Consider the following 52,079-nt stretch of genomic DNA (forward strand, 5'->3'; position numbering starts at 1 on the left):
TCCCGAGGTGGCACCCCTGGGCATCACTCCCTGAGGCCTCGTGGCCTGCATTCCCCCCCAGCCAGGTTGTCAGCTCTCGGCTCACCATCCTCAGGATCTTCAACAATCCAGTAGGCGAGAAGCAAAAATGCTTGAGGCTGTCCGTGAATGTGCTGGGGACTTTAGCTCGGCCCTCAGCACGCTTTTGGATAGCTACTTTCTCGCTTAGGTTGCGGGGCACAGGGTGTTCAGCAGGCTCCTCTTGTGGGGCTGTCTTTGACAATTCTGGGGGTTCTGCATGTTTACGAGGACCCTCACGTGGTGCCTTGGACGCGGAAGGTTCAGCTTGAGATGGCTTCAAGAGTTCAGAAGGAGCAGAGGCTGCAGCTTTTTTAGGTTGCTGGGGTGCAACGGGCTGGGGTGCAATGGGCTTTGGTGCAGGGCTCTTGGACTCTGAGGGCTTGGCTGCCGGGGGCTTGGACACAGAAGGCTTGACCGACAAGGGCTTGGACACGGAAGGCTTGGATACAGAGGGCTTGACTACCGAAGGCCCGGATACGGAAGGCTTGGCCGCAGGCGGCTTGGATACTGAAGGCTTGGACGCAGAGGGCACTATGTACACCGAACGCATGGAGCGGCCGGGCTGTAGTGTGGTAGGCTCGGGTTGTTTCCAGGCCTCCGGAGGTGCTGTGGGCTCCTGTTTGGAGTCTTCGGGATTCATGGTGGGCTTTCTGACTTGGCCTTCTCGGGCTGGCCCTGTGGCTTTGAGCCAGCACTGCCCCCAAAGCTTTCTCTGGGAGCCAGCGTCGCAACCCAACGGCTGCTGGGCACCTACCACTCGCGTGCACCCGGCTCTTGCCACGAGCACGGACAAGCTGGGCCTGTCACCTTTGTTGCCACCCAGGCATGATGCTGCTGCCTAGCATGGAAACTCAAAATCTCTTCCAACCCCTCCTTTGGTACTGCCAGTCAGCCTGGGAGGAGTAGCATTCTGGAGAGATTTAGAGGGGTCCTGATGCTTATTTCCCTGGCGCAGACCCAAGAGCAGGGAAAACCAGATTCCATCCCTGGGCTCAAGGCACTCCCTTAGAGTTCTAGTAAGGCCTGCTAGGTGCAGGGTTGGAAAACCTCTCCCTCCAGCTCCCGTACTGAAAGTTGGCAGAGCCTTTGGTCAGGAAGAGCCAGTGCCTTCCTTGGGTGGGGGAAGGAGACTCCTGAATGGAGGGAGAGGAGGGGAGGTGACCACTCCTTCCACCTGGGAGCCTGAGGACCTATCCGGGTATGTCGACCCTGGAGTGTGGAATTGAACACCTTGCCTCAGGGTCCTACAAGGGACCCTGCTGTGGCCTTTCTCTTGATTTTCTTAATAAACGGTGTAACCCCTGCCACAAAAAAAAAAAAAAAAAAAAAAAAAAAAAAAAGAACTGCAGATGATATGTGGAATAAGGAAACATGTTTAATACTTATTGCCAACTAAAAAGAAATACAAAATTAGAACAATTCTTTGTCGTGAACAGGTTTTTTCTGGTAAGGACCACTTGGATTAAATAGAAGCTTCCGGTAAAGTAGGGCGCCATCTGCAATACAGCACACTGCTGTCACGAGTCCAAACACCTGGAACAAAGACATGCTGTCATTGACTTCCATCATCACACCAGTTTTAAGTGGTCTGTCCAAGGAGTTCCCCTTTTCCTAGGGTACTGAGATTGCTCCCTGCTACTGCCATTTAAAATTAAAATTGGAAAAACTTTTATCAAATTCTCTTGCCTACAGAAAGGAAAAGAGAATTTAAGTGAGCAAAAATTATAGTGAAGTTGTGTATAAATACACACATATATATGTGTGTGTGTGTATATATATATATATATATATATTTGTGTGTGTGTGTGTGTATATATATATATATATATATATATATATATATATGTATTTGTGGTACTGGGAATTGAACCTAGTGGCATTCTACCACTGAGCTATAACCCTGACCCCTTTAATTAAAAAAAAATTTTTATTTATCAATGGATCTTTATTTTATTTATTTATTTATTTATTTATTTGTGGTGCTGAGAATCAAACCCAGTGCCTCACACATGCTAGGTAAGTGCTCTACCACTGAGCTACAACCCCAGCCCCATAATTTTTTACTTTGAGACAGATTCTTGCTAAGTTGCCAAGGGTGAACTCAAATTTGGGATCCTCCTGCCTGAGTCTCAGGAGCTGCTGGGATTCCAGGTGTGCATTACCACACCTGGCTTGTCTTTCTCCTGACTTGCTCCTGCATGTATTCTTTTCAGTCCTACTGACCATATTTAGTTATCATCAACTGTTTGTCTTCTCTATTGCCAAACTACAGCAGAAAGGGTCAAAGCTAATACCAGCTCAAGATTAAATCATGGGGACTGCAACTGTGATAAAAGCATTGGCGAACTGGAGTGATAATTCAGTGAAATCCCAATGGCTGGCTACAGCTGCTTAAGGGGTGAGATTCTAAACAGACCTTGTGAAAGTGAAATTGAGCTGGGAGTGGTAGTGCACTCCTACAATCCTAGAAACTTGGGAGGCTGATGCAAGAGGATTGAAAGTTTGAGGGCAGCCTCAGTAACTTAGTGAGACTTTCAGCAACTTAGCCAGATCCTGTCTCAAAATAAAAAAATAAAAAGGAATGGGGATGTAGTTCAGTGGTAAAGTGCCCCTGGGGCAAATTCTCAGTACCAAAAGGAAAAAAAAACAATGAAAAGATAAATGGACCAATTAGAACAGGAGGTGGCCTTAGGTACTCTGATGGCTACTTCAGAGCTAGCACCTGGGCTGGAGAAGAGAGATGTTATTCCCTCCACAGCACTGGTCAGCTCTGTCCAGCCACCAGGAAGTCTAACTTCCTGGCTCCTCCAGTCTCCTTTTCCACTTAGTCTCAAGCCACTCCCTCCTAAGTTCTACCACACTGAGTACCTACTCCCAGTTCTTTTATGACTTCGATGTTTCTGCACATTGCTGGTTCTTCCCTTGGGAAACTTTCCCCTTTTCCTCTCCTCATTGTAGGTGAACTGCAATTCCACTGCCAGGGGGAGGCAGTTATTTCCTCTCTTCTGTGCCCAGCAGTACTGTCAACTGCTCATATGTAGCCATTTGCAAGTCTGTCTCCTGGGAAGGCTCTAAGCTAACTTGAGGATAGATAGGGCTCACACTCTAGCCCAGTACCATCCAAAAGGGATATGTGAGTCAACAATACAAGCCACATAATTAAGATTTTCCAAGAGCCACACTAAAGAAGTAAACAGGTAAAACTGACTTCATTACTACAATTTATTTAGCCAAACATATCCAAGATGTTATCATCTAACATGGTGTTAATATGATAAAATTATTAATGAAGTGTTATTTTGGGGGGGATAGTAAATCTTTGAAAGTCAATGTGTATTTGATACTTACATCTTATCTCCATCCAGACTAGCCACATTTCTGGTGCTGAGTAGCTACATATGGCTAGTGGCTACTGTACTGGATAGCACCATCTTCTACTGTGTCAGCACTTAAGGGATGAATGAACAAATGAACAAGTAGATAGATGGATGCATGCAAGTCCTATGCCTGCTTATTTTTCTTCATATTAGAGAGGGATAATAGATTGTCTTAAAAAACATTTAGGGGAACTGCTATTATAGTGTTGCCTCATTTCTAGAATAATTCTGATCCCTCCAGAAGTTGCTTAGGGCATAGGGGAGATGAAAACCATGGGTTCTGAAATATATGGCTGTCTGAGAGTGGTCCCTTCTTCTAAGTGGTCCATACTGTGAAAGTACAAGGAAGCAGGAGGGAAGCACTTGGAAATTCAACTCTCCAGATTAGAACTTAGAGGTGAAATGATTTGAAACCTCAGAAGAATCTCAGATGGAAGCCTAATTAAATTACTTGACCCTTTTATTTTGGTTTATTTTCTAGGATAAAGTCTGATTAAACTGATTTTCTCTTCTTCAAGTGGTGTTTGGAATTAACCTTTGATTGCAGGTCTTCCTACTACATTCCTTTATCATAAGGACATCTATTATATTCTACCTGAAAAAGTATCAGAACAGTCTGTCTCACCTTAATGAGTGATATGTGTCTTTTTCTTTAAAAATGTGAGCTATGAAACTCAATATTATTATTATTTTTTTGCTTGATATCAGGTTTCTCAGAGCTAAGTGTTGAAACTGATTTTACCAGTATTTCTCTATCAATAAGGACTGTGTAGGAACCTCATATCTCTTTGTGTTAATATAATCAGAACATGTATTCACTTATACAGAATATCAAGCCAGTAGGCACCGTATATTGGCCTAGGAATTCCAAAGATGAATATAGCATAGTTTTTGTACTTCTGTTTTTCAAATAAATTTGCATTCTGATAAAACCTGAAGAAAGAAATTAGGAAGACCTTTACTTACCCCTCCAAGGATTGTCAGCATTGTGGTTTCTGGTATCAGTGCCAAAACAGATACGATGATCATGAATAATGTTGTTACCATTGAGTTGATAATATCCTAAAACACAGAATAGGATACAGAACAGCTTTACAAAAGGATCACCAAAGGATAGGGGTGTAGCTCAGTGTAGAGGCCTTGTCCGGCAGGTGTAAGATCCTGGGTGCTGTGATACCTGGCAGCACAAAAAAAGAAAAAAAAAGACAAGTCCATCAAGCAACAACAAAAGGGCCAGTTCCCTAAAGAATTTGAAAATCACATTTTATTAAATTTATTTAGTATACATCTTTCAGGAAGCCAAAGTGCTACAGTAAAATGACATCTATATAATATAGTTTGGTCTACGATGACACCTAGTGGTTCTCTTTACCTATAATCCATCAAACATTTAGCTACTTTAAGATGTATTTCTTTTTTACATAATATAAATGTAGTTGGAAGTAGGCTGGGGATGTAGCTCAGTGGTAGAGGGCTCCTGGATTCGCTCCCTAGTATAGGAAAAAAAAGTGCCATTTACATTTTTGAATGGATATGTAGTGTGGGTAACATGGGCAAGTACATTGTCTTTATTCTGGAATGGTTTATGTATGTTTGCAGATAAGCAGGCAGGAGGGAATCAACACAGGAATACTAAATGTCAAAATTGATAACTTAGAGAAGTAGTTATTCAAAAGAAAGCTGGAAGAGATTTGATGGGGGTAGGACAAGATTAGACACTTAGGAAAAAAGTTCTCATTTGCAGGAAATATTGAAACTGGCTATCCTAGGTTAATTTTCCTGTATGCTGAATATTTTGCTTCCATTCAAGGCAAAAGTCCACATCACTACCTCAGCCCTGTAGTCCTGCCTCCTGTGGGCAATTTGGTCTACATATCAATGACTTTTGGATAAAAGTGGTGTTCTAGGGAGTGTAAGAACCACAGGGGAAAAAATGGTGCACCTGCAGAACATGATTCTTAGCGGAAAATTAAAAAGATTTTAATATTAAAAATGAAACATCAATATGCCATGAAGTAGAATATACACTTAATTACAAAAATAGAGATTTCACAGAAATTTTGAGCCTCAAATGCCTGGGTTGGCTCACTTGGTGTGCTTTCTGTTATGGGGTACTTTAGGGGGACAGAGCAGGCCTGCTCTAGAGATTGTTGTTGGGGACTACAACTGTGGGATAATAACAAATCCAAGTGCAGATGACCAACCCTTTTCCCTATCACTAAAGGCACAAGCACTTCAAAGTTGCCTTTTCCCTACCCACAGGTTACCTGGAATCTTCAGTCAGCTGAGTCCTTCACTTGAGTTGCAGCTAAAGAGTTCCTGGCAAATTCTCCAGCTGTGTTCTGCCTCTCATCCCACTCTGCAGGGACCTCATTCTGTTCTTAACCTTTCTCTGTTCCTGGCCAAATTTCCTCCACTCTCCTGTGGCCTCTGTGGTTACAAGTTTCTTTCCTTTCCTGCTGTGTCCCACAACTTTCCTGTTTGCCACTTGAGGCAAACTGCTCTGGGAAAGACCCCTAGGGACCTCTTTATTAATATAGCCAGTGAAAGAATCTATATGTATATCTCAGCACTTATCTTTCTTTCTATGTGACCCTTCTTCACGAAATGCTTTTCTGTCTTGGCTTCTGTGACACTGTCTCCCTTGGTCTTCCACTGCCTTTCCCTGTCCACACTCCTCACCATGAGTGTTGGTTTCCCAGTTTCACCTTCAGTTCCCTCCACTCTCCCTCTAGACCCATCTGGCCAGGCCAAGCTCAGTTGCTATCACCAGTTGATGACTCCCAAACCCCAGCTGTAGCTCCTCCCTCTAAGCTTCAAATGTAGTGAATATTGCCATCGGAGTCTCCCGTAAACAATTAAAATCTAACATTTCTTAAACTGAACTTGTTGCATACTGGTCTCTCCCACCCTTTCTTTCTTAAGCCTATTCTTCCTTTCGATATCCTCTTCAGATAGTTATTTTTAAAAATTTTTTTTTAGATATTGATAGACCTTTATTTTATTCACTTATTTATATGTGGTGCTGAGAATCGAACCCAGTGTCTCACACATGCTAGGCAAGTGCTCTACCACTGGGCCACAACTCCAGTCCTTTAGATAGTTATTTAAACAACAAGTATTCTACCTAGTTCCCCCATCCTATCAATTCTACCTCATTAACACATCTTATCATTTTCTTGCTTGGATTATGATGACAGACTCTTAAATGGTCTCTAAGAACTTCTAGTATTTTTCCTCTTCAAGTCATTATAGACATGGCCACCAGTGTTTATAATGGTAACCTGTAAACTTGTCATGCCCCCTTACTTAAAAACCTTCAAAAGCTCCCACCAGCCTTTCAGTTAAAGCTCAGGGCACAGAAACGTGCATGCTCTGACTCCCTGCTGCCTCAAGCCTTCCCCTCTGCCCCCTTTCTTGTTCACAACTTGATACCCCAACCATTCAGAGCTGCCTGCAGGTCCTGCAGGGTAATGCTCTATTTCCAGACCCTCACATATACTACTGCTTCTGAGAAAGCCCTTTCTGCTCTATCACTCTGCTGCTAACCACTTTGGCTCAAGCAGTCTTTCCTCACAGCCTGTTGTGACTGTCTCCTTTTCTGGCTGGATGCTTCCACACCATCCTGTATGTATGTCAATCAAGCCCCGAGTCACTGAATTCTCATCTATCTTGCTTTCTGACTACACTGAAAGTTTCTCAAGTGCAAGATTTGTGTTTTGTTTTATCAGAGAACAGATTTTAAAACCTGGGATTAGCAGATGCTTATCATTTGTTGAATAAAGCATTACATTAGATCAAGATCAAGATCAGAGAGGAATCTGGGATTCATAATACAGCAGTCACTTAATTACTCATATAGCATTATTTCTAAGAGATTACAACATTGGCAAAGTTGATCCTGAGACTTGGAGAATACCTCCAGTATTCTACACATAAGCTGCTCTCTCAGTGTATTCTGTTAAATTTAGGGCTCCAATTTTATCACTGGGACATATAAGAAGCTCCAGAAAATTATTGCATTTGGAGAAAAATACTAAAATCTGTCAGTTTTGTTAACTCTGGAGAAGCAGAGCAGGAAGTCTAACTACACAACTTTTAAGCAAATGTGGACCCATGTTCCTTATCTCCTTGAAGAAATCCTTGGAATAATGTAGCTTACCTCTTTCTGCTACTGAGGGTCATCTGAGAAAGGCCTTGTAATCTCTTTTCCTAGATCTCCCTCCAATCAGGTTCAGCTCAGAAGTATAGATCAAGTGGGAGTTTTGAGAGGGGCTATGAAGATGTTATCTATTTCACAGCTTTTCCCTTTGGGGACTTCTTTAGCTTGTGATTAGCCTGAAATTTTCATCATTAGCTTTCAAAGGTGGTTCCAAAAGGTACCCTTTATAGTCAGAGAAAAACTCTGAAGTCCTCTCTCCTCAACAGGAGTTACCAACTTGGATATAAGCACTTTGGAATCCAAGAGGGCAAGACATGGCAGCTACTAGTCCAGCCCAAGATGGAAAGGGCATTAAAGACTATAGACATTTTCAAATCCCGTAGACATTTTCAAGCAAGATAACATTGTATTATATTTAGCTTTCCCAATTAGTTTGATTTTCCATTTAGTGATCAGGGTTGTACAAGGATAGATATTATATACCTGCTCTCATCTCCATCCCCCAGTTGTGAGGTCACATCAACATGCAGTTAAAAGGGAGGTAAAGATTAAGAATGCTATAGAATTTTATTAACATGATCCTAAATTTAAATTTCTTCAGATGATCCATACTTGAGTAAATTCTTTTAACAGAAAGGTCAGCCACATCTACTGGTAGAAGGAGCACAGAGAGAATTTATATTCTGTGGCAGCCCAGGATCCCGGAGACCCTCTCCCAAGGACAATACAGAGCACATGAGCAGCGAGTAAAGTTCCTCCTTCTTAAATCTATCAGGGACCATCCTAAACATGTAAAGAACCAACCAACAGAGTTTACTAAAATGTGTCAACGGTGGCAGGAAAAGTAATTAAATCTTAAGGATAAAACTGAACACTTACAAGCAAAGGCCAAAATAACCATTTCATCAATCGATCAAGTCTAAAGATATATAAAATTATGAAAAATAAAATAATAGTGACTTCAAATCCAGTGATAACAATGTATGGTTCAGGAGCTTGTGCGAGGATAAAGCAGGTCATAGATGTCACAGTTAGTACCTAGGAGAAAAACAAACAAACAAACCATGCTTTATTCAATGATTTTTTGAATATAGTTTAAACTGTAAAAGTGATAATTTCTAAAATGATCAAATAAATAGGTTTCTGTCATATGCACATACATATAAGAGGTATGACAAAAATGTATGAATACTAACCTTTCTTTGTATTTTAGAGGATTAGGGGTGCCCCTTTATTTTAAGTATAACTAATTACTTAATTAATTATTATTATTATTATTTTTTTTGCAGTATTGGAAATTGAACCCAGGGGCTCTTTACCTCTGAACTACATCCCCAACCCCTTTTTTTCAATTTTGAGACAGGGTCTCGCTAAGTTGCTGAGGCTGGGTTTGAACTTACCATCCTTCTGTCTCAGCATCCTGAGTCATTGGGATCATAGGCAGGTACCACAGAGCCCGGCTTCACTTGTACTTCTAGTATGACAGTTTACCACATCTGTTTCCTTCATCTTTTCCACCAAATAGCTCCTTTCCCTCTCATACTTTTAATTTGTCCTCCTCTCCTAATTATCCTATAAATATATGTGAGGGAAGCCATCCTTATTTAGAAGAATCAGACTGTTCCTTGTCTAGTTTCTCTGAGAGAATGGCTCCCCTAACTCCATCCTATCCTGTCCATCACAGAAGAAGCTCCTCTGGGTCTTGGCCCCCATTACCTGTGTGTCTATAAATTAAAGAGTTGGGCTATTCCATGTTGTTGTTGTTAGAGGCCAGAGTTGGTATGGCCAGACCATCACACCCCCTCTCATTTAGAAAGAGTATTGGCTCTTGCGTGTTTATTGAGTAGTAAGTTTTTGGGTAATTGACTGATTAACAGCCAACATCATCCTCTGGCAGTTAACACTTTTCTCATCTACTTGGGAAGTGGCATGTGCTTTAAGTTGTGTTTTCCTAAAACAAGTACACACACCCTTTTCTTCCATCCTGTTCCCCATAGAAATTCCTGTTGTTTTCTACTTCTCGTTATGCTTCTTCAAAAATGTCTGTGTACTTGACTGTCTATAATTCCTTATTATTCACTTATCATTCCTTAATGCTTGGCAATCTGGAATTTTCTTCAAACTTAAGTTGAATGTTGCCATGAAAAATACCAGTGGGGGAATTTAATACACATTGTCAGAGAAAAAAATTTTGATGCTTAATGGCTCTATTCAAAATTTTTACATAATTTATCCCACTAAACACAATGCCAATAGAATTAAAGACATTTTAAGTGTGGGGGAAAAAAACACCCCTGAAGATGATTAATCTAATTCAACTTTTTCATTTCCAAAGGAAGACAGAGAATATGGTAACATTAGGTAAATTCTTAAAGGAAAAGATGAGTTGGTGGATTCCAGGGAGTTCTGTCAATGCCATGAAGTTCTTAGGGAATAGAACTCTATCCAAAGTCTCTTTGTGTCCTTTGAAGTGGTTTAGTCAAGAGTCTTCCCTGGCTAGATATATATTAACTTTCCAGATAGTACCATCTACACATTCTTTTTAACTTTAAATCTAATAGGCTCGATTACTTTATTAGTGCAAAAGTACTCTATCTTTGAGTTTCTAAATTGGTGAGTTTGACTACCAATAACTAGTCATTAAATTACTTCATTCTTTTTTTAAATTTTAGTATTTTTTTTTAGTTGTAGATGGACACAATACATTTTATTTATTTATTTATTTTTATGTGGTGCTGAGGATTGAACCCAGGGCCTCATAAATGCTAGGCAAGAGTTCTACGAAGGAGCTGCAAATCCAGCCCAATTACTTCATTCTTTATAATTACTTTTAGCAATGTGTCATCTCAAATGAGTTCATGGATAAAAATCATAGTGATGCATGCCTGTAATCCTAGTGACTGGAGAGCCTGAGTCAGGAGAAGTTGGAGGACAGCCTGAGCAACTCAGCGAGACCCTGTTTCAGAATTAAAAAGGGCTGGGGATGTAGCTCACTGGTGGAGAGTCTCTGGTTTCAATCCCCAGTACTGCTAAGTATATAAATAAACAAGAAAGTAAAATCAAGCTCTTTTTTTTTCAGTACCCATCCTCTGTAGCCTTTTTGTATGATAGTTATTGGCACTGGTGATTGTCCCACTTCTTACAATTTCCTATGATTTCTGTCCCACTAGGTTCTCCCTCCATGCACCTTTTCTAAACTTCTGGCCTTGGTTTCCAGTTATCTTTTGAACACCCCACTCACATCCCCAGCATCTCTTCAGTGTTCTATGGAAACTGACTTTGTTATCACTGATTTCAAAAGTACTAAATTTAATGAAGGCTTTCTCTCTCTCTCTCTTTCTTTTGTGTTACTGGAGATTGAATCTAAGGCCTACTTCCCATTCATCTGGCTCCCAGGTTAACTTCCCTTGTTCTTGTACTTCCTGCAACTGTTCTCTCTTGGTGGGCTCCTCCCCTTTTACCCACCTCTTTAAAATGCTGGCTTTCCTCTGGATTTGGTCCACATCCCACTCTGTGAGTCTATCCCTAGTCTAACCCCAACAATTCACACTTAGACATTCAGAAACCCCAACCAGATTAACAGGAATTTCAAATCCATCAAAACTGAACTCATTTTGCCTCTCCTCCCCTATTCATCACCTCAGTTGGTGGTACTACAATCTACTTCATTATCCACCATAAGAACCTAAGATCTGGCTCCTACTCTTCACAACTGAGCTGACTTCATGCCTAAACCTGTTTGTCATTCTCTGCTCTTCATCCCTACAACTACTACTCTTCAGCATCTTTTCCTTGAACTACCATGACAAAGATGATACAGTAAAACTTCTAAAATGCAAATGTGTATGTATTGCTTCATCTACTAAAAATCCTTCAACAGCTGTCTATGAACTTTAGAACAGAGCCTACCTCTCGTCTTGTATTCAAGGTCTTCTATGATTTAGCTCCTGTCTACTTCTCTAGCAGACTTGTCTCACAACTTACTCATAAGATAATTCCAATGTTTACTTCTTGGTCCTCATTTTACTTGAATTAATATCAGTATTTGATGCAGTTGATCATGCCCTCCAGGACACCATACTCCTGGTTTCTCTTACCCACTCCCCAACTGCTCCCTCTAGTTCTTTGCTAGTTTCACCTCTCCACCCCGATCTCTGAATATTGGAATGTTCCGGGGCTCAACCCTCAGTCCTCTTTTATGCTCTATCTATACTTCTCTTTTGATGACCTTGTTAGTCTTATGGCTTTAAATACCTTTACTTCTGAAGCCTGACCTCTCTATCAAAGTCCAGTCTTGTTTATTCCAATTCCCTATTCAATATTTCCACTTGGATGTCTAATAGGTATCTCTGATTTAACACTGAAATCCAAAACTGAACTTCTGGTTCTCCTCTCACATATGATTCACCCATAGGCTTTCTGATCTCAGCAGATGACAACTAAATCTTTCCAGTTGCTTAGGCAGACAACGTTGGTATTATCTTGGATTCCTTTCTTTCTCCTATTCCACATCTAGTTCATCAGCAAATCTTGTTGGTGCTACTTTCAAAATACATGTTGAGCATCCCTAATCTGAAAATCTAAAATGCTTCAAATCCAAAAAACTTTCTTGAGTTGCTAACATAATACCACAAGTTGAAAAATTCCATACCTGACCTCTGATGGTGTGAACAGACTTGGTTTCATGAACAAAATTATTAAAACTAGTATATAAAATTACCTTCAGGCTATGTATATAAGTACCTGAAACATAAATGAATTTTGTGTTTACTTGGGTTCCTTCCCCAAGATATCTCCTTACATATACATAAACATGAAAATCGGAAACTCTTCTGGTCCTAAGCATTTTGGATAAAGGATACTCAACTTGTATATCTCAAATGTGACTACTTCTTTTTTTGGGGGGGATACCAGGGATTAAACCCAGGGGTGCTTAACCACTGAGCCACATCCCCAACCCTTTTTAATATTTTTTATTTAGAGACAGGGTCTCGCTGAGTTGCTTAGAGCCTCACTAAGTTGCTGAGGCTAGCTTTGGACTTGCAATCCTACTGCCTCAGCCTCCTAAGCTGCTGGGATTACAGGTGTGCATCACCACACCTGGCTCAAATGTGACTACTTCTTATTACCTACTTGGCTACCACCAGCCACCATCATCTCTTGTGCAGAATACCATAATAGCTTTAAATGGCCTCCATGGTTCTACCTTTACCCTATAGCAACCCCCTCCTGTCCCTTCCTTAAACTATTTATTGTTAGTATACTTGAAAAAAATGAGTCAAATTATATAAACCTTTACTCAAAACCTTCTCATCTCCACTGTGTTCCTCTCACTCACTCCACTCTAGGCACACCGGCTACCTTGTTCAATCTTGATCCCTTTAGGCACATTTCTACCGTAGGGCCATTACTGGATTTTCCTCTGACTTAAACACTCTCCTCCACATAACTCCCTCAACTCTCTGATGTCAAGTCGACAAGGACTAACTTATTACTGCAAACTTCCTCTTCAAACTTCCCCTCCCCCATCTCTGTATCTTCCCTTACCCAGCTTTATTTTCTCTTGTTCCATAGCACTTATCACCTCCTAGAACATCACATGATTAATTTATTGTGTTTCTCTCCCTGGCTCTCCTACCCCAATATGTAAACTCCATGAAGATAGGGATCTTTGTTTTGTTCACTGAAACCTCTCAATGGCCAGGAACAGTGCCTGACAGATGTTATGCATTCAATAAATATTTGTTGAATGAATAAATAAGGCAACATTCAAAACTTCTTATAGTTTGCTGTATAAATCATGGATTTTTTGTTTTCTTCATGCCTTGGTGACTCTCTCTTAGACCCCACCCTAAGTTCCTTTATGAAGAGTTTCCTAACACTTCTCTTTATTTCCTTGGTTAGAGGTCTTAACTTTATACCCTATCTCTACCTTGTTCCCATTATAGTTATTTGCTTCTGTGCCTGTCTGACTAAATTGAAGAATTCTAAGAGTCAGGGACTTGTCTTGGTACATCTTTGTTGTTCCTGGTATTAACCCAGAACCTGAAATACACTAAATGTTCAGATTGCTTTTTAAGGAAGTAATACAAAAAACTAAACTTTTCTCATGAAACCTGTTCCTCTTGCAGTGTACCAGAGCTTTTGGTACCTACCACAAAACTCCAGACCTTCAGGTCATTTTCCGCCTGATTATTTATTCCTAACCAAAGGTCTCTCTCTCTCTCTCTGTCTTTTTTTACTCCAGAGTAGTTTTCTAGGCTTCTCATATGCATCCTAATTTGTATTATAATCTCAGACTTTTGGTGTGGGAAGGATCTTACATACAATTTGTTCTACTCACTCACCTAAAGTCTGAATCTTTACAACATCCTTCCCAAGTGCTCCTCTGTGCATATTACCTTTGTTGCCTGGGAATGGGCTGTCTTCCCAAGTAGCCATTTTGACACCTTTTCTGAAAATAAAATTCTTTCCTATGTTGTAACTTTAAACTATTTCAACCTCTTCTCCCATGTTAACTCTTTAAAATTTAAAACAATTTTTTCCTTTCCCTTGAGTTTTCTAGAATCCCTTCAGCTAAGATTGTCTCCACTTAACTAGCCCAGGGCTCCCCTCCAAATGATAATTTTCTCCAAACCACTGTTCAGAACTGACAGCAATGCTCCTAATAAATATGAAGCCCTAAAATAAGCAAGATCCCTCTTTGTCCTTGCTCTGGACTGTATGTCTTGAGCTTGGTCACATCAAAAGTCTGACTTAAGTAACCTTAGCATCTACCGAAACCTCTAGGATCTTTCTAATTCTGTTGGCTTCTGAGTGGTATAACACTGACTGCATCGCCTGGGAGTCCAAGTGTAGGTCATTCAGGTAGATCTGGGGACTTTGTTTAATGACTATCCCTAAACCCTCTCAGGAGAGGACAGTGCTTTATGACTCTCCCCCAGGGGGCAGAGCAAAATGCCTTGCTTGTGGGGAAGCCCAGATAAAAACAAGATTGACAGAGAAAATGTGGAGTTCCGCTGCACACTTAATGACCGTTCTTCCGGCCCTCGAACACCCCTGCTGACTCACTTCGACCCGCGCCCTGTCCCCAGCCTTGTCCCTCACCAGCCGCAGCATCTTCACGTGGCCTTTCACGCTGCAGCAAAAGGGGCGATGTTTTCCTTTCGGTTGCACGGTCGCCATTGCACCAGCAGACTTGACAGCCGCACTTCTCCTACCCTTCTCTGCAGCGCCGCACCCTGCCAAGCTTCGCGCGGAGAACCTTAACCGCCGCCGCCCCTCCGGGCTTCCCGCCCTCGCGCGCGCGTGCGCAGGGCGCCGCGGGTCCCGCACTCGTGCGCATGCGCGCCACGGAAACCTCGCTCCGCCTGGTAGACCATGGCACAAAAGCGACTTAGCGGGGGCCAGCAAAGTGGGTCGGCCTCCCGTTAGTCCGCCTCGTCCTGCCTGGTCCACAGCTCTCCCTAGGAGCTTTCCTGTCTGCTGGCGCTCGCAGGGTTGGGGTAGGGGAGGACAGGCAAGGGAGGGTGACCCAGGATGACTGCTCTGCCTCCGCAGACCCTGGGCATCTCAAATGCCACCTCCGTAGAGAAGATTTCCCTTGATCACCCTGTCTAGAGTGGCCACCGTCATTCTCTCCTCAGCCTTTATCTCTAGCTGATATCATAAGACTGATTTCTGTGAGGAAAGGTTGATTAATATATCTACCGAGTTATATATAGTTAGGAGAAAGTTCTGGTGTGCAATTGCACCGTATGGTGACTATAGAGAATGATAACTATTTTACTTAAAATTAAGAAGCTTGAAGAAAGGGCTTTGAATGTTTTCACCACGAAGAGGTGATAAATGTGGATCTACCCTGATTTGAACACTACATAATGTATACACGTATTGAAATATCACAGGGTACCTGGTAAATAGGTACACTATTTAAGTATTAATTAAAAAATAATATAAATTCCACAAAAGCAAGGACCCGTCTGTGTCTCTCCCTGCAAGGTCTGGCACACAGTAGCTGTAGAATATGTATAGCCTGAACTAAGGTCCTGGACTTCATACCCTATCTCTTCCCCCAGGGCATCACAGCCTAGCTGTGTAAGTCTGTTAGTTCTGCATAGTTTTACTTTTGCCTCACACTGATGCTAGTGTTTGCATATCTAGAACAGCCTTAGGTCCCTCAGATACTCCATGTTTTCCACAAGTGCTCTGTTGAAGGCAATGAGGTCACTCACAAAAGTATTGACCTTAGTCTTGAAGTTTATTTACAGAGAGCACACCTGCACTTGTGAAGTGTGTGAAAGACAGGCAGGAAACTCAAGATGGGATGGTGATTTTCTGGTCACAGATCTAGAGGTTAAGGTTAAAAATGACTTCTTTCTCCCTGCCAAGTATTACTGCCAATATCCTGTACTTGGGAGAGGGGAAAACTACCCACCTACTGAAACTTTCATACAGTCTAGGGTGGCAACAGTTGGGGTTACTCGACTTGGGCCAGTCTAATTATATAACACCTTGTCTAGGGCTGGGTAATCGCTCAGTGGTAAAGTGCTGCCTAGCATGCATGCAGTTTAATCCTTAGCACCACAAAACAAACAACACCTAGTCTACCCCAAACCCGGGCTGAATTTTTGTTACCTGACTATTGGGAGGATTTACAGGTTTCCTCCCTATACCCATTTGTCTGTCCAGTTGGAATACTGGTTGTGCCTTCCTGAGGGATCCAGCGCATTTACTGTCCTGAATTCCGGTTCCCCTGCCCCCCCCCCCCACCCTTTTTCCGGTACTGGGGATCAAATCCAGAGCCATTTTGTCCAATTCTCCAATAGCGAACTCGGAGAAGGGGAGTGACAATATCTACATGCAGGGTTGTTGGGAGGAATACCTGACATGTATGCGTACGTGGCAGGTATGGATGGCGTAGGCGTCAATAATCTGCAGTAATTCACAAACCAATCAGTCCCTGGGTATATTGCCATCCATCCTCCAACTCTTGGGTGCATTCTGCTAGCTGCGAACCCCTCACTTGGGATCTCTCCCTTGAACCGAGTGGGTGAAACGCGACAGGGTCTCTTTAAGGGCCGGCCCAGCAGGCGCCCGGGCGGGCGGGGGAGGGGGCGTGTGGCGCGCCGGGCTGGACGTGCGGCTGGGCCGCGCCTGCACAGACCGACAGGGAAGGAAGCAGGGGCCGCTGCATCCGCACGCCGGGCCATGCTGCTGCGGCCGCTGCGGGGCTGGGCCGCCCGGCTGCTGCGCAGCGCGGGGTCTGGGGGCGCCGGGAGCCCCGCCTTGGGCGCCTGGCCGCGAGGGGCGCAGCGACGCGCCTGGCCTCCCGGTAACTTGTGCCTTTGCTACTGATCGGTGGTGTCGCGGTGCGGCCCCCGCTGGCCAGACCCAGAAAGTCCTTTTCCCAGGCGCGGGACTTCCCCGGGCCCCAGCGAGGGGCGGGGGCGGTCATTAGCCGCCAGCTGGTCGCGAGCCGGCGGCGCGCGGGTGGGGCCGCGGCGCGTGGGCGCGTCCCTGGTTCCGGGATGGGGAGTGGGGCTCTGAAGAGCCCGGAGGACGCCAGCCCGGGGAGCGGGGGCGCCCTGAACCTCCGAGCCCCGGCTGGGACCCTCGGCCCGTTTCCTGGGGCGGTTTTTTCAGCCTCGGGGAGCCGCCTGACGCCGGCCTTCGGCCTACGCAGGCGCTCGCGGGTGGCCTGTGGAGTTAGGCTCCCGGCGCCCTCCACCCTCGCCGGCAGCGGCGACCCTCCCCTTCCGAAATGGGAGCCCCCTTTAGGGCCAGCTGTAGCGTCGCCGGCCTCGGGCTGTTGAGAGGCGACCTCAGCACCACCTGTGGGGTGGATGGGTGCAACGGCCCCATACCCCAGGCCCGAGCCTGCTCTTCCCCAGTGCCGAGTCAGGGCGCTCTGCGTTTTCGTTTGCTGACACCGATCAGTGAGGACCCCAAATGTAAAATGAGTGGAAAAATGGAAAGTGTAATATACTAAGTGAAAGAACCTGGGCATACTTGGGGCCCGGATGTGCTGACAGGACCCAGGCAGCTGCTGCAGTGTCGCACATAGGTAGGCCGCTGTGCCCTGCCTCCACCTACTCAGGGAAGGGCCCAAGAATGGAAAACATTTTTAGGCCGGGGAGCAAACATAAAAATTACTGTTTTTGGTCATTTAGGTTAGTTCAGAGAAAAGTGAGTTACTTAAAAACTAAGTGAGTTTAAAAATTGATTTCCTTTCTTTTGTAGATAGAGAAAATGAAAAAGAGAAAAAATCAGTGGTAAGTTCCAATATAGGATAATTCTTTTTGAGGAGGGAAGTGGAGGAATATGTGCATATAGTAAATAACTAGTCAATAATAGAAATATCAGATTATTTCCAGGGATAAGAGCATGTTCCTATCCCTGGGCCTCAGAACTCCTCAGAGGCCACCTCTGTAACCAGTTTCTTGATGTTCCTCCTTAGAGTCTGCACAGGTAGGAGCATACTTGTATTCCTATTGTTTAGGTAGACTGGGACTGCGCTTGAACGATTGTAAAAGTATTGAAAAATGCCCATCCTGGGCTGGGGAGATAGCTCAGTTGGTAGAGTGCTTGCCTTGCAAGCCCAAGGGTGTGGGTTCAATCCCCAGCACCAAAAAAAAAAAAAAAAAAAAAAAAAAGCTCATCCTGTATGGGGAAGGTCAGTTTCACTGTGGCTTGGGCAGCCCAGATGTGAAAGATCTGCTGATCACCTCCTTCAGATTGTCCAGTGCTGAGAATGGTGGGTGGAGAGGGGATCAGAGAGAATCCATGAGGGTCTGCAGGTATGTACTCAGTCATTCAGGTGACTTGGGGAGGTCCTGGCTCTGGGGTGGGGCTGGGGCTGAGACTGGTGTGCAGTTGAAGGTAATAGGCAGTTCAAGTTAGACATATCCATAGGGATTTGGGTTCTTCAGCTGGCTGGGATAAAGGACAATGTTTTGGTCACCATCCATCCAGGGGCTGAATATCTTAAGGGAGCTGGAAGTCCATGGCTTCTGTGGCTGGGAAAGTGGTGGCTTGGTTGGTGATGGCATGAGTTTGTTAGCCAGGCTCTGCAGAGGCTGGAAGGTGTGGGCAGGCCCTTGGTGTGCTCAGGATGATGGAGAGGGCCTGGGAAGGAGTGAGATTGCAGGGAGGGGGCTGATGATTGAAATGCTTGAGTTTTATGAAAGTTTGATGAAATTATAGGCGGGGGCCAGGTATGGCAATGGGTATCATAGAAAAGGGGGGAATACAAAGTTGGCAGTTTATGTATTGTTAATTATCTGGCTATTGGCCTGTTCGAGGTCCTTTCAGGTATCTGATATGCCCCCTGAAACACAGTAGCAAGTCCATAGAAAGTGGTATCCTATAACCATTCAAGTCTCGTGAGGTCCTGAGTGGGAGACACTGCATGAGGACCATAGGGACCAAATGACCCGTGTCCATTAGGGAGCCTGAGCTCAGTCTGCTGGGCTACATGGTAAATAGGACAGTGGTGGATCTAGAGCAACAGTGAGTCTGGGGACTATGAGGAAGCAGGCAGGGGACTGATGACTGAGCTTTGAGAAATCTTGATGCCTCTAGATGAAAGAGAAGGAATCGCAGGTGCAACTGACAAAAGGAAGAGAACCTGTAGGTCTGGGCTTGTGTTCAATTCCTAGAGAGTGACTGGGTAGGGCTTTAGGGTATCCAGAGGGACTGGGGATAGATCCTAACACCTACAACCACTGAAGGATTTTATCCCCATCTTAATCTGTTTTATGCTACTATGATAGAATACCACAGACTGGGTACCTTCTAATGAACAGTGATGTATTCGACTCATGGTTCTAAAGACTGGGAAGTTCAAAATAGAGGAGCCAGCATCTGGTGAGGGTTTTCTTGCTTGATGTGTGTGTCATCCCATAGTGGAGAAGTTGGTGAAGAAGAGAAAGAGATTGGGGAATGGGGCCCAATTTATTCTTTCATCAGGAATCCATTCCTGTGATAAATAACTCATTTTTGCAATAATGCCATTATCCATTCTGAAAGGCAGACCTCATAATATAATCAACTCTCTTTCTTGGGTACCAGGGATTGACTCAGGGGCACTCAACCACTGAGCCACACCCCCAGCCCTATTTTGTATTTTATTTAGAGACAGGGTCTCACTGAGTTGCTTAGCACCTTGCTAAGTTGCTGAGGCTGGCTTTGAACTTGTGATCCTCCTACCTCAGCCTCCCAAGCTGCCCTAGTCAACTCTTAAAGGTCTCACCTCTCAACAGTGTTGCATTGGGGATCAAGTTTCCAATACATGAACTTTGAGGGATGCATTCAAATCAGCATACCTGTGCAACATGATTTGGTTTGCCTCTCAGGGAGAGACACTGGAGGGCTATGGGTTGAGTGCTCTCTGGGGTGAGGCTGGAGGTTGAGAGGCCATCAGGGAGGTCACTCCAACTAGAAAGAACAGAGGCCTTTAGCTAGGGGTGAGGTGGGTAGGTATTGACTGTAGATGAGTGGGAAGCAGGGCCCAGAGAGATTTGTTTGATTGGTGTTGCTGGGTAAGGAGAGGTGTTTAGGGTGTGGAGTGTGTTGGGTGGATGGTACAGCCATCACACAGCATTATTATAATATCAAACCACTGAGCACTACAATTTTTATAATAGAACAGTTGGACAGAACTTCCAGCAGGAAGATTTAATAAATCATGATGTATCTTATGTGATGGGATGTATAAGCCATGAAAAATCTTGCTGTTAAAAAAAATATTTAAAGCCAGGTGCAATGGTGCATACTTGTAATCCCAGAGACTGGGGAGGTGGAGGCAGGAAGATTGCAAGTTTAAGGACAACCTGGGCAACTTAGACACTGTTTCAAAATAAAAAGGGTTGGAGTTGCAACTATCCCACTACTCCATTTATATCCAGAAGATTTTTAAATCAGCATACTACAGTGATGCAGCCACATTAATGTTTATAGCAGCTCAATATATAATAGCTAAGCTATGGAAATTATTTAGATGCCCTTCAACAGATGAATGGATGAAGAAATTGTGGTATATATACACAATGGAGTATTACCCATGAACAAGAATGAAATTATGGTATTTGCTGGTAAATGAATGGAACTGGAGACTGTCATGCTAAATGAAATAAGCCAAGCCAAATGTTTTCCCTAATTTGTGGAAGCTAACCTACAATAAGTGGGGAAGAGAGGTAGAATAGATATTAAGTAGATCAGACAAAGGGGAAGGAATGGGGGGATAGGAAAGGGAAAGAGTGAAATGAATCTGAAATAATTTTCCCATGTACTTACGTGAATACACTATAGTGAATCCCACCATCATATACATCCATAAGAATAGGGTCCTCACTAGAATATATTCCATGCTTATACAATTATATCAAAATGAATTCTGACTTGTATAACTAAAAAGAACTAATAAAAGAAACTGGAAAAAAAAAAAAAGAACTGGGGTTATAGCTTAGTGGGTAGAGTGCTGCTGGGCTCAATCTCCAATACTGAAAAATAATTCAATGAAGCTTTTTATTTATTTTTTTTAAAAGGACCCAGTTCAATGTCATTTAATATCCAAAGAACTAAGGGAAGACTCCCCACTTTCACCTCCAAACTCTCATACACCCTATTGTTAATACGACTTTCTCTTAATAGACTGAGAATTTCAGTTTGTAGTATTTTTTTCTTGCTTTTTCCTTAGGGGAAGTTTACTTTTTTTTTTTTTTTTTTTCATTTAGATCACACAATATATTTTCATTCTTGTTGGTTTGAGTGTGTGTGTGTGTGTGTGTGTGTGTGTTTTCTTTTGTTTTTATTCCTTTACATGGTACCTTCCCATTTCCTTTTTTTCTTTCTTTCTTCTTCTTCTTCTTTTTTTTTTTTTTACACATATGTGAAACCACTCATTGCTTCTTATGATCTGGAACCAGAGCCACTGGGGCCTATGTCACCAGCAGTGCGTAACTGAGCAGAGCCTTATCTGAATTTCAGGGCAATAAGTTGGAGGGCTTCAACCCAAAGTCTGATTCAGAGAGTCTTGAGTGCTACCTCATTTTTAACAAGCCCCTCTAGGGTTAGGGGTGTAGCTCAGTGGAAGAGCACTTACCTAGCATGTTTGAGGTCCTAGGTTTGATCCCTAGCACTGCAGAAACCAGCCAAACAAACAAAAAACCGAACTCCTTTGGTGTTTCCAAAGCAAGTGCCTGAGATACATACTGAGACACACTGAGAAACCCTGCTGCAGACCAGCGATGTTCAACCAGGCCTGTGCTTAAAATCACCTTGGGAGGGGCTAGAGTTGTGGTGCAGTGGTAGAGCACTTGCGTAGCATGTGTGAGGCATTGGGTTCAATTCTCAGCACCACATATAAATAAAGGTCCATTGACAACTAAAAAAAAATTTTAAATCATCTTGGGAGCTTTAAAAATTACTGAGGTCCTAGTCCAGTGCTCAGAGATTGTGGTGTGATTGATCTGGGTTGTGGCTTCCTTGTAGAGCTTTTATAAAGACTTCCAGGTGATTCTAACACATTGCCAGGGCTGAGAACCACTGCTTCCAACTCTTCCATCTATTACTTGATCTTTAATATAGATAGATCCCAGATGGCTGGCTGTGGCCCCTCCCACTAGTGCCATGATACCCCCTCCCCAGGTGAAGTTAGTGGGAGCAGGGTGTGGGTTCAAGCTGTTCCTGCTTTCTTCCTTTTTATAAGCCTCAGTTTTCTCTTCTGTGAAAAATGTTAGAACATGTTTCTCAAGTTCTGGTCAGGTTAAATGTGATGATGGCATGTTATCTGTCTTAAGGCTTGGCCTATGACAAAAGTCCTTGTTATATATTCCCCTTTCTTAATACTTTATAGTCAGTAACTGAGTGCTTTTTTTTTTTTGTACAAAGCAGTGAGTTAAGATTCTAGATAGCATACATGTGTTTCTCTACCTTGAAACCATTGATTAGATTCTGGTTAAGGAGGCAGAGCACTTACATGTAAAATCTAACAGTCTGAGGGGTTGACCTAGTCATGAGCAGATTTGGTTGGGAGATAAGCTGTCTGTGATCTAAGACTTGCTGGAAAGGAGGGTCTGGTCTGAAGGGACCACTCGAGCCTGCCATTGGAGGTGAGAGGGTGACATTTGTCTGTTGTTGCTAACAGTGGGATTCTGGGGGTGTCTTGAGGAGGGAATTTGGTTTACCTGTCAAAGTCCTGGACTGCACCAGTTATGCTCTTCACCTGAGACCTCCCCTAGAAATCATCCCCTAATGTTGTTCTAGGCACTCAATTTTCATCTCTAATGCACATTTGTCATTTGCCAGATCTGTGTGGAGGGCAATATTGCAAGTGGGAAGACAACATGCCTGGAGTTCTTCTCCAACACGACAGACATCGAGGTACGGCATCCAAATGGGGTTCCAAGGAGCGTGAAAAGCCTTGGTGAGATAATTTATAGAGGGTTTGGCCCACCCTGTCCATGGAAATATAATGCAAATCAAAGTGCAAGCCACATATATAATTTAACATTTCTAGAAGCCTCATTAAAAAAAGAAAAAAGAAGGGCTGGGATGTAGTTCAGTGGTAGAGTGCTTGCCTAATGTGTGATGACCCTGGGTTTATTCCCAGCATTGCAGAAACAAACAAACAAAACAAAATCAACAAACAAAAAAGAGAATACTAACAAAAAATATTTTGAATATTATCATGTCAACATGTCATCAGTATAAAATCATCAATGAGCTATGTTGCATTCTATTTTCATACTAAATCTTTGGAATCTAGTATGTATTTTACACCTAGTAGCATCTCTTAATTTGGACTACAGATAGTCCCCAACTTCTAATGGTTCAACTTAACAATTTTGGACTTTACAGTGGTGCAAAAGCAATATGCATTCAGTAGAAACTGTACTATGATGTTCATAGTGTGTAGTTCATAGATTAGATGTGTTAAATGCATTTTCAACTTGGGATGTTACCAAGTTGGGGTAGGTTTATTGGGGCGTAACTCCATTGTAAATTGAGGAGCATCTGTAGTCAGATTTCAAAGTTGTAATAGCTGCAAGTATCTCATGGCCACTGTTTTGGACAGTGCAGGTAGATACAGACTTCCCATCATGTGGTTAGGAAAACAATGTATAGAAGGCCATATAGCTCATCTTGTAGAGTGCCTACCTCTCATGCTGGAGACCCGAGTTCGAGTCCCCAGCCCTCTGGGATTGTGGAAATGACAAAGAAACCAAACCAAGGAAAACAATGTATATGTGAAAGAAGAAAAGTCAGACTATTGAGCAGGGCTGGAATATTACTGTGTGAGATCTGAGATATCAGGGTACAAGCAGGGGAGTATTAATATGTATAGCCAGTTAATATAATTTCTAGTTCATTTAAAACCCAGTGTCTGAAAATAACCTCATAAGTGTTTAAGAATCATCTCTATACAAAGAACCTGACCTTTCTTCCTTATTCTAGATTTTAATGGTATAATCATTTCTGTTTATGGCTCTTTTTTTGTTATAGATTAAGTGATCACATGTGTTTCAGATTTTGAATTTTTTTCAGATTTTGGAATATTTGCTCATGTATAATGAAGTATCTTGGGCGTAGGACCCAAGTGTTAACATGAAGTTCATGTTCATCTCATATACACCTTATACACAAAGACTGGAGGTAGTTTTCTGCAATATCTTTAGTGTCTGCATTCTGTGATCTGTCATGTGAGTTCAGGTGTGGAATCCCACTCATGGCATCATGTTGTTGAACAGAAAATTTTGGATTTTGGAGCATTTTGGACTTCAGATTATCAGATTAGGGATAAGTCAAACTGTACCACAGATCTTACAGTGCTCATACCATTATAGTACTTTTCTCTTCTTCCTTCCTTTTCCTGTTTTTACTTCTATTAAAAATATGTGTGGTTTGATAAAAATAATAGACATCATATAGCTCTTGTCTTGCTGTGCTCATGTGCTATTGGGCAGAGAAGAGTTGTCATAGCAGGTCTAAGACTGGTGTCATTAGGCCTGCTTGCAAGGAATATAGGAATGTAGATCTTGGGAGGATTCCCACCATTCCTAACTGATAAGAGTGACTTTCTGTGTCTAAACTGTGCAAGCAATATTTATGTTGAACACCTGTTTTCTTCTTGGAACTTGGGATTTTGGTACATGTCAGGCGGTGGTTGCTTGTGTGATTGAGCATCACTGAAAACCTCGAATTCCCGGGTTCAGGCCAGCTTCCCTGGTAGTCAGCATTTCACACATGCTCATTGCTGGGGGACTGAAGTGTGTCCTGTGTGACTACACTGGGTGAGAACACTTGTAAGCTTGTGCCTTGTTTCTCCCCAGGTATCTTTTCCCTTTGCTGATTTTGCTCTGTATTCTTTCATGGTATGCTGTGTCTCCTGAATCATCAAACCTGGAGGAAAAGAGGGTCTTGGGAACTCCCCATACCTGCCCTGGGCAATATAACCTTCAGTGGAACTTTAGAAGCACTTGTATTCTCATTGAAAACCAGTCAACAACAACAGTTAATATTTATCTAATGAGTATAATACTATATGTCAGGCACACATTAAATATTCATCATATTATCCAATCAATTAAATACTTACCTGAGTAATTCTTTAGTTGTAGATGAGGTAACCAGTGCTCAGTAAGGTTAATTGGCCTATAAATTTACATGGTGGATAGTAGAATGAATCAGACATCATTATCCTGTGTACATATTTAACTATATGACTGGTGGGATTCTACATCATGTACAACCAAAAGAATGAGAAATTATACTCCATTATATATGATGTATCAAAGTACATTCTACTGTCATGTATCATTAAAAAAAATTTAAAAATAAAAAAATTAAAAAATTTACATGGTGGGATGGCTAGTTTTAGGCATCAACTTGACTGGATTGAAGAATATAGTAGTACCCCCCCATCCCTTATATGTGGTTTTAGTTACCCAGAGTCAACCACAGTCTGAAAATATTAAATGGAAAACTCCAAAAATGAACAGTTCATAAGATTTAAATTGCATATTGTAATGTAAAGAACTCAATGAAATCTAATGTCATCCTATTTCATCCAATCAGGATGTGAATCATCCTTTTGTCCAATGTATCTGCATTGCATATACTACCCTCTTGTTAACTTAGTAGTCATCTCAGTTATCAGACAAGTTGTAGTTGTAACACTGCTTGTGTTTAATTTACCCTTATTTTACTTAATAATGACCCCAAATCTTAAGAGTAGTGATGCTGACAATTTTATTATAATATATTATCATTATTTTATTTTAATATTAGTTACTCTTAGTCTCTTACTGTGCTTAACATTTTTTAAATTTTAATTTTTTATTCTAATTTGTTGTACATGACAGTAGAATGCATTTATGCATTTTGATAGATCATATATAAATGGAGTATAATCTCATTTTTCTGATATACATATTGTAGGGTCACATCAGTCACACAGGCATGCATGTACATGAGGTAATAGTGTCTGTTTGTGCTTAATTTATAAATTAAACTTTACTATAGATATAGGTATGTGTGCATAGGAAAAAAAATAGTATGTGTGGCGTTTGGTTCTATCTGCAGTTTCAGGCATCCCCTGGAGGACTTGGAACATATCCCTCATGAATAAGTGTGTGGAGACTACTGTACCTAGAGAACTGATGGGTCATCATTTCTGGGTTTGTCTAGGAGGGTGTTTCCAGAGGAGATTGATGTGTGAGTTGGTGGACTGAGTGGGGAAGATCTACCCTCCATGTGGACAGGCACCATGCCATTGGCTAGAGGCCTGAATTGGACAAAAAAGAGAAAAGAATCACCTCTCTCCTGGAGCTAAACATCAGAGCTGTAGGTTCTCCAGCCTTGGGACTTCAGGACTTAGACCAGAGGCTCCTGGGCTTTTGGGCCTTCAGCCTTGGAATGTGAATTACACCATTGACTTCTCTGGTTATGAGGCTTCAGACCTAACTGAGCCATGCTACCAGCAACCCCAGGTCTGCAACTTGGAGACAATGGGTAGTGTGACTGAGTTCTCAGCCTTCATAGTTGCATGAGCCAATTTCCCTAATCAATTTCCTCTCACATATGGATTTTATATCTATCCTATTGGTTCTGTCTCTCTAAAGAACCTTGGCTAAGATACATGGCTAGTGTGTGGACGGTCTAGTCCCAGTTCAAGCTGTCTGACTCCAGGACCATAACCTTGTTTGTTTCTTCTGTGATATGAAGAACTAGGTTGATGTTGGGAGGACCACTCACCCTTCAGATATCAGCTAATCTTTGGTTATTCTCATATTCTTTCTGAAGTTATAGGAAGAGGCTGCGTCTAGTTGGAGTTATATCCTCAGAGGAGGTTGCTTAGCTATTTTGACTCACTCCAGCCACCCAAATCTTGACAGTGCGCTTACATGCTGTCACAAAGCTCAGAACTGGGAACAGCAGCTCTGATGTGATGTTTTCTTTCTTTCCAGGTGTTAATGGAGCCTGTGCCCAAGTGGAGAAATGTCCGTGGCCATAATCCCCTGGTGAGTGACTTTTTTCTCATACAAACTGCCAGTTTCCTCTTAAGCACCTGGGAATGGCAATGCCGACACTCAAGTCTGTTATAGCTGTTAGGTGAGTTGGAGAAGAGCAGGAGAAACAAGCAGAAAATGGTGGCATGTTGGTTTTCTGAGTTTAAGGATCTCCAAGACCTAGTGGGGTGTGCACAGAGCCTAGGAACCTTCTCTCTGAAGTGCCTGTTGGAAACCAGGTCTCCTTGGGCCCACCCCTCCCCACTCCACTTCCATGACCTACTTCTAAGTGTCAGGGTTCCTTGGTGAACCCCGATTTGAGTTTGTGTTTGCAACGTCCGGTAATGGGCTGCTATGGCTCACCCTGAAGCCACCTGTCTGCTCTCTGTGGTGGATCTAGAAAGTGGGGGCTATAGTGTGCAGGAGCCTCTTCTTCTTTCCCCATTCAGAAGGTCATACTCTGCCTGCTTGAAAGAGATGGCTAGAATCTGGGTCCTGCTGGAGAGGGTGTGATGAAGGGATGTTGGTTCTGGGCTTCCATTTCTTAACATAGGGATCATTTTTTAGCTGAGGAAACTGAAGCTTAAATAGATTGTCCAAGGTCACACAGTGGTGTATGACGGATACAGGTTTGAACCGAGACTTGGAAGCCTGTGCTGCCCCTGCATTTTTAGCAATGCAGGACATTTCCTTGTCCGGTTCATTAGACTCTTGAGTTCCACTGCAGGCAGGGCCAGTGTCTGTTTTGTCACTGTTATTCACTCGAACATAGTTGCACTGCCTAGCCCTTAGTGGGTGCTTGTTCATTCATTCATATGGCCATTATTTACTGCATTTCTTCCATGTGGCAGACAGTTAGCACTTCAAAGCCCCTGTTCTCTTGGCCCTGAAGTTCCAGTGTGGAGAGGTAGGAGACAGTTAGATACAGAATGTAGTGGGTGGTGATAGGAGCTGTGAAGAACACTAAAGAGGTGAAAGGATGTGATTTAAATAAGGCAAAAGCTCTCGGAGTTCTTGAATAAAGAATCCCACAGAGATGTGAAACGAATTTCACCTGTGTGCATGTGGGAGAAGCTGGAATGCCAGTCATCTTCTTTAGGTACAACGAAGGACCCTTAGAAACATATTCTCCAGAAGTCAGGGAGGACCAGTGCTTGGTTATATAGTAAAACAACTTGAGATTACAGGGAATATATCACAGGTCAGAATCACAGTCTCAGGGCAGAGTGTCATTGGTATAAATAGCATTTCCAGTGAGAGTATTGTGATAAGAAATACAACAGAATTCGATAGTTGCACACAAGTTTCCACTGGACTTAAGAGCAAGTGCAGTGAGAAGTGTTGGCTCTCTGTTGCAGGAAGGTGTCTGTGGCTGCATTCGTCTGGCTCCTGGCCTTTCTGAGATTTTCTTTCTCATCTGCAGTTAGGAGGGTCTGCCATTTTTTTCTCAGAACCCTAGAGTGTCATGAGTTTGTACTACAAAAAAGTTTAAAAATACATGGTAGAAAAGAGCAGAATAGGATTATTAGTGAGCAGACTAAGAAGTGTGAAGTGTCTTTCATCTGCAGGCAATTGGGTAGGTGATCTTCTCTTTTAGACAGCAAAGCCAGGGAAACACGTTTCTTATAAAGTGACATTTGAGCAGAGACCTAAACATGAGGGAAGGGGTAAAAGAGTCACCTGGAGGAAGAGTGTTCCAGAGGAGGAATGACAGGTGCAAAGGCCCTGAGATTGTCATGTTTGCAGAACACTAAGGAAGCTCATGCAGCTGGAAGCTGACTGGCCAGAGGGAAAATGGCAGGAGATGAGAGAGGATAGCAGTGATTCTCTAGGCCCCTGGGGGCCATGATGAGAGTTCATATTTCATTCTGAATGCATGTGAAGTCCCTGGAAGATTCTGAGCAGGGAGGTGATAAGAACAGACTCATTTTGGCTACTGGATGGAGAACAGGCCACAGGGGGCTCAAAGAACACTTATTGAGTAACTGAATGCATGTGCCTTAGGGAATATCCCAATCTAGTCATTACCGAGCTGTCCTGTAATTGCTTTAGTTTCTTTGTCCACCCTATTCTCAGGATTCTGTGACCATGCTGGGTTCCCTTCTGGCCCCAGTCCTGCCCCATGAAGATTTCTTGAGATGACTTTCAGTGACTGATAGACCAGGGTCCTTCCTACAGATGCCACTTTGATGCTGCATTCTGCTTTCTGCAGGGTCTGATGTACCATGATGCCTGTCGATGGGGTCTCACACTGCAGACATATGTGCAGCTCACCATGTTGGACCAGCACACTCGTCCTCAGGTATGTTTCACATACTCAGTTCCAACCTGGTCAAGCAAAATTTTCTTCAAATTAGAGGTATGTGATTACCCGAAAGGGAACTCTCACAAGGAAGTCCACCCGGACCTTCAGTGCCGCATAGCTTTCTCTGCTTGGGGCAAGGTCTTCTGTCCCTGCAGCTTTCTGAGGACCAGCCTTCAGCATCCTCCACCCACCAACTTCAGCCAGCCAGGTGGCTGCCCCAGTGCCATCCTGAGCTCACATTTTCTATGACCTGGACCTGACCCGCTGCTGGACTCAACACTGTTTACCTTACTTGTCAAGGTGTGGTGCCTGGACTGGCAGCAGCAGCATCGCCTGGGAACTTGTTAGAAACGCACACTTTTCTGGTCCCACTCCAGATCTGCTGAATCAGAAACTGTGGGGATGAAACCCAGAAATCTGTGTTTTATCACACCACCCGTGTGTTTGGAATGCATGCTTTGTATATTTGCATGTTTGAGAACCACTGATCTAACCTTCAGGGGTCTGGCTTTTAGCTCAGATTCTTGAGGGAAAGGATCTGATCAGTTCAGCATGGGTCAGATGGCCAGCTCCAATTCAGTCAGGTGTTGAGGCAAGAGCACAGGGCAAGTAGGGTTGCTTAGGACCCCTCCACAACAGGGAAGTGACTAGGGATAGACTTTCTTAAAAGATAGAGTGACTTGGGAGATCCTGATTTGCACCTGTGGGTCAAAGCTATTAGCACAACCTGAACACCAGCGTTAGAGGCTCTCCATGAAGGGGACAAGACATCCCCAGAGCCAGTTACATTGGCACAGTCACTAGACTGGGCAGTGTGATCCAGGTCAGGGTACTTTCAGGTATAGTTATTCTTCTATTGACACAAATCTGTGTCTTCTATTTTGTGTGTGTGTGTGTATCTGGTACTGGGTATTGAACCCAGGGTCTTGTACATACTATGTAAGCATTGTATCACTGAGCTATGTCCTTGACTCTTCTTGTTTTACGCTAGCATCTCACAAATAAGTTGCCCAGGCTAGACATAAATTTAGGAAGGATTACAGGCTTGTATCACCATGCCCAACTAATCGATGTTTCCTAAAATTGTGAGATGTAAGAACCTTTTGATGACTTATGAATTTCTTCCCAGTTAATGCATTTCCCCTTGGCTTACCCCGCTTTTCCCAAGTAGGCACTCAATTGCAAACTTAAGTTTGTATATAATAATATAAGAAGGGAATGGGACACAGGTAGAAATCTGCTGAATCTGTCCAGAGATAGAAAGAGCTGGACAGACCAGGGAGAATGAGCAGAAGGAGAGAGGTGATTGAATGGGGACCCAGGGAAAGTGGTCAGCAGTGCTGCAAGTACAGAGGGTGGAGAGAAAGATGGACAAGCAGGGGAAGGCATAGGTGATTCCCTGGTTACAGCTTCAAACTTGCCTTTGGTTTGCTGACCAAGGTCCTAGGGGTGTCATGGACCATGACAAGTGAAAACAGTGTTTGTCTACTTGGCGTCAAAGGTAAGGGTCCCTCCTACTTCCTGAAGGGACAGTGTGGGCAAAGGGTGTATGTGAGTACCCTGCCAATGTCTGGTCATTCCCTTCCCTGCCAGGCACAGTCCTTCCCAGGTTCCACAGGCAGAGCCCCAGAATGCTGCCCCTACCCCAGCCCTCTGGGGGCTCTACCTCAGCCACACAGGTGCTTTGCTTAACCAAATTCACCTTATTTAGGTCCTTAGTCACCACATTGTACCTTAAGAGATGGCATGTAGCAGGGGGACAGCTTGTAGCAGTTTTTCCAGTACCTCCTCAATTCTAGTTGAGTCTCCTGTCAAAAGAGGCTGCTGCTGTCAATTCATAATAGCTAAGCTATGGAACCAATCCCGATGCCTGTCAACAGACAAATGGATAAAGAAAATGTCATATATATACACTGGTGGAATATACTTAGCCATAAAGAAGAATGAAATTATGATATTTGGCAGTAAATGGATAGAACTGGAGAATATCATACTAAGTGAAATAAGCCAGTCCCCAAAATCTGAAGGCTGAATGTTCTCTCTGACATGTGGATGCTGACCCACAATAGGTGGTGGGGCGGGGGAGGTTCACTGGATTGGACAGGGTGGAGTGGGGGGAAGGGAGTGAGGAGGGCAATGGGAAAGACAATAGAATGAATTGTACATAACTTTCCTATGTTCCTATATGAATACACAAAGTGTAACTCCACCTCATGTACAACCACAAGAATGGGACGTTATATTCATGTAGGTATGATATGTCAAAATACATTCTACTGTCATGTACAGCTGAAAAGAATGACAACAAAAAAGAGGCTGCTGCTGCTGCTGAGCCCTCAGCCCGCCTTGCCAGGCTGTCCTGGCAGCTTGGGGTGGGATGTGTGTGGGTGGACCTCTTGATTTTTATGTTCAGAAAAGTTGGGTGGATATGACTGGGGGTGGGTGCAAGTTTTTCAAAGTCTTCTAACCCCCTTCTCTTTGCCTGAGTTAGCAAATCACTTTTTTGTTTTTTTTAAAGACCTCACCTCTACGACTGATGGAGAGGTCGCTTCACAGCGCAAGATACATTTTTGTGGAAAACCTGTATAGAAGGTACTATAGTTTGCATAATTAATATTTCATTACACCATTGATTTTTTGAAAGGGGATTGTAACTTGTTCATTTAGTTGACAGATGTGGAGTGCCTGCTGTGTTGTGTGCTGTTATCTGTTGCCACAGTAATGATGTTAACAAATGATTCCATGGCCTAGTTAGCTACCTTTGTTGCCAGGCCAGCTAGGGTGGTCTGCTGGGTGGCTCTCCCACCTTGACAGGGCTCAGCGGGACATCTGGGCACTGGCTGGCCTGGGATGGTGCCTGGGGCACTCATCTCTCTTCCTCATGCTCATCATCCTTCCTCAGAAGTAGGCCCCTCAGAAGCCAGCAGCCCTGTGGTCTACAGGGAGTCTTCTGTCCCTCTGCCTCTGCCCTTTCCCCAGGAGTCCTTCCCTGTGGCTTACTTGGGACCTCACTGGACCTTTGGGGGTCAGGAGAGCAAAAGCCAGCCCTGAGAGTTGTCTTCAGGACTCCACTTACTGTGCAGGATTTCCTGTTTCCTGCACCTGGCCTGCAGTTTCGTCATGTCACTTTTGTTGCCTCAGGTTTTGGTGGCTGGGGTTTTGTTATCTTTGTTTTAAAGTTTTCTGGGTTTATTCCTAGGCCTGGAGTCAGGCAGTCACAGACCAAAGGTCTTTTCTCATGTGAAAAGTACTTTTGGCTAGAGGTAAAGGGAATGGGAGGAATAATAGGATTTGACTAAAGGAAGGTCACTCTTCCTTTAGTGCCAACTTCCTATCTGTTATGTACTTACTGAAGTCTGCTCATGGCTGGCTTTGGTCTCTCTTGGGCACCATACCCTCCTGTTGCTCTGTCAAGCTCAGTTCTACTCTTTAGAGGGTATCTGCTCTCAGGGATAAGGGAAGAATGCTCTTCTCTAATCTCTGCCAGGCCCTGCCATTTGGTCCCCAGGGCAGGGCTGCTTATGCCCTAGTCTCCCAGTGCACCTCCCTCAAATCTTTTCCAGCTTCTTAACCTCCTTCCATCACCCACTACCAGGGCTGAAGTGGTCCACAGCTAGGCAGGGACCAGCCCTTACCATGACCTGCCAGGACCTTCATCCTCCCTCAGTCAGACGTGCCCCTCACAGCACACACCCTGGTGGGTGTGTCCACTCTTCCTGTGGCCAGCCTTGCCACACCCAGAGCTGAGGTGGGTCCCACACTCAGCTCCTTTACACTCCACCAGGAGGGTGGGGAGGAGGAGGAATTCTCCTGGACCTTCAAGGCCCCCTGAGTACTGGCTGGTGACCTCCAGCTGCTACCACTCCTGTCGCTTCCCTGTCTGTGTCCTCTTGGGCAGAGCACTCATGGGAATGCCAGGAGCTGGTCTCGTCCCCACTCCTGGGTTTTTTCTTCCTTCCCTTTTTTGTTGCTTTTCTTTTCTTTTAGGTTAACATTTAAAATTTGTAATAATATCCCACCCCTACTCCTGATTTGAGAATTAATATATTGTTAAAACTTGGAAAATACAGAAAGATATAAAAAAAGAAAAACAACGAAAGTCTCCCATAGTTCCACAGCTCAGAGAAAAGCCCTGTTAACTTTTTGGTGTTTTTCTTTCCAAATTTTAAAAAATGTGTGGATGAATATTAAAAATTTTTAAATTAATGCATTATATATTGGGGTTCATTTTGAAATAGTCATGCAAGCATGGAATATAATTTGCTCCAATTCAGTCCCCATACTTCCACTTCCCCTTCTCTCCTCCCTCCTCCTGTTCCCTTTTCTCTGTTCTACCAGTCTTTCTTCTATTTATTTAGTTTTCTTTTTTTAAATTAGTGCATTATATATACATAAAGGTGAAATTCTCTGTGGGGTGTGTGTGTGTGTTTGGTCAGCTTCATTCCCCTGTTCTTCATTTTTCCCATCCCTCCCCGCCCCTCAATTTCCTTCTTCTATTCCACTCATCTTCTATTTTCATGGAATTTCTCCAACTCTTTATTTTACTTATTTTGGTATAGCTTCTGCGTATGAGAGAAAACATTCGACCCTTGACTTTCTGAGTCTGGCTTATTTCATTTAGCATGATGTTCTCCAGTTCCATCCAATTACCAGCAAATGCCATAATTTCATTCTTCTTTATGGCTGAGTAAAACTCCATTGTGTATTTTATATACCACGTTTTCTTTATGCATTTGTCTGTTAATGGGCATCTGGGCTGGCTCCATAGCCTGGCTATTGTGAATTGTGCTGCTGTAAATATGGATGTGACTGTCCCTGTATAGTATGTGGATTTTTGATCTTTTGGATAAATACCAAGGAGTGGGATAGCTGGGTCACATGGTGTTTCCAGTACTAGTTTTTTGAGGACTCTCTGTATAGCTTTCCAGAGTGCTTGTACTAATTTGTAGTCCCACCAACAATGAATGAGTATGCTTTTCCCCACATCCTCATCAGTGTTTATTTTTATTTGTATTCTCAATAATTGCCATTCTCACTGGACTGAGATGAAATCTCAGTGTAGTTTTGATATGCACTTCCCTGATTGCTAGAGCTGTTGAACATTTTTTCATGTATTTGTTGGCCATTTGTATTTATTCTTTTGAGAAGTGTTTAGTTCTTTTGCTCATTTATTAACTGGGTTATTTGTGTTTTTGGTGTTAAGTGTTTTGAGTTCTTTATGTATTCTGGATATTTTTATGTATCTCTGTCAGATGAGGAGCTGGCAGAGATCTTCTCCCTTTCTGAAGGCTCTCTCTTCATGCTCTTGATTGTTTCCTCTGCTGTGTGGTAGATGAATATTTTTGAAAATGTGGTTGGGTCATACTGTATATGCAATTTTATATTCTTCTGTTTTCGTTGAACATCAGATTCTGAGCATTTTTTGTGTGATTAAATATTATTTTACAATATCATTTTTCAGTTACTGCACAGTTTTTCATTATAAAGACATACCAAGATTTAGTTGTTCATTATTTTAAATAGTGTGGCAGTGAGCACCATGATTATTTTCACAAAATAAACTAGTAAGAGTGAAATTGATGTACTTATTCATCTCCTAGCCCGAATGCTGTCTCCATAGTCAGTGGGTACATTTTAAAGTGACTTTCTCAGCTTGGAGCTCAAATTCCAAATGACCCTCCTGTCTTTCATCCCTGGGGCTCTTTCTACCTCATACCATAAACCATTCCCAGATAGTGGGAGGTCAGGAGTGCTCAGGTCCTGGCATTACTTCGTGTCCAGCACCTTGTGGACTACACTGTTCTTGGTGACACCCTTTCAACAAAAGTCATTCCTACCTCCTTTTGGGGGAATGGCATACAACCCAGAAACTTTCTCATGGGTGAAAAAAACTGAAGCAACTCTTGCTCCAGTGGGAAGATGCCTGAAGTGGACTACGTGATTCTCTCTGAATGGTTTGACTGGATCGTGAGGAATATTGATGTGTCCATTGACCTAATAGGTAAGATGCACCTCCCCTGCCTTCCTGCCTGTCCATTCCCCTGGGCCCAGTGAGGATGTGCTTGGCAGGGGCCCCCACCCCACAGGGCAGGGGGTAGAGGGTGGGGCACTGCTCATGGGTGTTTTTTCCCCCCTGCACTTATTTAGCCTCCTCCCTCTCAAAGAGCAGACAGAATTTGGGGGCTTCTGCTTGCTTGTGGAGAGGAATCTGACCCTTGGTTCCTTAAGCTGTCCTTTCCTGGGTCAGCTACTTTCAGACCTGGATCCGTTGTGATTTCATGGATTTTCTGGATTGTGAAGGAGGGGGAGGGACAGAAGCTGGCCCTGTGCCAAGCTCTGCTTGTGGATGGGATTATATTCAACCTCACAGTGACCCTTTGGGACGATGACATGGAAAGGGGACAGAATTTGGGGAATGAGGGTTAAGATGCCTCTTTGGTCACACAGCTGGCCAGTGGCAAAACTGAGAACTGGCCTTGGTCTGTGTCTGGCTCAGAGGTGACAGTTCCTCTCCACCTGGCCCATGTGCTTCCTTCCCCTCTCCTTGCTTTTGCTCCCAAGCCATGAGCAAAGCAATCAGAACCATGTATGTTTTTTATCAGTTTATCTCCGGACCACTCCTGAGACCTGTTATGAGAGATTAAAGAGGAGGTGCAGGCAAGAGGAGAAGGTCATTCCGCTGGTAAGAGGCCAGAGGCGGCTGGGAAACCACCCCCATGGCAGCCTGGCTCCCTCTGCCTGTCCTACCTCCCATGACATCACTGTGCAGTTGTCTGCTGAGAGGGAAACAGAAACAGAGTAGGGAGGGGTGAGCTCTGACTCCCTCTGTGGCTGGAGCCCCGTGAATGTTCAGAGCTGCTTCACTTCCTGTGGTCCTTGGCTTGGGCCTGGGCACCTCCCTTCCTGCCTTGGTGAGCCCAGGGCCTGCTCCATCAGCCTCCTGAGGGTTACTCAGCTCTGTGCTCTCTGGATCCTCACTAGAATGTGAGTTTGGGGAAGCAGGACTGAGCCTTTTGCTCCCTGCTGTATCTAGTGCCTAGCACAGTGCCTGATGGAGATGGTGCTCAATGCTTGGTGCTCAAAGCACCCTCGTTTAGTACAGAGATGCCTCGCCTTCTGGGATCTGGCCTCAGGCCACATCAACTCTGATTGGGGCCATTTTAACAAACCTGGTCTGTTCTCCTTCCCTGGGTCTTGGCTTCCCACATCTACCTCTAAAATTCAGTCTCCAGGCTGCTGCATGGGTGATATTTCCAATAACAGAACACTATCATGAGATTCCCTAGCCTAAGACCTCCAGTGCCTCACTGCTGTCTAGAAGTCCCTGCTTTATAGCACGGTACATGGGATTTCACATGACCCTGTCCTAGCTGCCTCTCTGGTGTTGTCTCCCTCCACTTCTGCTTTCCATGCTCTGACCATAAGGAACAGGTTGTGACTATGGTCATGTGCACTATTGGCATGTGCACGTGCACACACACACACACCATGAAGTTAGGCAAATGTGCCTTTGCAGAGTGTTTTTCTTTGCCTTTCAAGTTCATCTCAGATGTCCTGTCCTCCAGGAAGCCTTCCCTGAGCTTCCCTCCATTGTATTCCACCTGCTGATAGGCTTACTGCAACCACAGTCTATAGAATATACTGATAGTATTTGTTTATGCTTTTGTTTCCCAAGCCTTAAGAAACTGTGATTTTTTTTCAAAGATTCGATCTTATTCCCTTTTTTGTCCTCAGCATGTATCCTGGGGCCTGGCACCTAGTAGCTATTCAGTTAATATTGAACTTAACATCTATTGTGAGGAGCAACCCCTGCAGATATACAGAGGCTGGGTATGCATTAGTAGGAGCTGGAACTCAGGATGACTGGGTGCCCTGAAAGACCTGTCCAACTCCTGAAGCCCTGCCCAGCCTGGTTTTACCCTGGACCAGCAAGGTGCATTCCAGCCATGAGGGCTAGTGCCTGGCTTTGGGCAGCTCCTTTGAAATCCCAGCGGCAGGAGTGATTGGAGGATGAGAGTGCACTGGAGCAGGCCTCAGATGGGCCATGGCAGCTCTGTCTGGTGACCCAGATGTTCCCGAGCAGTGCTGTCAGGCGTCCTTCCAACCATTATCCATGTGACTGAACGGTTTTGATGAGGTCTGTAGGACAAGTCTGGTTTCTGGTATCCAGGGAGAGCTCAGTGGTGGATGAAAAGGTGGCTGCATGGTTTACTTGAGAGCTTCTGGGGCGGCACTTGAGGAGGTCCCCAGGCAGCCAGTGCACATTGGCTGAGCAGGGAGAGTGCGGTATCCATGCACAGGTAGAAGCATTGGTGGCTTCATGGAGCATCTGTATCCTTTCCCCTTGGGCTGCACCTTAGCGCCTTCTGCAGATGGTGGTCTTTATCATCTGGAGAATCCCTCCATGATGAGTGGGGTGGAATCAACACCAGGAGGGTCACGGTCCTTTTGGTGGCAAGCCAGAGGGGAGGATGCAGAGGCTGCTAAGGGCTGGGACCCCTGTTCACTGAGTGGCTGTGGACCCTCTGTGATGGAACTGGGGCCCTGCTGCTGGAGAAGTGGCAGGAAATGGGAGAAGCCAGATGGGCATTTCTGCCTTTGGACTTGGCTTTGACTGGGCTCTGGGGGGGAAGGGCCAGTATTCGTGCTCACAAAACCCAGTGAAGCAGGGCAGAGTGGCTGGTGATGCTTCTGAGTGTTGAGTGCCAGTGTACCGAGCACATGGCTGCATTTATTGCTGCCCACCTGAACCAGGTTGACTGTTGCGGTGTTCCTTTGTCCCAGTCTCTGCCCTGTGGTCATTGAGAACTTCGTCTTACTTACCAGGACCCTTGGTGGGGACTTTTGCTGCCCTCTGTTCTCCTGACACCCTGCACCTGTGTGTTTCTATGGCAGGAATACCTGAGTGCTCTTCACCAGCTCTATGAGGAGTGGCTCATCACGGGAAGCCTTTTCCCTGCCGCAGCCCCTGTTCTGGTAAGTTAGTCTCCTTCACAGGGCAGAAGTGACCCAAGGAATGTCAGCTACTTTGCAGATCAGGGAAGGGCTGGGTCCTTCAAGCTCAAGGATTTGGAAGGAGGAAGATGGAAGGTTAGAAAAGGCTTTCTCTCTCAGTCTGCAGTTTTGGACTCTCAGTGACAGGCCTGAGATCATCTCAGTACCCTTATAACTGGTGATTGCAGTAACACGTCACTTACCCAGCATTGGCTGCAAAGAAGCACCTCAGGTGCCTGAAACCTCTGGTTCTAGGTTTGGGTTTGGACCTTTTGGGATGGTGGTCTCTCTGCTGTGACCTTCCCTCTTCAGTGGATAACACAGAGCTTCAGTTTACCATTGCTTGGTGACTTAAGTCATCAGAAGGCACATCAGTTGCTGTTCTAGGCTGTTACTGGGTGATACCCTGGGGAGTCTGTGCCCAGACTACTACCATTGCTGAGCTCCTGTGTTGGCTTTTCATAGTAACCCTCCTGACTCTTGCTGACTTGTGCCATCCCTAACTGATGCTGCTATGTCTGCCCCTCAGTATTTCCTCCCCTGTGTTCTGATTTGCTATTCCCAGATTTCTTCAGGCAGGCCAGTGACTACAAAGCCTGTTCCACATGAAGTGGGGGATCATGAGCTTTCGTGCGTGGCCCTGGACCGCGCAGACTCTCATGGCTCTTGCAAGCATTAAGGCTGCTGGCAAGGGAGAGATTACTTTGTGCATTTTTAAAGAAGTTTATGTTTTTCTCCTTATAAAAAAATTGGAGGTTATAAAATGATGAGAAGAAAAAAATATTTTTAGGTCACTGCAGGGACAACTGTGGTGGATTCTTAGGTGAAATTCGAGTTCAGAGTGTAGACTGCCCCAGAACCGGGAATATTTGGCCCTGATCTTCCTTTATATCTCTCCCTGTGACCTTGACTTCTCTGCCTTTCCCCGCCTCCCTCTGCCTCTCCCAGTGAAGAGAGGGTGATGTCCAGCTCAGTGCAGCCCTGTGACCTCTCTCTTTCATTTCCAGGTGATTGAGGCTGACCACAACATGGAGAAAATGCTAGAACTCTTCGAACAAAACCGGGCCCGAATATTAACTCCAGAGAATTGGAAGCATGGCCCATAGGTGGAAACATCTGTAGGACCATGTCAGGAAAAACTCTTTTAGTGGCCAAGTTAGCTGTTAGGAGCAATTTGGAAAAATCTACTCTCAGGAGGGCCTTTTTTCTGGCCAGATTTATTTTCCTAATGATCTTTTCTCCTTGGCCAGTGTCTTCATTGTGGGTAAATGACAAGTGGGACCAATGGTTTGTTTTTGTAGCTTCCCATCCCCCCGAAGCCCTCAGGACAGCACTTGCTGTGTGCTAGGTCATGCTGGCCTCTGTACATTCAGACCACCGGGAGAGTGAAGTAGCAGCTTTACAAATCCAACCATGGAATTTGAAGCCGAGAGGTTAAGGGACTCACTAGGATCATGCAGCCCATGTGCAGAAGAGCTGGTATTATTTAGACTTTTAGCCCAGGCCATCTTGTCCTAAGACCTGTTCCGCCAGAGTCTGCCTTTCTTTGCCACAGACTCTTACATCTTTGTGGGGAGAGCTGGCAGTGAGTGGAGTGACCTTATCTTGTAATTGATCAGTTCTCAAGGACAGTCAGCAGTTCTAGACCTTACAGCATTGCATTTTTTGGCTTGAGTACAGTGTTTAGTGGTTTCCCAGCATGAGACTGTGGCCCCTCAATTGCCCTGTCATCTGGACTTTCCATGACCGCAGAAGAAGCACGTGTCATCTCATGATCAATGCCCACTCTCCTCTCTGAACTGCTGCCAATTCCACTTAGGGAAACAGCATTAGGGACCTGGCCACTTTGCCCTGTCCCAAGCTGGCTGGGGACAGCCAGCCCTGGCTTCAAGGCTCCATCACTCCCTCTTTTCCTTGTTGCCTTGGGAATTATTGAGCATTTGTGGCCCAGGGAGAGAGACATAAGTGGCCTTAAATCTTTTTGAAATGTTTTTCCACCCAAGGGGACACCTTGGGTCATAGAGCATGAAACCATCTTCATTGGTTCAGAAAATAATGTGGCAATGCACTGAAGGCACAGCTGCCTCCAAACTGAACGGGAAGCAAGAGAAAGGAAGAACATTCCCGTTGGGCCTAGTCTGGACAAGAAAGTCAGAAGGAAGGCTTTTGAAACATTGTTGCTCCTGACATTTGGGAGGTGGTCAGAGAGCTTCAGGAGACTGGGTGCAAACACAGGAAGGATTATTGGGAACTCCAGAGAAATGCCCAGCTGATGGCCTGGGCCCCACCCCTCAGGACGGACATCTGTGCATGTACGCTCAGCCTCTCAATAGGTGCCAGGTACTCCTGCTGGTCCACGCACAGAGAGTGCTAAGAGGCAAGGATGCCAGTTTCTGACCCTGTTTGGACCAATTCTTGGGTTGTGTCAGCAGATAAAGGACAGCACCCAAGGGGACTGTGTCCATTGGCTCCTGTGGTCCAAATGCTGGTGATTGACCAGAAAACTGGAGAAGGCAGGATCCTCAGCTACCAGGAATCCTGACATGCTGGGGCTGTCTTTGGGAATTTGTAAATGAAGAGTCCAGGATTTTTCCCTCAGCTCAATTTGAGCACCTATTTTTGGAAGAAATGTGATTTTTTTTCTTGCTTTATGGTAGCCAATAAATCCTTCACTTAGATCCTGATCTTAGTCTTCAGGTGCTTCCTATGCCAGCAACTTTACCTCCCTGCAGCGTCCTTTTGCCAGTAGAATAATGTCTTTATTTTGTAAACATTGTTTCCTAATGACGTGGTATCATGCATGGGTCCAAAAAGATCCCACTGTCTTCCCACCTGGGTGCCTTGGAGAGGAAGCAGTGTAATCACTAGAGGATGCAGCTGGTTGCAGAAACCTCCCAGTCTTGAGATCTCACCTTAAGTGAATGGAGCCAGCTTGCACAAGAGCTGCTGTCCCCTGTGGCATGCAGGGATCACAGAGCAACTATAAACACCACCATGAGCTAGGGCCAGAAAAGAGCAGATGGCTTATGGCATGAGGGGGCCTATTTCTTAGACCTAGGGGGCCCTCCCTAGAGCCTTCCAGGAATAGCTCAAAGGACCATGGCAAGGGCTGTCGTCCCTGAAGAGCCAGAGTAAACCAGGACAATGACATTGCAGACCTGCTAGGGTCACCCTGTTCTTACTCAGGCTGGGGATCCCTGGGGTGTAAAGTCGTATACTCAGAACTGCCTCAGGTGCTCCAACTCTTGTGAATATTTACTTAAATTCTTGAACAGCATGTACATTTTCTTCCAGTTGCATTTTTAGTGAAATAATTCCAATTTACATTTAAGCTTTTTCGTCTTAGTGTACAGTATAGATTAGAACCATTATATATGTGTGTGTGTGTGTGTGTGTGTGTGTACCTTGTGATTAAAAAACAAGATAGAAATATTTTTCACACACACCAAAAAAAATGTGTGCAGGTGGGTGATCCAGGGCCAGGTTGGTGGTTTTGCAGTCACCACAGTCCAGGCTCTCCTTTCTGTTCCTGGTTCTGGGAGCTTCCACTTCCAGTTCACAGCAACCAGTTCACAGCATCCCTTCTCTAGGAGCCTGTTTAAGATGGCTGCCGGGGCTCCTTTCTGGCCCGTGTTGGCATCATGACTGGCTTCTCCCCATTCACACTGTGGTTTGTATTCACATAATGACCCTTTCCGAGGCAGAACTAAGATGTCAGGACTTGCTAGAGGTCCTGGGGTGGTTGGGGAAAAGGCAGAGGGGAAGTCAATACCCACAGACTGGGTCACATGATCTGGCTTCCGTACCTGGTGCCCTTGGGGCACCACGTCCCCTCACCCACACTTCCTTCTACTGCATTGCCTTTGTCTCAGCTGGACTCACACACTAGGTGTAGCCCTGGGAAGAGTGAGACCACCTTCCCCTTGTCCTATGATGTGAGTGAGTAAATGTGGACTCCTAGAAGAGATTTCACCCAGCTTGTTTCATCTTTCAGTTTCTCTTCTGCTTCTTCCTCTTACCTCCGAGCCCTTCTCCCTAGATGAGATGAGCCCCCCTGTCTGAGGGACATGTTTATCCATCAGAAAACTTCCTCAGAACTCCTCCAGACTGTTACCGTCAGATCTGGGAAGGATGGTGATATTTAAAACTCAAAGCAGGTAAAAGATGTTTCTAAATCCTGTCTACTCTAGAGCACCGCTAAACCCGGGCCACCTCTGTTTTCCTTGAGCCCTGGGGTCAGTGTGGATGCTTACTTCAGATTTCAAATGTACATGAAATGCATAACATTCATCCCCTTGACCTGTCCACGCTGAAGAGTTAGTTATTAAAATAATTGATGGGCTCTTGAAACTTGCCCGGCTGTCTGTGCTGTGGCTCAGGATTGCTCACTGCTGGCACAGGACCCCCTCACCCCCAAATAACACCAACCCCATGACTCCTGAGACTGGAGAGAGTTTTGTGTTCCTCTGCTATCTTTAAGCTGGGAGCTTGGCCAAAGCTGTCATTAAACAGAAGTGAACATAAAGCCCATCTCATGGAATCCAGAAAGTGTTGGCATTTACTGCTCTTCACAGAAGCTGTTTTGAATTTCTATGTATCTCAACTCTTACTTCTTCAAGACGAGTGCATTCCAGACTAGGCTATTGGGATCACTAGCTCAGTGGTTCTCAAACTTTGGAACATCCCAGTCAAAGGAGGGCCCCACCTTCCCAGTTTCTAGCTCAGTTCATCAGGGATGGACCTGAGAACTTGTTCTCCAGCAACTTTACAGATGACTTTGAGCCTGCTGGTCCAGGAACCTCCCCTTTGAGAACCACCTCTCTAGCTTTACACTCTGTAGAATTGGACATCCAGGAATTCAAGGAAACCTTAGCATGCCTGCCCTTCACCCTGAGCCCTGGTTATCTTACCTGTCAAGTGGGAGCATTGCTGCTCAGGGTTGTTGTGAGGCCCTGGACTAGGGCCTGTTGTGTAGCAAGTGAGTTCAGCTCATGTCCTTGCAACAACTAGGCCACAAGGCAGTTAACGGATTTGTTAACCACAGTAGCGGACATTTCCCTTCCTGGCAGCATGGATGCATACCCTCGCTCATCAATCAGGGAACATCTCAACTGACCTGTTCCTAACCTGGCCTGACTGAGCCTGACCTTTGGGGCTGTCCCTCTGAAAAGTGCCTCATGACCTTTCTGCAGTTACAGACCATGGGACAAGAAACTGACATTCCTTTTCTTTTTGAAAAATATTCCCATTTTCCAGAGACTCTGATCCCAACACCTACGTTCTAGAGCATGAGAGGAGGGCTGGCAGAGCTGGGGTTGCTTCTCAGTCCATGGCGGCTGACACCTTTTTGTACTAAAAAGGCCCTGGGATTCCTTATACAGTAAACTGATGGTTGTCTAGTCTGATGTCACATTTCTTGGCAGACCTCCCTCTCCATGGCACCTCAGTGACCTTACACCCTGCCCTTTTACTCATTCACAGAGCAAATTTATCTGTAGTCAAGGATGGGCAGAACTTGACAGTTCCAGACTCATTTTAGGAAATGCATAGAAAAATGAGCAGTGAACAATGAATCTCACCTTTTGAGAGCCACTTGACTTTGTGGCTGGTGCCTCAGCTTTGGGGTCAGAACAGGGGCTGCAATCCCAGTTTCTCTGGTTATTGGCTCTGAGACCTTGGGCAGGTCACCTTGCTTCACTGGTCCTGTTTCCACCCCTGGACACTGGGATTCTATTTCCTCCTTTGCAGGGAGTAGGGCCGCACAGACTAGGAAGAGGTAAGTTAAATGAAGGGGAGAGATGGTCTGCCTGGCTCCTTCCGGCCCCTTCCCCTACTCTGTACTTGGCGGCAGAGGCAACCAGCCTTTCTTATGTTTTCACTGGAAAATTGGAGGGGGATGTCTTTGGTGGAGTACTCCACAAGCCAAGGCAATGGATGCTGTGTTTATGTTTTCAAAACATGCTTCTTGTCAGGGTGATGGGGGAAACATCTGCATCCTTACCTGCCATTTTGCTAAATCCTCTGTCACAGGTGAGCATCACAGCCACAGCCTGATTCCCTAAAGGCATGCAGTTGAGCTCCTCACCGCTGCCTCAGCTGGAAATAGCTGAGAAAACCTCATATGAAGGCAGGAACCTCAGTGCCTGCATCTGGTGAGGTACAGAATTAACTCCACTATGCTAGTATGCCCCGGAATCCATGATCAAACTAACCCAAACAAAAAAACTTCAGTGAAAAAACATTTTTTTTTCCCCCAGTGAGGTAGAAGTATATAAAATTGACACCCAAAAGCAATGAACAGGTTGTACTGGTGAAATCCTATTTAAAATAGCAACAAAGACAATTAACTACTTTGGAATAGCCTTATTAAGAAACCATACGAGAAGACTGCCAGAATACTCCTGAAAGATCTAAATAAGACGTGAATAAACCTTATTCATTCTTGGATAGGATGACCTAACATAAATATGTTAATTCTTCCTATGCTAATTATAAATTCAATACAATCTTAATGAAAGCACCCCAAACTATTTTATAAAGTTAGACGTTTTATACTAAAGTCATATAGAAAAAAGAAAACCATGCAGAAATCATTGTGAAACCAATGAAAAAGAAAAACCATAATGTAAAACCTCAGCAATTAAAACCGTGATGCTGGCACATGAATAGATAAATAGAACAGTGGAGTAGGACAGAGAACCTAGAAATAGAACCCGAGTACAGGTGGAAATCTAGTATATGATGATGGTGGCATTTCAAGTCAGTGGGGTAAACTGGACTCTAATGAGTGGTTCTGAGGTGACGGTAACCATTTGAAAAAAGACAAAAATAGATGCCATACCTAATGGTTAGGAATCCAAAGTTTAGGAATGAAATCATGGAAGTACCTGATGAAGTAAAAAATGAAATCACGGAAGTAGCTGATAAAAACAGCTGATGGAAATAGCAGGGTCATGGTAGACAAGGAAAATCCTCAGCAACTCCTACAGACTGGAGGAGACAAGGAAGATGAACAAATGCAGTGGGGGATCTGGAGAGGCTCCTGGGTGGAGGAAGGATGTTGACTGAATACTGGTGAAATCTGAATAAGGTTTGTAGTGCAGTGGATAATATTGTATCCACCATTGATCAATGTTCTTGATCATTATACTATGATTCCATAAGATGAGAACTTCAGAGGAAGCAGAGGAGGGGACATAAAGAATTTGTACAATTTTACAACTTTTTAAAAAAGATATGTTAAAATAACTCTTTGAGAAATACAAGAAGAACACAACATAAATATTACTTTGTGTGTGTGTGTGTTTCTAAGACTGGAGTGCAGTAACACTGGGTATCTTGGGTGGAAAGTAATTTTTTTTTTTTGTTTTCATCTTATGTACTTTAAGTTTTCTTCTCATGTGACAGTGTGTTGCCCCTTGGAAAGAGTGGTAAGTGAGACAAGATGAAGTTTATCTTTCATGGAACTTATCCAGTGGAGGAAATGAACATTGAATACATTTAAAAAAATCTTTGTTCAGAAAATTAAACTGAGTTGAGGTGACAGAGATATGGTTGGTCATAAAAGACCTCTCTGAGGAGATATTTCAGGTCATGTGAATTACAAAAGAGAACACGGGTGGGGGAGAGGGCAGAGGGAACAGCCTATGTAGAGGCTTTGAGGCAGGGTCAGGTCTAGCATGTTCCAGAACTTAGAAGAAGCCAGAGTGGCTTGGCTGCAGTGACAAGGGCAAAGGGGCAGGAGATGAGGTCAGAGGGGAAGTGAAGGACCCGCCTGTAGGGCTTGGTATGGCCTTGGGCGCCCCTGGAGGAAACTGAGCAGATGAGAGTTGTGATGGGACTTAGGTTTTAATAGAATTCTCTGGCAGCTGAGGGAGCCCAGAAAATGAGGGCAGAGCCAGGCAGGAGGCCAGCGTCCTCCAGGGACTGGGCTGAGAGGTGATGTTAGCTTGGATGAATTGTAGTCACTGGAAGGAGGAGGGCCATGGTCATATTTGGATTGTTATGAAAGAGAGCTAGGGTTTGGATGAGGTACGTGAGAAAAAGAGGAAGAAAGAAGCAAAAAGAGGAATGAATTCTACATGGAGCTTTAACTAGTGAGTGGCTGGTGGGTCATTTCCCTGGACAAGGAATGCCAGTGGGTGAGGAGCAGGCTTACTGGGGAGAAGCAAAAGTTCTGTTTAGATTTAGGGAGAAAGATGCTTATTATTTTAATGGCCAGAAAAGAATGAATAATGTTCAATGATTAAAGAAAAATAATTAGCTTGCCTTTTTGCCCCTGGAATCCTTGACCCAGGTTTCTCTCCCAGGCTGCAGGTCAAGGTGCCCTGGGGACCATTCCCTGGAGTGGTTGCCATGCTTCCTGGGTAGGTTCAGCCTATCTCCCCATTCCTTCTCCTGAGTTGCCTCCAGTCTTGCTTCTTCCTGATGTTCCCTTCCCCTGAGTGGAAGTTTGTGGCTGGGATCTGGCTCCCTTATTCTCCCCTCCCCCAGTACCCAGACACTGACAGCTGGCCAGCTTCACTGTGGATTGCTGGGTGCTATGCTGAGTGACTGGGATGGGCCGGTGGATGGATAGATGATTACCATGTCCCTCTTGCCCCCAGTGCACACAGCTTCTTGATTGGGTTCTCAACAAGCCCACGAGGGGTTAAAGGACTGCTCTCTGTCTAGGATGGAGATGGGGCCAATGCTCCTCAAATCCTTCCTGCCTGAAGTCCCCCTTGGTCATTTTTTTTTTTTTTTTTTTCAGAACTGGAGATTGAACCCAGGGGTGCTTAACCACTGAGCAATTTCCTCAGTCCTTTTTATTTTTAGTTTTGAGACAGGATCTCACTAAATTGCTTAGGGCCTTGCTAAGTTGCTGAGGCTGGGTTTGAACTCGTGAACCTCCTGCCTCAGCCTCTTGAGTGAGTCACTGGTACTACAGGCGTGCCCCACCACACTGGGTTCCCCTTTGGTCTAAGGGAACTGAAAGTGATGTGGTCATATGCTCAGTTCCAGGGAGAGCAAGGCAGATTGCAAATTAAGTGCTTACTAGGTTCCCCGAGGGGGCCTTCACTTATATAACTTTATTGCTCACCACAGCCCCAGTAGGCAGGGGCCATCTCCTCATTTCACAGGTGGGAAACTGAGTAGCCATCCTGGGCCAGTGCCACACTGTGTACTACTTCTGTGGCAGAGAAGGTCTGGGCTAGAGGAGGGCTCTCTGTTGGGACCCCGAGATGGAATGCCTGAGGGTATGTGCCGGTGCCTGGCCTGAGTTGTACCCACTCGTGTGCATGTGTGAGTGTAATGGGTGCATATCTGGGGGCAGCAGGGGCGTCCCCACTCAAGACTCAACCTTGGCTCCTGCAGTCCAGATGAGCAGAGCACCTGGCCCTGAATGGAGAGCAGGCAGGAGAGCTGACCCTGAGCTCCCCTCTGGTTATTTCTTGTGTTAGCCAGAAGGAAGCCGGGAGTAAAGGGAGGCCAGCAGGGGCCCTAAGTGGGTGAAGGGCACACTCCATGTCTGACTGTCTCTGCCTCTCAGCTTCCTCTGCACTGAGGTGAAGTGGGTGTAAGTGCTGAGGGAAGCTGCAGGATGGGGAGGAGCTGGGATGTGGAGGGGACAGGAAGCCCCTTCAGGGGCCCTTCCCTGGGTCAGGCATTGGTGGGCACTGTGCGCATGCTGCCGCTAACTCTTCCCCGCCTCCTGTTGGGGGTCTGACCTTACTTTGGTTACAGATGAGGAGAGGGAGCTCAGGAATGTTGAGTGAATTGCCCAAGGTCACAGTCAGTAAGTGGCAGTGCAGGGGTTTGAGACCAACTGGGGTTAACAGATCTGTCCCTTTGCTTGATAAACTATGGGTTTGGCCCCCTTTTTTCTTCCCAATCCTGGTGCCAGAGCTACCACCTCCATCTAGTCACCTTCCTGGCAGACATCATGGTCAGAGCAACCTGCTTACTCAGGGTGTCCGCCACTGTAACGTCCAGGGGTGACACCCTCAGATGTCACCTTAGTGGTATCTTCAGATGGGAACCGGTATCTCTGAGCCCCCACAGGACACACAGTTTGTGCTGGGGGCTCTCATACATGAGGCGGGGCCAGAGCTGAGTGACCCTACTATCTGGGCTGCCACCATCACCATCTGGCTCTGGCTCCATAGGAGGCTCTACTTGTCCATTCTCAACCCCAGGACTTGGGAAGTCGCCAGGTGCTGATAGAGTTGGGGTCCTGGAAGGTGGGGGAGGTGCTCGTGGAGCCCATTCATCCCAGAGAAGGCACTTGGAGGAGTGAGGTGTGTGTGGTGGGCCAGCTCCAGCTGTGCTGGCTCTGGGTCTGAGGACCCCTGCAGGTTGAGGGCCTGGTGTCGGGCAGAGTTGGCTGGGGATGGTGACCCTGTGCTCTCAGGAGCTGCTTCAGGGAGAAGAGGTTGTTCACTGCTGCTACTGAGGGGGCAGCCGAAGAGGAAGACCTGGGGACAGTGTTGGGTTCTGAAATTGGTTTTCCTTCAGGCTGCTCAGGAAAATGTCCTTGAGTAACAAGGGTGTCTGGTGCAGAACAAGGTAGCTGGAGGCTGAGGAACTCTGAGTCCAGGGTGCTAGAGGTCTGAGGGGACTGGGAGGCCATTGAAAGTGACTTCAGGGCTTAATAAGACCTCAGACAGGCTCAGAGCCACTGGAAGAGATGTCTGCTTGTCAGTGCCCTTGGCCAGGGCCTTGTCAGCCTCTGCCTCTGCGGAGAGGCCTTTCTGCAGCCCCTGGAACCCAGCTTTGTCCAACCCCTTCAAGGCAGTTGCGGGCCTCCACCAACCTTCTCTCTGGGCTTTGCCTGCCATTGGTTTGGCTAGTTTCTCTGTCTGGCCTGAGAAACTGCTTGCCTGGCTTCCGAGAAGGACCTCATATGGGACTTTGGCCAGGAAGACCTCAAACACCATCATCCTGGCATCCTGTTTCCTGGTGGCCTGGACCAGTGGAAACTTGGTTTCCATGTGGCTGTGGACTCCTGAATGGAGTCCAGTGTGTTTTACTCAGTAGGTTAAGCTCCCAGTGTACATCTGGAACAAAGAAGGGTGTTTGTTAGAGATGTGACAGGTTTAGCAGAGTGGCCAAGGTGGGCCAGGCCAGGCAGGACCAAAGGAACACTAGGGCTCTTGGGAAGCAGGGGGGTAAGAATAGCATTTAGCCAAAGGGAAGCCTGGTACATGATTGTGTTATCCTGTCCCATCTCACAGAGGGGTGCACTGAGGCCCAGACACCACAGGACCTTCTTAAGTCGTGCAGCAAGAATAACTGAGCTGGGGTCATTCCCAGGCATCTGGCCCCTGGCCCAGCAGTCAGGGCTAGCGATGGAAGAGAGGACAGCTCTCTAGCATCCTTCTAAAGCCAGATCCCTCCCCCAGTTATTATGAGCCCCTTGCCTCTTCCTCTGCAGACAGGCTCTGACATCTTGTTCTGTCATCTAGCGGTTAGGAGGCTTCATGCCACTTACTAGCTGTTGACTACACACAAGTGGCATTACCTCTTCAGTCCTCAGTTTTTCCCACTGTCAAGTGGGACCAAAGTGGGTGGGTCTGATAGGCAGGCTGCTTCCCTGAAGGCAGAGCCCCAGCCCTACCTCAGACACCCTTGCTCAGGGGCATGGTGGTGCCTGCCTTCAGGTCCTGATTTCCTTCCTCCAGGGAAACAAGCAGGTTGACAGAGACCAACTCCAGGAACTTCAGCACCTGCACAGAGCTCTGATGTGCACAGGGGCAGACCTGGGGAGCAGGAATGGGAACCCCCAGCAGCAGCTGTCCAGAGTAGGAGTCACTTCCTCTGGGAGACAAAGCCAAGGAAGAGCCACCCCCCGCCAATGCAGGAGCCATCTGGCCCAGTGGGTGAGACCCCTTGCCTGCAGACCCTAGCCAGTCCTCCTGCCTTCTTCTGGTAGTGGCTGATGGGGGCACACGTATCAGAAGCATTCTCATGGTGACTCTGAGGGATAGAGGTGGGGAGAGGAGGTGCCATGGGTCTCCCCAGGTCAGCCCAGGCAGGACACTTGGAGGAATGGAGGGGCAAAAGAGAAAGCTGTGCATAGTCCACCTGGCACTGCTTGTCACTCAGATGGAGGGCTGCCATCCAATCTGAGAGTCCCTGGGCCTGTACTCAGCCTGTCCCCATCCCCTCCCAGTAAAGCAGGGCCTGGATCAGTCTGTGTCCTCACCTTGACCCCAAAACAAATGCAAGGAGAGCCGGGCTCTGAACGCTTGCATCCTCCACACCATGCTGCAACCACTGTGTCCCCCAGGCAGCTCTGGGGGGTGCCTGCTAAGCCTCCTCATGTCCATGCTTGAGACTCTCGGCTGCAGGAATGATCTCTGCTGGCAAGTGGAGCAGGTGGAAGTGCCAGGGAGCTAACAGGCGAGGGGCAAGACTCAGTCAGCCAAGGACAAGTGGGGTGAGAGTTCGAGAGAGTTTATGGGTGGTGGAAGCCCTGGCTTCCTTCCCCTTGGTGATGTGTTCTGCATGACTCTCAGAGAGTCCCTAGTGGGACTGGCCCATAGTAGGGACGACTCATGCATGCACCCTTAGTCAGCTCTCCTCCCTTCTCTGCCATCCTGGGATCACCTCCCAAATGAGCTGCTCACACCCAAATCCTGTGACTGCTTTGAGGGGAGATCCAGACTGAGACAGTCCCCTCCCCAATTTCCCTCCCCCCCCATCACCTCCCTCCCTCCCTTCCTCACATCCAATAATTAATGAGTCAATTCACTCATTTTCAATGACTCTTCACTCCACCTGGGTCAGCGTGTCTTAAAGTGTGCTTTACTTGTTTGGACTTCTTCAACAGTCTTCTGTGAGTAAAAATTTCCTGTAGTCAAATAAGCTTGGGAACAGATGGCTAAACAAGGAAGGTCCCTCTAGCCTCTTCAGGTCTCCTTGGGTTAAGTGTCAGGCCAGCTGGGTTGTGAACTTCTAGGAGGGAGCAACGCATGCAGAATTTCCTGGCATCTTGGATCCTGGCTTCCTTTTTAAATAGCTTCACCCAGTGTGTGGAGAAGTGCTGTCCTTGAGTAGCCAGCCTGTGGCTCATCCCGCTGGCCTGGAGGCTTCAGGCTTCAGAAGACAATGAGGTAAAGTCCTTGCTCTCAGTTGGCTCATAGGCAGGAGAACTGAGCTCCCAGTGGGAGCTGGCTGTGACCTTTTCTTCTGTTTCCTCCTCCTCCTCCTTCTTCTCCCAGTGCTAGGGATCAATTCAGGGCCTCACGCTTGCTAGGTAAGTGTTAGCAGTCTACCACTGAGCTGTATCCTCGGCCCCAGACATGGTCCTTGCACCTGTTTGCTTTCTATGAGACTCTGCTGGGCTCCTGTGCCTCCTGTCACCAGGAAGGGCAGGACTATCTGGGCACTTGGGCTTGGACTGCCTCAGACCTGGGCTCATCATGCCTGGGGTCTCTTTGTTCCCTGCCCCCAGCTCCCCTGCAAAGTTTTCTGAACTTAGCGACCAGGGCAGTTCACCTCCCTTTAGTTGGTGTTATTTCCCAATTGCAGTTGGACTTGAAAATGGATCCCCCATTGAGTTGTACCAGGACGCTCCCTGTGCAGACCTTTAACTCTCCCTCTCATGGATTGGTCTGGATGAGTCAGTCTGTGTCTAATACTGAGTACTGCCCTTTCATACACATTAGCTCATCCGATCTGAACTT

At 45.4% G+C, this 52,079-nt stretch overlaps 2 protein-coding genes across 7 annotated transcripts; one reads left to right on the forward strand and one right to left on the reverse strand.

The window, feature by feature from the left end:
• Positions 1–1,415: 1,415 nt before the first annotated feature.
• On the reverse strand, positions 1,416–14,907 carry LOC124966023 (chemokine-like factor). Of its 2 annotated transcripts, XM_047527114.1 has the most exons (4): positions 14,707–14,900; positions 8,479–8,637; positions 4,404–4,499; positions 1,416–1,593 (listed from the first exon to the last, which is right to left on the reverse strand). In XM_047527114.1, the coding sequence occupies exons 1-4, from the start codon at positions 14,782–14,784 to the stop codon at positions 1,471–1,473; spliced, it is 456 nt and encodes a 151-aa protein (XP_047383070.1). In that variant the 5' UTR covers positions 14,785–14,900; the 3' UTR covers positions 1,416–1,470. The 2 variants fall into 2 exon arrangements, with proteins under 2 accessions (XP_047383070.1, XP_047383071.1); XM_047527115.1 differs by lacking the exon at positions 8,479–8,637 and having other exon boundaries at positions 14,707–14,907.
• Positions 14,908–16,728: 1,821 nt separating this feature from the next.
• Positions 16,729–41,780, forward strand: Tk2 (thymidine kinase 2). Of its 5 annotated transcripts, none has more exons than XM_047528697.1 (10): positions 16,729–16,933; positions 17,842–17,873; positions 22,909–22,983; positions 27,069–27,122; positions 29,323–29,412; positions 31,934–32,007; positions 35,328–35,416; positions 36,018–36,097; positions 38,311–38,391; positions 39,417–41,780. In XM_047528697.1, the coding sequence occupies exons 1-10, from the start codon at positions 16,810–16,812 to the stop codon at positions 39,513–39,515; spliced, it is 798 nt and encodes a 265-aa protein (XP_047384653.1). In that variant the 5' UTR covers positions 16,729–16,809; the 3' UTR covers positions 39,516–41,780. The 5 variants fall into 5 exon arrangements, with proteins under 5 accessions (XP_047384653.1, XP_047384658.1, XP_047384657.1 ...); XM_047528698.1 differs by lacking the exon at positions 16,729–16,933 and adding an exon at positions 17,000–17,665; XM_047528702.1 differs by lacking the exon at positions 17,842–17,873 and having other exon boundaries at positions 16,730–16,933.
• Positions 41,781–52,079: the final 10,299 nt, after the last annotated feature.

This window comes from Sciurus carolinensis, chromosome 16 (genome assembly GCF_902686445.1).
Source record: "Sciurus carolinensis chromosome 16, mSciCar1.2, whole genome shotgun sequence".
Classification (NCBI taxonomy): Eukaryota; Metazoa; Chordata; class Mammalia; order Rodentia; family Sciuridae; genus Sciurus; species Sciurus carolinensis.

What these genes read in the sequence shown, in the direction of transcription:
- Tk2 (XM_047528697.1), top strand. Translation starts at nt 16,810, where the DNA reads ATGCTGCTGCGGCCGCTGCGGGGCTGGGCCGCCCGGCTGCTGCGCAGC. An exon ending in CCAACACGACAGACATCGAG is followed by an intron (nt 22,984 to 27,068) that starts GTACGGCATCCA and finishes CTTTCTTTCCAG; the next exon opens with GTGTTAATGGAGCCTGTGCC. An exon ending in AGGAGAAGGTCATTCCGCTG is followed by an intron (nt 36,098 to 38,310) that starts GTAAGAGGCCAG and finishes TTTCTATGGCAG; the next exon opens with GAATACCTGAGTGCTCTTCA.
- LOC124966023 (XM_047527114.1), bottom strand. Translation starts at nt 14,784, where the DNA reads ATGGCGACCGTGCAACCGAAAGGAAAACATCGCCCCTTTTGCTGCAGC. An exon ending in ACGTGAAGATGCTGCGGCTG is followed by an intron (nt 8,638 to 14,706) that starts GTGAGGGACAAG and finishes TTTTTCTCCTAG; the next exon opens with GTACTAACTGTGACATCTAT. An exon ending in TGCTGACAATCCTTGGAGGG is followed by an intron (nt 1,594 to 4,403) that starts GTAAGTAAAGGT and finishes TCTTTGTTCCAG; the next exon opens with GTGTTTGGACTCGTGACAGC.